Raw genomic sequence first — 72089 nt, forward strand, 5'->3', positions numbered from 1 at the left:
TTTATCAAATGATATTTAATTTTTATCTTGATATTGCCCTTTTAACATGTCTTAATATTGAATATTAATCACTTCTAATTTAAGATTATATAAAATCTTACTTTCACAGTTAAACAGATTTTAAAATGCGGACACTTTCTTTGGATTTGCATTGAGTCCTAAAAACACTGCTAGAACTGTAATGAGTTTGCCAAATATATCTGCTTCAAATTTGTTGGGGTATAAAAATCTTGATTTTTATTTTAATGTTTGCAGCATATCTAAATTGATTTTAACTTTAACCATATATAAAGCAAAATGTTAGTATCATCTGTGATCCTAGCAATGTAAGTTGTTCAGATTTCACAATATATGTTACGAAGATAAGTACTGTTTGCTTTGTAATTTTACTAAAAAAAAATCATTAAGAACTTTTATGAGATCTGTAGTAAAAGTTATTTTCCAGTGCTATTTAATGTTTAACATTAGTGATTGAGGGTAGTACTTTTTCAGAAAAAAAAAAAAAAAAAAAAAAAAAAAAAAAAAAAAAAAAAAACCTCTGACCTTAACTAACACAATCACAATAAAATTTCATTGTTTTCAGGTCATAAAACTTCTCTGTGGTAAAGCAAACCAGAATATTCAGCTTCCGTTTTTATCAAAAATTCATGAATTGGCAATAGTTAAGTTCATGAGAAGAAATGAAGTTTACCATTGAGACTACTGGCATGATTACCCATGATAGATTTAAATATTTTCTACAAAGTATCTACTCAAAAGTAATGTAATGAATAATTATAAGCTTTAAAACCTTTCATTTTTACAAGCTTTGTGAATTTATTTAAATATGTCTTTTTCTGCTCTACACATTTTTCCACAGTCAGCCATAAAAAAACTCAGCAGATTCCATTACAAGTTGTACTGAATTACTGTCTCCTCAGTTTCTTTGAAAATATTATCATCTGTAGTTGTTTCGTGCAGAATATTTTGTAGGAACTTATTTTGCTGTCACTCAAACTAGTGAATTCCTTCTTTCTATTACTACAATCAGAGTAGTTCGCTTTTAGAAGATTCATTTATTCACAAAATTATGTACTTGGAAAAATAATCACATATGTTTAGTAGAAGTTTTATCTTGGTAAATTAATGGCAAAACATGGAAATTACAAGAAAAAAATATGTTCTGAATAATAAATTAGTCTGGGAACAGTGATTCATACCTGCAATTCCAGAACACTGGGAGGTGGAGGTGGGCAAATCATTTAGCCCAGAAGTTCCAGAGCAGCCTAGAGAAAACAAAAAGTTCCAGACCAGCCCTCTCTTTGGAAAAAAAAAAAAAAAAGAAAAGAAAAGAAAAGAAATTTGCTGGGCATGGTGGTATTCATCGATATCCTCAGTTACCTGGAAGGCTGAGGCAGGAGAATTGATTGAGCTCAGGAAGTCAAGGCTGCAGTAAGCTGTGATTGTGCCACTGCCGTCCAGCCTAAGCAGCAGAACAAGAACTTGTCTCAAAATAAATAAATAAAAGATTAAACAAGAGGGGTGATAAATCAATAATAATTTTACCAGCACATTTATACTACTAGATAGACACATGTATACACATTATTTTAAGTCAATTTGATAGATTTTAATGATTGATCTATTGCTACAAGATAGTAGCTACTACAATAATTGGTGTCTGTTAATTCCTGAATTTGTCTGACCTGAAGAAACTAGTAAATATCACCTGCTTAGATCATTTAATAAATTTACGTCATGTTGCTTGTGCAATAGATTTCTGAATACCTAGCCTTTCGGCCTCTTTTTTTTTTTTTTTTTTTTTTGAGATGGAGTCTTGCTTGTTGCTCAGACTGCAACCTCTGCCTCTTGGCTTCAAATCATTCTTCTATCTCAGTATCCTAAGTAACTGGGATTACAGACGCATGCCACCACATCCAGCTAATTTTGTATTTTTAGTAGAGATGGAGTTTTGCCCTGTTGGCCTGGCTGGTCTGGAACTCCTGACCTCCAGTGATCCACCCGCCTGGGCCCCCCAAAGTGTTGGGATTACAGGCGAGTCACCACGACCAGCCCAGCCTTGTCTTTTCAAGCACAGAGTGCTAGTTAAACATTAATTTATAACTTTACAATTATATTACTATATACCTTTTTTATACAAAGCCATAAGATTTCAGGCATAATAATGTTGTTAAGCTGCTCATAAAAACTAGTAGCATATACAATTCAAATTGAAAAATGACATTTCTATAAAAGATACCTTTTTATTTCCTTGAAAAATGATAATTACTAATTCTACACTAGTGGAATGTCATATTGGTGTATTTTCTTAACACAGTGGTTTCCTATTATTACAAGAAAATGACAGTATTAAATTATGTTTTTGTTGATGTAATGATAGCTTTAGAACAGTATTTTGCAATTTCAAATACTACTTTAATACATTATATCTTCTGTTTTTCAAAATAACTGCAAGATGGGAGATAACTTATATTCCTTTCTTAAAAAAAACAATGAGGAAATTGTAGTTTAAAGCTTTATAATGTGGCTATTGTGACTTAGTAACAGACTTGATCTGGAAACTCTTGATCGTATAAATCTTAGCTCAATGTTCTGGTCACTAAATTGCATGGAAGACAAATGTGAAAAATGAAACATCAAGTCATCAAGTATCATAACACATTAGACTGTATTTAGATGACATCAATCATTTGGATAAAAGTGGGCATATTTAATTACAAATTAAACATTTACAAACTAATATTTCAAATCATACAGCTCCAACTTTGGCTAGTTCTTTAGAAAAGAAAGTTAATAGAACAATAAAGACAATTCACCTAATTAGATCCCAAATACCATTTGCCTGAATTCAGTTTGCAGTGAGTCATATATGACACATAATTATCATTGTTTCAAAAGATTACACTTTGAAAATAGAATTCACTAATGATGTCATCTATGTTCTAGAAAATCCGTATTTTTCTTAATGATTCTTAGATCCGCTCGCTCTTTGAACTGATTTTGCAGTTCAAAAGGGTGCAAATAATTTTCATGGCAATGAAAAGGGTTCTATGAAAAGGTGACAAGTTTCAGGCACAATGAATATTCAGATGCTGCTAAACGATCCTGCTCCTTCTCTCTCCTTCAGCGGAAGCAGCAACCAACAGAACGGGAAAAAAATTTTTGCAATATTTTCACTATCTAGTCTATCATCGTTGGGCATTTGGGTTGGTTCCAGGTCTTTGCTATTGTAAACAGTGCTGCAATGAACATTCGTGTGCACGTGTCCTTGCAGTAGAATGATTTATAATCCTTTGGATATATACCCAGTAATGGGATTGCTGGGTCAAATGGGATTTCTATTTTTAGGTCCTTGAGGAATCGCCACACTGTCTTCCACAATGGTTGAATTAATTTACATTCCCACCAACAGTGTAAAAGTGTTCCTATTTCTCCACATCCTCTCCAGCATCTGTTGTTTCCCGATTTTTTAATGATCGCCATTCTAACTGGTGTGAGATGGTATCTCAATGTGGTTTTGATTTGCATTTCTCTGATGACCAGTGAAAATGTGGTACATATACACCATGGAATATTACGCAGCCATCAAAAATGATGAGTTCACGTCCTTTGTAGGGACATGGATGAACCTGGAAACCATCATTCTCAGCAAACTGACACAAGAGCAGAAAATCAAACACCATATATTCTCACTCATAGGCGGGTGTTGAACAATGAGAACACATGGACACAGGGAGGGGAGCACTACACACTGGGGTCCGTTGGGGGGAAATGGGGGAGGGGCGGGGGGTGGGGAGGTGGGAAGAGATAGCATGGGGAGAAATGACAGATACAGGTGAGGGGACGGAAGGCAGCAAACCACACTGCCATGTGTGTACCTATGCAACAATCTTGCATGTTCATCACATGTACCCCAAAACCTAAAATGCAATAAAAAAAAAAAAATTGCAATATACTCATCTGACAAAGGACTAAAATCCAGAATCTACAAAGAACTAAAGCAGATTCACAAGAAAAAGAAACAAACCCATTCAAAAGTGGGCAAAGGATATGAACAGATACTTTTCAAAAGAAGACATAAATGAGGCCAACAAACATATGACAAAATGTTCATCATCACTGGTCATTAGAGAAATGCAAATCAAAACCACATTGAGATATCATCTCATGCCAGTTAAAATGGTGATCATTAAAAAATCTAGAGACAGATGCTGAAGAGGATGGGGAGAAACAGGAACACTTTTATACTGTTGGTGGGAGTGTAAATTAGTTCAACCACTGTGGAAGAAAGTGTGGCAATTCCTCAAGGACCTAGAAATAGAAATTCCATTTGACCCAGCAATCTCATTACTGGGTATATACCCAAAGGATTATACATCGTTCTATTTTAAAGTCACATGCACACGTATGTTCATCGTGGCACTCTTTACAATAGCAAAGACCTGGAACCAACTCAAATACCCATCAAGGATAGACTGGATAAAGTAAATGTGGCAAATATACACCATGGAATACTGTGCAGCTATAAAAAAGGATGAGTTCATGTCCTTTGCAGGGTCATAGATGAAGCTGTAAACTGTCATTCTCAGCAAACTGCCACAAGAACAGAAAATCAAACACCACATGTTCTCACTCATAGGCAGTTGTTGAACAGTGAGAACACATGGACACGGAGGGGAGCATCACACACTAGGGTCTGTTGCGGGGGCTAGGAGAGGGACAGTGGGGGGTGGGGAGGTTGGAGAAGGATAACATGGGGAGAAATACCAGATATAGGTGATGGGGGGATGGAGACAGCAAACCACATTACCATGTATGTACCTGTGCAACAATCCTGCATGATCTGCACATGTACCCTGGAACTGAAAGTAAAATAATAATAATAAAAATTCCATGCCACGCCTGCCTACTATATCAGTTTTCAAAAAAAGGCATCTTATCCATTCTCACTCATCTCTTGCTGCTTTAGGAAAATGCTTAGGAGGCTCCATGTCAGGAATAGGTGCTGGGTGTTTCTTCTGACCAGAACTGTCTTCCCTGACATATTACCATGACATGCTTTTCCACCTCTTTTAATTATCTGCTCAAACATCACCTTCCTTAAGAATATATCCTAGATCACTTTACGTAAAAAATCTTTAGTTCCTCATGACATTTTTATCTTAACCTTATTATCTCTGTGCAGCATTTATCCTTAAAATAAAAATAAAAATATTTATTTGTTATTTTATTTCCTATGTTTCTCCCTATAAGTAAGTGTAATTAGGAAGGGGCTGGACTACTTTTAGTTTGCTACCATATCAGTAATATTTAGAAAAGCAGCTTGAACATAGCAACTGATGTTTAGTAATTAGTTTATATTATCCTCATTTTGCTCACGGAGGCTCAATATTCTATTACAGCTACCGTATTACATTGAAATTCATATACTATAGTACCAACATCTGGATATTTCCAAGTTCAGACTTGGCCAAATAAATGCTCTCCATCACACTCATATTGAGCTATTATACAGAAACCTTTAGCAACTAACATGGTATAGGAAATGCTGATAACTCTATTAAAAGTTTTGATCAAATTATTTTAATATCTTCATTTACCAATTTATTGATTGACTAAAGATTTAGTAGATGTATTTTACTTTTTGTGGTTCAATAACAATAATGGCAAACTGAAGAGTATTTTGATTAGTACTTACTAGAATTTGCTAGAGAATATCTTCTATTTCAAAAGTTTCTAATAAAAACTGATTCCAGAAAAATATTATCATTATTTGATACTATATTTATATATTAAAAAGAAATGAAGAAAATGTATTATTAGGATCAGCATTTTCATGAAAGTATTTAAAGATTTTAACTAAATATGTAGCTCATTCACATCTTGGAAAAGGCTATGTGTTTAGCTGAGAACCCAAATATACATTTATTAGAGTATGTTGTTGCTGCTCAAACACATTGTTAGATTGGGAAAGAACTATTATTTGCATTTTTCATTGTTACATATGTTTCTATGAAAATATTTTATTAATAAATACAAATAACTCCTATTATTTACTAACTTTAGACATATTACTAAACTTCATCTAATGTAATATTTAAATCAGCTTTTGTCACCTGAGAGCTTATTAGTATGGCACTTAGCTCCAAACAAAAGTCATTTATACTCCAATCAAAACCAGATGTTGCAGACATATTTTTGAATTGCAATGTGGTGTGATTATGCTCAAATAATGTTTCATTAAACCAAAATCAGATTCAAAACTTCACTCATAAACAGTATTATCTTACTAATAATGTTAATGAGTTTTTACCTAATAAGCCAAATTGTTGACTGCTTAATATGTGTGCAGTTTTACAGGAAAATACACTCACTTGAGTGAAAATGCTGGTAAGTACGGGCTGATATAGAATCGAAAAGCAATAAGCTAAGACTGACAAATATGAGGTCATTGGTCAGTCTGAGGTCATTGAGCAGTTTTCAAGTCTCTTAATCTACTTGAATATTTGATGTTTTTCTTTTCATTTTTTTCAGAAACAAATACCATTGATTTTTGTTCATCACAAGTTGATCCAAATAAAATGGTACTATGTTAGACCTGTGCCTGACTATGTAACATTAAAATAATTATAGTGTTTATAGCAAGTCTGGCAAATTTCCAAAAACATGTTAACTCAAGCCATTTTTACAATAATTTTCTGCAAAGTTAAATAATTTGCTCAAGGTCATATTGCTTGAAAACAGCAAGGCTGTAATATTAACTCAGTCCATCTGGCTCAGCGAATCTCTCCTTAGTTTGACTATTGTTCAAGACTCTCCAGGAGTTAGGTAAAGTCACTACGTTAAGTTTTAAAGACATAGAAAGAATAAAGTAGTGTAACCCACATCCTTCCCTTCATACTATTGATTCTTTTTGTTAAAAAAAAATGTTTCATATTGAAGTCAAATTTGTTACCTTGAGCAAAACTATCTGGCCTTTCAGACATTAGCACATGTGTCAGAGGATTTCCTAGCTATGGGAAAGTTGAAGGTGCATCTGTTTAAACAGCATTGTGAATATTCTGAAGTACTCCAGTTATATTTTATTTACTAGTTAATTATTGAATTAAACCACTTCAAATATTCTGCCCCAGAGGAAAATTAGAAATAAAAATTACTATTCTATGTTTATGTCTCATAGCATTTTGTCATAAATATTCTCAAAATAAGACCCAAATAACTATTGAAACTTACCCCACGTCTGCCAATTGATAATAAATACATCGATTCCACTACAAAGTATTTAAGTGTTTTGCAGTTGTTATTCATTTGTTTTCTAGATGGAATTGTACTGATTTACATCTCCACCATCAAAATGCCTCTCTCATTACACATTGGCCACACAAGTATTATTTTTTAAAATATAGACAATTTTATAGATGAAATAGTATTTCTGTATTTTAGTATTTTTTTCAGTGAATAGACTTAATGGGCACTTGCTACAGATTTGGAGACATTTATATACCTTATATTACAAATTGTTCTTTTTCTCATTTTTATTAATATGCCAGTGGTTTACTAATTTGTTTATAAATATCTTTTTGTAGAATGGGCTGCAAGACTTGTTCATTATGTAAGTTATTAACAGGTAGTCCAATTAGATCCTGCCCAAATCTCCATGTTCCGTACAAATCAGCATAACTGTTTTCTGTATACAAAGTTAAATTATTTCCTAATATACATACAAGCTTGAATCTTAAAACTGAGTTCACATCAGAATTACTTATAGAGCTTAAAATACAAAATATCTATTTATTATTAGTGTCCAGTTACCATATTATTTAAAAATCCCACAGATGATTTTAATGTATAGTGAAGGTAGAGAACTAGTGTGGATCCAGAAGGCTAACATTTGATGCAGTTCTGCTAATTTCACTTCCCTACGTTCAGAGAGGTGATTGTTGGAAAAATGTAGAATTGCACGATCCTCAATGTGTAACAGAGTCCTTCATGTGTCTGTACTCTTTTACCTCTGCTTGATTTTTGTCAGTGCTGTTTCAAGAATACAATGTACCACCATCAAGCCCAGCACCCCTTCAATAATGTTTTGCATATTTTTCCTTTTCTGAAAGTTGCAGTCAAAAAGAGATTTTAATAAAATAGTTTATGTCTTGGTATAGATGAAGCAAACATAATTTTAGCTTAATGTACTCTATCAACAGCAGCCACCTACTGTAAATGTTCAGAAGCATACAGTTCTCTTATGTCTATGTACTTTGCCCTTTCTGAATGAAACTCTTGATAAGGGGAGAAGGTCAAAGAAATTTCTGACTACTCAAAGCATTTTGCATCTTCTGTCTCAGCTTTGTTGCATCAAAGGAACTTTATCTCAACCTAGGAATACATGTATGTTCCCATTCATTTCACTGGGTACATATTTTGACTGGTAACATCAATCAGTTTATGTAAAATATTTTATTTTCTACTTTGAAATTTAAAATTTAATGTATTTTTCTCTTAAATATTTTATATACCAATAGTGTGTGGTGAAAAAATAAAAGCACGTTATTCATATGCTCTGTTTGCAACTGGCTAAAGTCAGGACTGCCTAATACATGGATAGGAGTAGAGACATTAGGAAATAGTGAGCTTTATTTATTTTTTAGTATCTATATGAAAAAATTTAAAAGATATTAAGCTTAAGGATTTTTAAAATATTTTTATATTCTACAGATGAATGGCAGATTATATTTAAAGTCTTTAAATCAGTAACCTCAAATGCAATTTGGTTAATTCTAATTAAATTGAGCTATAATGAACATCCTATAAATATAAGCTCCATGACTAATATTAAGTCAAATGATTTAAGCCAAAACCAAACAGTAGGAAATGAGAGATGCATATTGAGTATTTTATTCAAATTGATGGTGCCCAGCAAGATAAAATAAACATGTGTCCGTAATGCGTTAATGATTCATTTACTATGTTAATTACTCAGTGTGCAATTAAGCTTCTGATTACACTCATTATTCTATTAGAAAGAAAAGATTTTTGTATAAGGATTGTGCTTGAATCAATAAGGTTACATTTTATTAATTTGAGGCACAAAATGAAGAAAGAATTTTGGTTGACTAAGATTAATTTGAGTTTCTCTTTCTATTTTGATGTTCTTATTCTTTATACTCAGTGATACACAATTATCAATTAACTCAGTCAAAAACCAAACTGCTAACATCGCTTTTTTTTCCGGCAATCTTAAGGGAACTCAAAAGAACATTTCAAGCCAATAAAAAGAAGCAAATTAAAGCATTCAGTGTTACTTGAGATTCTTTCTCATAATGCCTTTTCATTTACTGTGTTTCTAACAGCTAAAGACCCTGTTGACTTTTTCAGATAAAGTGCCTTTTAGTAATTAAAACCAAAGCCAAGTCAAATCTAATGACAAAGAACACTGTTAACATAAAAAATTAATCCTAAACCATGGCACAATGAAAATGCTACACATGTATTGAACCAATAGTAAATAAAATAGGATGTCCTGTGTCAGATACTTTATATAACTGCATAATTACATATTTTTAAAAAATAAAGTGATAATTTTTTCAAAATAAATTGTTAAATTTTTCAAAGAATAGATTTTCAGTTTATCAATTTCTTCTATATTTTTATATTTCCTCTTAATTATTTTATGTAATAAATTGTTACAGAGTTTAACTTTTTGTGTTGAAAATATTCTAATTGTTTTTGCTCATTAGTAGTAGTATTTAATTTATAAATCTCTTCTACTTGTTTCTCTTAATTTTTTCTTATCCCCTTGTCGAAACATTAGCTATATCCTTTGATTACATATATAATAGTATTTTTGTTTTTGCTTTAAGTTATGTTTTAGCCATAAAGTATTTTTCCTTGAAACATCAAATAACTTTTGGGTTACATATATCCGTTTCTGATAATCATTGCTCATTACATTTGTTTGGCACTTGCGTTTTAGTGTCTGGAAGTTGTTTTGCTTTAGATACATTGCTTATATGCAACATTACATTATATAAGGCGGTTGCTTTGTAAACAGGTGATTAAAACTTATAAACAATTGCTGACATGATAGACATATAGGGTCACAATTACTTCCTACTCTTTTGTTTTTTTATGGTGAATAATATATTGCTGTGCTTATATTTTACATTGTCCATTTTCTTTGCTCTTCTTTTAGATATTAATATTGTAAGGTATTTAGAAACTTTTCTATAGTTTTTTTTTTTTCTTTTTTTTTTTTTTTTTTTAAAGATGGGGTTTCACCATGGTGGCCAGGATGGTCTTCAACTCCTGACCTCAGGTAATCCACCCACCTTGGCCTCCCAAAGTGCTAGAATTACAGGCATGAGCCACCGCGCCCAGCCGGTGTTTTTTTTCATGGTTACCTTTGTTCCGATAATTTTATAATGTCCTTCATAACTGTTTAACCTACTTTCACTATACACTTCATCAAATTTGGATTAGTTAATTAAATTTTAATTATTCCTAATATATAGAAATATAAACTAGTTGTACATTAATCTTGTATTCCACAAGCTTTTCTAAGTCACATATTAAGTTTAGTAGTTTTTTTTTTTTACTTTACAATTATCTACATATTTTATCTGCAAATAATGACAGATCATGCTTACTTCTTTTCTGCTATTAGTGTCTGTTGCTTTTATATTTTCTGGTGTATTAATGAATTGGTTAGATCAGATATACTTGCCTTGTTTCTAATCTTATGAACACAGTTTAAAGATGTATACTAATGTTTTATTTTATCATCGTTATATTTTTACTATGTTATTTGCTGCACTTTAAGTCCTGATTATCACATAGAAGAGGTTGTCTATTATATGTGAGAGTTAACTTTTTCATGATTCTTCTCCATGAATTAAAATAATTATATATTTTTTATTTTATTGAGTTTTGAATGCTAAAAACATTCCATTCCTGAAATAAAGAAATTTTTTTCCTCTTGGCCTTGATGAGTTCAGATAGAAGATTTGAGTATGATCCATTGACTTACTAGTTCAACTCAAAATAGTACTTTTAGCACTTGGTTAACAATAAAAGGATATTTTAACAATTTAATATAGTATATTTTCTTTCCATGCATTGTGATATGATTTTCATGTACTTCATTTATATGTATCTGTTTACACAGAAGAAATTAGTATTTGTTATTTTAAATATTCCGCCAGACAAAGTGGCTCACACCTATAATTCCAATACTTTGGGAGGTTAAGGAAGGCAGATCCCTTGAGCCCGAATGTTCAAGACCAGCCTAGGCAACATGGCAAAGCCTATATACATAAAAAAATTACCAAAAATTAGCTGGGTGAAACAGCAGGCACCTGATGTCCACCTACTCAGGAAGCAGAGTTGGGAGGATTGCCTGAGCCCCACGAGGTTGAAGCTGCAAGGAGCTATGACCAGGCCACTGCACTGGAGCCTGGGCAACAAAGTGAGACTATATATCTAGCTATCTCTCTATCTATCTGTCTATCTATCATCTATCTATCTATCTATCTATCTATCTATCTAGTCTCACTTTGTTGAAACTATATATACATATATATAAATATACAGATATATATAGAGAGATTTATCTATATGTATATATCAATACATTAAAAATGTTTAAAAAGAGTTAATGCTATTTTATATCAATTTTTGAAGAAGGAATAGGGAAGAGGATTGACAACAAAGGCACACAAAAGAAATTTTTGACATAATAAGATGCCATATATTTAGAAAATGGTGGTGGTTTTATTTACCAAAAGATTTACTTGTACTCAATAAAGTAAAACGATGAATATTACTGTGGTGAATACAGTTTCACTAAAACTGATTTTCAAGAATACATTTTTTAATTATACATATATATAAACTCAGCATACATATTCTGTATGTATGTATCTATAAATGCTGTGTAGTAGAAATTTATGGTATCACTTAAAGCACAGCTGATTTATTTTCTAGTTTGCCTTACTTACCCAGATACTTAGTTCTTAAATGTTTTGTGCATATTGATCTCTGAAAAAAAATTGTTGCTTAGTTTTTCAAGGGATAATATATACAACTATTGATTAACAATAGATTTTACTTCATATTTCAGAAAGTCATTTTCTTAATTTTACAATTTAAAGAAAACTCTTTTCAGATTTAGTGAGCTTATTATTTTAAAAATATAGTATAATTAATAAAAATATTTTGAAAATTAGTAAAACAGTTGGGTTATTATTTTTCTACTAATCCTTTATATTATCAGTATCATTTTATCTAGGTTTATTTTATAAGAATATCTTGGTTTTTGTTCACTATTGTGGATTAGTTTAGCCAAAATTAAGATATCCTATAGATCTATTTTCTTAGTGGAAAATGTACACTGAAATGTGTCACCAAATAATGAAAGCCAACAAATAAAGAGGAGTCCTCACATATTTTTCATGACATCTTACTGATCATAACAAACTATCTTCGGACATATAGAAACAAATAAATGTGTTTAAATTCCATACTTCTCCATTTCGGTCATCAAATTTTTTTTCAATAAATAATATTTCAGCAATGTTCTTGAATCACTGTGTATTAGTCTGTTACTATGTTGCTATAAAGAACTACCTGAGACTGGGATATATATATATATATGTATACACACACACACACACACACACACATATATATGTGTATATGTATATACACACACATATACACATATATACACACATATATATATACACACATATGTATATACATACATATATTCATGTCTATGTATATATGTGATTAATTTACCTACAGTTCCACAGGCTGTACAGGAAACATGCCTGGGGAGGCCTTAGGAAGCTTACAATCATGGTGTAAGACAAAAAGGAAGCAAGCATGTCTCACCACGGTGGAGCAGGATACAGAAAGAGAGTGAAGGGGGAAATAATACACACTTTTAAACAACATCTTGTGAGAAGTAACTACCAAGACAACAGTAGGGGGTGCTAATAAACCATTAGAAACTACCGCCATGACCTAATCACCTTCTACCAGGCTCCACTTCCAACACTCAATATCGCTATTCAAGATGAGATACGGTTTCCAGTCTAAAGTCTCATGAAAGGCAAGACAAGTCCCTTCCACAAATAAGCCTCACCAATGAGCCTATTGAGAGAGAGAGAGAGAGAGAGAGAGAGAGAGAGAGAGAGAGAGAGATACAATGAAGGTAGAGGAATTGGGTAACTGTTTCCATTCCAAAAGGGGAAAATTCGCTAACGCAAAAGGAACAGGCCCCATTCAAGTCCAGAACCCAGCAAATTAGTCATTAAATATTAAAGCTTCAAAATAATCAGCTTTGATTTCACGTTTAACATCCAGGGCTTGTTGACGCAGTGACTGGGCTCCCAGGGCCTTTCAGCAGCTCTGCCTCCGTGGCTCAGCAGGGTACTGCCCATATGGCTGCTTTTATAGGCTGGTGTTGAGTGCCTTCAGCTTCTCCAGGTACAAAGTGCAAGCTGTCGGTGGATCTAACACTCTGTGATCTGGAGGACTGTGGCCCTCTTTCACAGTTCTAGCAGGCAGTGCCGCAGTGGGGACTCTGTGTGGGGGCTCCAACCCCACCGTTCCTTTCTGCAGTGTCCTGGCAGAGGTTCTCCCTTCAGTCAGGAGGTTGTACATGTTAAAGGGGCACATCCTTTAAGTACATGTGACCCCTTGGCGATGTTTATATACATTTTTTTGCACCCCCTGTACAAAAAATGTACAAATGTATTTGTACAATGCATGTACAAATACAGCGCAGATGTTTCTCCAACGGCAAAGGGATATGTACATGTATACAAAAAATGCCGGCACCCCTGCTGCAGTTGTAGGTGCCGGCATTCTTGCTTCCGCTTGGAGCTGGGGTCTCCGGCGTCCGGGCAGACGCGGAGGGCGCCTCCGGGGCGAGGGCGATTGGGCGGACCGGGCGCTGCTGGGTCCCGGGCTTGGGCACGCAGCTCCATGGAGCGGCTGCGGAGCGGCTTCGAGCTTTGACCAAGTCTGCTGCAAAGGTGTCCCGTCTGGGTCCTACTTTCGGAGGAGAGCCCCTGTGCTCCGGGAAGGCCGGGCCGCCAGGCTCCAGGGCCCCCCGCTGTCCACACCCCATCTCCCTTCCGTGGTGAACCCTGGGTCCCGGTATAAGTCGCAGCTCCTTTTCCTACTATACATTATTTAGTATCTATTTAATACATTATATTAAATAATCATATTAAATATAATTATTATATAACATAAATATATAATATATAATATAAATATTAATAATATATTAAATAATATCTATTTAATACATTATATTAAATAATGTATAGTACATTATGTATGTACTATAAAGTACACACGAGGAGGGATGTACATGGGCCCCCCCCCTTTTTTTTTTTTAAGACAACACAAAAGCATTTTATTTCTAGATCAGCTGCTGGGTCGTCTCCTTCAGACTCATACCTAAGGATACAAAGTCTTCCAATATTATTTCCCTAAGCACAACATTCAAATTTTCCTTGAATATCTCTAGTTCTAGAGTCTTGACAGCTTCCTGAAATTATTCTACTGCCTGATTGACTTTCATGATCCAGAATTTTCTTTTCCTCCATATCAGACTTTAGTTTTCTTTCTTCTGGCTTCACCAAGTAATTGGCCAGACCTAGAGTTTCACAGCTGGTAATGAAGAGCTGGAATGCACTGCGAGATAATATTGAGGACCTGGCAGTACTTTGCAGAGAAAGTAACACTGATGTTGTGCTTTGGAGACAGGTGTGTCCAGGAGGCGGGAGATGGCGGGACTCCACGAGGAAGGAACAGCCTCTGTAATCCCAGCTACTTGGAAGGCTGAGGAGGGAGAATCACTGGAACTCAGGAAGCGGAGGTGGCAGTGAGCCAAGATTGCCACTGCACTCCAGGCTGGGCAGTAAAACGAGACTCCACCTCGTCCTCGGCGCTGTCCCTGTGGTCCGTTTCTCTTTCTCAGAATATGTCCGATTCCAAAACTGCAGCCCTCAGCGATGCAAGCCCTCGAAAGACGAGGTAACGCAGCAGAGGCCCAGAGAATTGACGTCTTTTTTTCAGATGTGTACAGTATTTTGCAGAGCATTCCCCAAAGACAGATTGAAGAAATGCAGAGACAGGCCCGGTGGTTCTGGGAAGCGTACTTCCAGTCAATAAAAGCCACTGCCCTGGCCACCCTGCACATTATCAATGACCGGATCTATCCATATGCTGCCATCTCCTATGAAGAATGGAATGACCCTCCTTCTGTGAAGTGGGGCAGCGTGAGCAATCCACTCTTCCTCCCGCTGATCCCACCACAGTCTCAAGGGTTCACCTCCATAGTCCTCACCTACGACCGAGTAGAGAGCCTCTTCCAGGTCATCACTGAAGTGTCCACAGTGCCCGGTCTATCCTAATTGCTCGTAGTCTGAAATAATCAGAATAAAAACCCTCCAGAAGATTCTCTCTGGCCCCAAATCCGGCTTCCATGAAAAGTGGTGAGGACTGCTGGCAAGTTCAGTAACCATTTCTTCCCTTATGATGAAATCGAGACGGAAGGTGTTCTGGCCATTGATGATGGCATCATTATGCTGACCTCTGACGAGCTGCAATTTGGTTGTGAGGTCTGGCGGGAATTTCCTGACCGGTTGGTGGGTTACCCGGGTCCTCTGCATCTCTGGGATCATGAGATGAATAAGAGGAAGTATGAGTCCGAGTGGACGAATGAAGTGTCCATGGTGCTCCCGGGGGCAGCTTTTTATCACAAGTATTTTAATTACCTGTATACCTACAAAATGCCTGGGGATATCAAGAACTGGGTAGATGCCCATATGAACGGTGAAGATACTGCCATGAACTTCCTGGTGGCCAGCGTCATGGGAAAAGTAGTTATCAAGGTAACCCCAAGAAAGAAATTCAAGTGTCCTGAGTGCACAGCCATAAATGGACTTTCTCTAGACCAAACGCACATGGTGGAGAGCGCTCTCAGGTGTCCTGGGTCTGACTGAAGCGACAGTGTTGACCTTTCTGAAATCCATCCTTGAGATCCTCTTGACTTCAAAAGCAGCTTTTCCAGCCTTGTTTTCCCCCTGGCCTGGTGCTGAAGCATCCTCATTACCCAGCTGTAACACTCAGTTGGCCTGATTGACCACAACCATTCCCAAACACATGCCTGTCCTGCTCACCTCTGAGAAGCCTGGCTTTGGGGGTGGGGTGGAGGTAGGGAACCGGCCTCTCCCCTCCTCTAGTGGTGCTGTGCTGTACTGGCACTGAAGTAGTTATTGCTAACAGTTCTGACATGATGACAAAAATGATGAAGGCTGTCCTATGTAAACTTCAGCTTTCACAGAAGAGCTTGTGCACACTGACATAACTCCCAGAGATTGCCACTTACAGGCCCTCCAAAATGTCGGTTGAATGAATGGAGTGTTTATTGTTTGAAATCTGGCCCTGTCACATTTTTTTGCCTTTCATCCCTTTGTGAGCAAGATATCTCAAAAAAAAAAAAAAAAAAAAAAAAAAAAAAAAAAAAAAGCTGGGCGTGGTGGCTCAAGCCTGTAATCCCAGCACTTTGGGAGCTGCATATGCATGCCATCAAGTGAGGGGATCTTTTTTTTTTTTTTTTTTTTTTCTTTTATGAGGCCATACAGACACACCCAGGCCATTATGGTGAGGGGGTCGTTGGAGCCCTACTTGCCCACCCTTCATTGCTGGTTCAGGGCCAACTGTCCGACCACATTCCTACCCTGAGATGATACATTGGGGACATTATCCACTGGGGTCACTGACCACTTATACAGTTTCAGAAATAGAGGCCCAGCTGGTCCCCTGGAAGTTCAGTACATGGGGTAAGCCAAGGCTTGCTTCAGAAATGGGTTTCACATGAAGTAGCTGCCCAAGGCCCAGGCCAGCCCCAAGTTTGCATGAAGCCTTCCTGCCATGTCCACAGCCCATGTTGACCCCTCCAGGAGCCACTAGACTGCTTGCTCCTGGGATGTGAGAAGCCCAAGACAGCTGTAGCCTTGCAGAACCACTATGCCCATGTGGAAGTAGTATGCCCATCTGAAAGCAGTACCCAGAGGGCCTATAGAAAGAAGCTGGAGGTGAAACTGGATGCTATAATTTTTTTTTTCTTTAAAAAAAAAAAAGCTTTAATCAATTTCGTTCTTTTTTTTTTTTTTTTTTTTTTTTTTACACCTGCACCCTCTCCTCCCCCTTTAATCAATTTCTTAAAAATTGTTCTTGCAGCTGAACATGGACAGGCCCACTTGCCCAGCAGGTTGCAGGTGACAGCTTCACAGTTTCAAGGCTCAGGGACAGGGCAGTCTCCTCCACATGCCACAGGTGTCTGACAGTGTAGACATTTGACGGGCAGGAGGCAGGCACAGATGATTCGAAGGGGTTGTCTATTTAAAGGCCTGCAGCTCCAGCTCAAGGGACACCTTAAACACTGTCAGGCACATACCCCAAGAGAAAAAGCAGCCCAGAGAAGAGAACCTCAGACTTGAGGGCCCTGCACCCCTCAACCACTGCCACCTAGGACCAGGGCTAGCCTGAGGCAATGGGGGCACCTGAATTTGCCCCGAAGGGCTCCCTCGTTCAAATCACATTGATAGGCACAGCTTTAGGATTCAGCAGGGCAGGGAGGAAGCAGGCGTGGGCTGGCCACAGCTTTGAATGGCCATCTGTCAAATGCTTCATGCATGTCCCAGAGACGTTGATGAAGTTTGTGCCGCGGTACAGCCTTGTCCTAGAACTCGGTGACAGCAGTGCCTTCCGAAGAAGCCTGCATGACCCTGAAGGGCTGGTGGCCACCTACATCAGCGAGGTGCATGAGTACGATGGGTACCTGTACCTGGGCTCCTTCAGGTCCCCCATTCTCTTTAGACTCAGCCTCCAGTCTGTTTAGCCCGCCCAGATAGCTGCCCCTGCCATGCAAGCCAGGAGTCTTCACACTCAGGCACCAGGCCTGGTCCAGAAGGAGCTGTGGACACAGTCGTGGTTCAAGTGACCACACACACCTGTCAGTCCCTGAGGGGTGGTGGGCACAGCTGCTTCATCCTCTTTGAGGATGCCCGGGCCCTACCAGGGGCACCTTCACCTGGGCTTGTCTTTCTGTTTAGAGGGAAGTGTAACATATCTGCCACAGGGAAGATAAATTCATGTAAAGCTGTTTTCTCTTAAAACAAAACAAAGCTTTCTAAGTACAGTCATTCTCTAGGACTTGGGAAGCTTCTTGCATTTGGAACAGGGCTCAGGTGAGTGGAGCAGTGACGCACTGCCCATGAGCTTGCTGCTGCGGCCCTGTCCCGTGGCCTCAGTGTACTTCTTTACTATCATATAATGTGCTGTCATACTTTTGTTTGTTGGAGGGAGGATGAAAGAGCAGAGGGAGCACAGCCCACGGGTGTTGAGGCAAGCAGCGAGAGCCGTGTAAGCCAAGAATGGAACTGTGTTTTCAAGGGTTGTGTGGGACATGGGCTCTCCATAGTGCATAGGAAAAGCATGTTGACTTTAGTGGCTCAGAGAGAACTTTGCTGGGTTTCTTTCTGTGAATATCTCCACACTGCCCATGCTGAACATGCTGGAATTGGATGATTCTGCAAATCGGGACTTATTGCAGGGGTGCCTTCAGTAATGTCCTGTCTGTGACTTTTGTTCTTGACCCCAAGACCCCAAAATGTGAACAGTGCATGTGTTAATGTCATCTTTGCTCATGTGTTATAAGCCCCAAGTTGCTGTATATTTTCACAAGTATGTCTACACACTGGTCATGATTTTGATAATAAATATGATAAATCGAGAAAAAAGAAAAAGAAAAGCTCCATAGTATGGGATGTGCATCTGTCTAGGTTAGGGGTCTCCATATTGGTGTACATAGTTGTATGTACATTGAGAGGAGTGTATACAGCTTTGTACCTTGAGGGGAATGTATACATAGTTTTACAATGCAAAACATTGTACATTTTTTTTAAAGGACAACTTTTTATTGCTACCAGAGGCTTTTATCATCAGTACAGAGTTCTGACTGCAATACCTTTTTCAGACTGCAAAGGGAGCTCAGAATCCAGGAGTCATTAAGAGATATAGGTAGGCTGGGGAGGTAGGGGGAGTAAGTTCTAACAGCTTAATGTAAAACTAGGGTACTTAATTCAGTTATGACATGTTACAGACTCAAATCGTAGAGCTGCCCCAATATCTAGAAAGAGCTAGACAGTCTCTCTTGTTATAATACTGATATAATACTGATTATAAATGAGTGAAAACTAATCAGTTACAAAAATCTAATTTCAGTTGTTACATACATGTTTCTTTGGTGAGCACCAGGATATATTAGCTTTATCACAAATCTTTTATACAAATATCAAAAATGCTTTCAACAAATCTAAGTGTCCTAATTACATGCAACTTTTAAGCATCACTTTGAGGTAAACAAAAATGAAAACCATAATTTTAAATTAAAATTTGAAATGAGACACAAAATCAATTTGGTAATACGGGATCTTTTTCTGTTGCTCTCTCTCATTAATATGGGACAATTCCAAAGTACCCTTTTCAAACTAATTGGAACTTGAATCATGGCTGCCACACCAAAATAATTTGTTCATTCAACTGCTAAAAAATAATTTTGGGGTTTCCTATTCAGTGAAAATCAGAATACAGATCACCATGCATAAAGTTCACTAACTATTAAACGGAGAAGCAAGCAAAAGCAATGGGAAGATTAAATCAGGATGCTGAGGGGGAACAGGTTTGCTGGCTATGAATTTTAACTGAATTTTTGACGGGGCAAGCTACGTTACATTATGGCGGAAAAAAAGTGCAACTGACATACTACTAAGTGATTTTTTAAGTTTAAAAAAGGTTTGGATCTTTTGGATTCTTTTTTTTTTTTTTTTTTTTTTTTTTTTGGTCTTTATGTGCTTAAATAATGTTGAATTATAATTAGCCACACGAATAATGAGAGGTTTTTTTTTTTTTTTTTTTTTTTTTTTTTTTTTTTTTTTTTTTTTTTTCTGGCTTACTCCAAATCAGCCTGTTAAGGTATATTTCCTTCTACAGCCTTTCCTCATTTCCCACGTTCTCATTCCCAGAGTAGTCTACCTCAGTTTACACTCAAACGTAACTCTTGTTGAAACTACGTGACAGAAATAGGCTGCAAAGGTGGACAAGGAGAAGCATGTCCCTCCTGTCTTGATATATCAGTGCCACACACAGAACCCACATTTTCTGAAACATTATCTTCATTATAGAGCCATTTGAATCCATCGTAGAAGTCATCCACTTCCATTTCCTCTACTCTGCGTTTAGAAGAGATCGGCATGCACCCATTGGCAGCTGGGAGATGATGGTAAAAGGCTGCTGTACCTCTGACTGGCACTTCTGGCTTGCTGTTGTCCTTGGAGAAGTCTGGGCCTGAGACAGAGGAGGGATGTAATCTGAACACTCCTTTGTCACAGGTTACCAGGGTGTGCTTGAGGGGACGGTAGACATAAATGGAATTTAGAGGCAGGGAAGACTGCAGAGTAGAAAGGTGATGTGCCACAAGCTCCTGACAATGGATCAATTGGGAGCCATCCATCTGTGCTTTCTGAAGTAGTTCAATTGCAAGAGAAAGCCAATCAGAAATGAGTTTCTCCATTTCCAGACTAACCATGGCCAGAGCAAGCATGGATCCTCTGAATTGCAGAAGTTGGTTGCAGGCCATACAGTAAAGTAGTTGCTTGGTAAGAACTGCCAGATGTTGAGATGGGCTCAATTTGGGCAAACTGAAAAGTAACTGAGGCCTAGTTGACACTGCAATGGTCTGTACAAAAATTATCTGGGTGTTGTGGCACATGCCTGTAATCCCATTTACTTGGGAGGCTGAGGCTGGAGAGTTGCTTGAATTCAGGAGGTGGAGATTGCAGTAAGCCGTGTGTTACGCATACCTAAGCCCCAATGCACATTATTGTACACCCTCCTCATGGGTACATGGGTGTACAATATGTGGGGTCATGCAGACCCAGGGTTCTGCTGCAGGACATGCTGGCAAATCCAGCACACTTCACTCTGGGGTTTTTAAGGAGAAGAGAAATGTATATACAACATGTATACACTGTACATTTGTACAAATGTTTTTTTGTATTTGTACATGTACAAAAACATCTGCACTGTATTTGTACATTTTGTATACAAATATACCAAAAATACATTTTGGTACACCATATTTTTGTACATTATGGCTGATCATGTGACCACCCAAAAGGGGACTCACATGCCACCTTCCTGGTGGCTCATGGGGGCCACCAGGAAAAAAAAAAGCCATGCAACAGCACTGGGCTCCACGATGGCCAGTTGGAGGCCTTACATGGAAGGCTGCTCTCGAGTGGACTCCAGGATAGAAGTTCCAGCTCTGAAAGTGACCTAAGTCTGTCTTCAATAGTCTTTCTTAACCATAGCAGTGGCTCTGACGATTCAGCCGGAGATGGAGAATGTGGCTTAGATCAATCTCTTGTTTCTTTAGAGATGTCCGAGATCCTTCCAGATGAATCAAAATTCAATATGTACCGGTTCTACTTTGGAAGCTCTTGTGAATCAGAACTTGGAAATGGAACCTCTTCTGATTTGAGCTCACAGTGTCTCTCTGCACCAAGCTCTGTGACTCAGGATTTGCCTGGAGTTCCTGGGAAAGACCAGTTGTTTTCACAGCCTCCAATGTTGAGGACAGCTTCACAAGAGGGTTGCCAAGAACTTACACAAGAACAAAGAGATCAACTGAGGGCAGATATCAGTATTATCAAAGGCAGATACCGGAGCCAAAGTGGAGAGGATGAATCCATTAACCAAACAGGACCAATCAAAACCAGACTGGCTATTAATCAGTCACATTTAATGACTGCACTTGGTCACACAAGACCATCCATTAGTGAAGATGATTGGAAGAATTTTGCTGAGCTATATGAAAGCTTTCAAAATCCAAAGAGATGAAAAATCAAAGTGGAACAATGTTTCGACCTGGACAGAAAGTAACTTTAGCATAAAATACACTTCTTTTGGGTTTTTGTTTTGTTTTTGATGGCTTGTCCATATGTTGTAACAGGGAAAAATGGCATCTGTAAATTTCTTCTTAATTTAACAAATTTGGTTGATTTATAAAATCAGATTGGTAAATGCTGTAATTATGTAATGATCAGGATTGAGATTAATACTGCAGTACAAATTGGGACATTTATAATGGAGTCTATATTTTATGCCCTTTGAGGAAAAGATAATAAAGAATGAAATTAAATTTAAATTTCTTGGCATTCACAGTTGCACATTCAACATCTTGGTTGCATTTGACAAATTTTATGCTTAGCAGCTTCTTCACTATTTTTGAAATAAAATATCATTTTACCTACTGGAAAAAAATTTTTTTTTTTTTTGAGGGCTTATTCTCTGCCAAACGCATTGGTGCAAGCAGTGTTTTGTTTAATCCTCCAGGCAAAGGTGGCAGTGATATTAAGGAACAATGGTACTAGTGAAGGGGAAACAACAACAGAGAAATCCTTCAAATCTGAATTACAACAAAGGAACATTGTGCAGCAAGTCCTTCCCATTTCATCTGAGTTTAACAGGAACGTTTTCATGTTAAAGGGGAAACCACAGAGCAAACAACAGATGATTCTGAACCTCAAGAATTTAAAAATCCTCTACCTCCTTTCACTCTGTTTTGTTCTACCCTGTCATAAAAGGCATGAGTCTGTTTGACCGGAAAGATTCCTCTCAAAGGGGAAGTTAGATTCATTTAGGAGGTAAAACAGTTCTGGGATCATGTATTGGGAAGATGATTTGAATTAAAATAAGAACACAAAGTAGTCATTCAATGCATGCTAACTATTGAAAATTCGGCATGGTTTATCTGTGTCTGTTCCGGGACACAGCACTGCAGGCTGCTGGTCTGGTCGTACCAATCCCATGCATTTTTCTGTGCATGGTCTCCAGCTCTATGGAGGACCTTCTTACTTATTTCCATTTTCCTTCAGGACAAAAATTGACAGGTGACTCACTGGCTTTTCTAGCTTCTCTGTTTTGCTTCTGTGTTCACCCTGCTTCTGGGCTTCCCTAGTATTGATTAATGATATTGTTTTATTTTGACAGGGCCCTTCCCATCGTTCATATGAATTTGACACATAAATCATATTCTTTTTGTCCCTTCTCTTTGGGCATACAAATACTGCAATGGGCTAGGAGTACAGCTCATTTGCAGATGGGAAAAACTGAGCTTCAGGGAGGTGAGGAATGATGTCTGTCTCTGGATGTGAGCCTGGAGGGGTACAGCTGAGAAGAAGGGCATCTTCCTACTATACATCCCGAGTGATATAATCTCTCACCAACAATGAGAGAGTGGTTGTAAAATGTACATATGTAGGAAGTACATGCCCCCACATGTACTTGGTCCTGCAGCAGAACCGCGTACAAAGGGGTGCATGGGTGGACATCCCAGTAAAGGGGTGGGATGTCAGGGCCACTTGTTTCTCCCTCTCTCCAGAGCCTGTTGGCACCATGCCGCTGCAGAATCCGAGGTTAAAAAAACGGACAAAAGATCTTTATTTCTGAGAACTGGCTTACAAAAGGCGGAGGGGGAAGGGAGGGAAGGAAAGAGCGAGCGTGGCCTGGGGTTGATGCCAGCTTAGGGGCCTCAAATTCCAATTAGGAAAGTCCGGACACTGGACAGAGAGAGAAACCCACAATTAGGGAAAAAAAAAAAAAAAGAAAAAAGAAAAAGGAAGAAAGAAAGACATGGCAGTGCATGCCCCCCTCCCCCAACCAAGTACCACCACCTGATACCTGTGTACTCTTCCCCTTCCCATCCCCTTTCACAAAGGGAGGCAAAATGTTTTAAAAATTTAAAAATCCCTCCCCCAAAACTGTCCAAGACATCTGTGGGTCCTACCCCCCAAAACAGGCTAGGTTTCCACATGGGCCAAGTTCCTGCAGTCTGTCCTCCATCAGCAAGCACGGAGGCATGAGGAGACAAGTCTCGAGGTGGTAGCACCAGAGGGCGCCCAGCCCCTCCAGGGACACACACACACTTGCTCCCTTCCTTTATTCACTCATCACTCCCTTTGCCAGGAAAGGGAACGGAGATTCGGGTGGCCTGGGCATCCACCCTCTACCTCGCAGCCCACCTTCCTTCCCCACAGGTGCTCAGTCCTCCAGGACAATAGGCTCATTGGTGCTGGCAGGACGTGAGGGTGCAGGTAGAGGGACTGGGGCGGCTCTGCAATCAGCGTTGGCTTCACCTTCAGGGGTAAGCTGGGTCGGCGAGCAGCTCGCCGAATTTCCAGGTGAGTCAGAGCCTTGCGTAGGGCCCTAGTATCCTTCGTGGACACAAACACCGCAGGATTCGGTGCATCAGCTGGGTTTCGTTTTTGACGTTTGGCTGCTGGCTGTGAGCTGGAACGAATCCCTGAAGCCAGAGGCCTTCCATTGGCAGAGAAAGGAACCCCTGCCCCTGCCATAGTCTCGTAGGCTCGTTTCACCATAATGCTCCCCAGTCCTCGGTTCTGGGACAGCTGGCTTCTGTTGATCGGTGTCTTGGTACCCCGAGGTGTTTTTGGTTTCAGGGGTGCCTGGGCCACCAGATCTTTGGAGTAGTTGCCAGGGGCAGCCGCACCAGAGGGTGAATCTTCAATGGAGTCTTTGCTGCCTTAGGAAGTCGAATGGAGCACTCTGCTTTGAGAAAATTGGCATTGATAGGAGCATAAGGTCTTCGGGCAGCCCTCCCTGGCTGTAATAGGTCCCTGCACATGCGTCTGGCAAGACGGGTCAGCTTCGTGGTCTGAAGCAGGAAAGTTTGCTTGTTTTTAGCCAAACATGTAAAAAAAAAAAAAAATATGGACAGTGGCACGGCCACCGTTAACTGCAGCCCCCACCTCCTAGGCTCAAGTGATCCTTCCACTTCAGCCTCCTGAGTAGCTGAGACTATGGATGCTTCCTGCCAAGCCCGGCTAACTTTTTAATTTGTTGTAGAGATGGGGCTCATTCAGCCTTGCTGCCGATACGTTATTAATTGAATATTAATTGTAAATTAGATATATTTGAGGTTTTCAAGGACTATCTTGCAAATCAACCTTAAATTTCTATGATGTCATTGAATATTTCTATAAGCTAGTCCTTTAAAGTTTAGAAGTATTTTCTTTAAAATAAGTTGGAAATGTTTAAATTCAAAATAGTTTAATTAAACCTTGGATAACATAGCACCTAAATAACTTACCTGGTCCCACACTACTTCATAACTACAGAACAGACAAAGTAATTAATCTGGAGAGATTTATTTTCATGTTTATTTTATTCTTTTGTTGGCTTAATTTAATATAATTATAGTAAATAATTGTTTAAACTGAAGAAAAAATATTTGAGAGTGTTTTCTTTTTACATGCTGCAATGTAATCATAAATGAAATAGAAAATATAATGCTATTTGCTACTGGAAAAATGCATGTCATATCTTTAAGTTTTGCTGTTTTATGTTTTCAACTTTCATTTTGGTTTCATTGTTTGCTGTATTTGTTGCTGTTTTTTTATATTTTGTTTTTGAGTGTCAGCAAAAATCTCTTTCGGATCTTGCTGACAAAACCAGAATTAAGAAACCACATAAGCCACCTAGTTCAGCATTTAAATCCCAAATACCAACGTCCTTAGCAACCTAAGTTGCTAAATGAGCTAAAAAGACATGTAAAATAAGGTAACTTCTAAATTACTGAACTTCTCATTTTCTCTACACAGACAACCACTAGGTGGTTTCTGCCCACTTACATTCTGATGTTTCTTGGAAACATCTGAAGTGTGTACAGGAAGCCAACACATGAATTGTTCCTTGAGAAGTGAATCAATGACGTGATTGTTTGGAGGGTCAGGTTTTTACACTTGCTATTAAGCTAAATATTTCTAATGTGCCTTACATTTTCTTGTTGCAAAATACATCATCTGAATTCAATTATTACACGGGAATATTCCCACAAGCCCTGTGTTCTTATCTGTCCTATGCAATGTGGCAAAATCCTTATCCAGGTGACTAATATTTACTTCTCATAGCATTAAAAAAAAGTTAAAAGTCAAACAAATTTATTTTTAAACAACTTTTGTTTAAGGACAATGGCAAGCATTAGTTAAAAGATCAGTTAAAAAGATAAGAAATCCCTTATATATTTTAAAGTTTGTATTACATAGCTCCCTAAAGTTTTGGAAAAAAAAAGTAGCCTCTTTCATATCTGGAAGATTGTAGAGACCGATATACTTAAATTTAATTACATTTGAATTAAATACAGTTATTCTAATTATAAAGCATGCTGTGTTGCATCAGTATTTATAAGACATTACCTTATACTTTTAATGATTAATACTATCAAGACTTCCCTTGAATGAAGATCATATCATTTTCCATGTATCTATTCATTTGCATATCTATCTATTTATCTATTTATTGGTTTCTATTGGAGATAATAAATTTATACATAAAAGCTAGAATTTTGACAATTGGTGATAATTTTTTTTTTAATTTCACAAGCTTTTCATGCCTGTTTTACTTTATGAAATATCATATGTGGGCCGGGTGCAGTGGCTCAGGCCTATAATCCCTGCATTTTGGTAGATTTATGTCGGCGGATCACAAGGTCAAGAATTTGAGACTAGCCTGGACAAAATGCTGAAAACCCGTGTCTACTTAAAAAAAAAAAAAAAAAAAAAAAAAAAAAAAAAAAAAAAAAAAAAAAAAAAAAAAAACTAACCAGGCAGGGGTGGCAAGCATCTGTAATCCCAGCTACCCAGCTACTTGGGAAGCTGAGAAAGGAGAATCGCTTCCACCCAGGAGGTGGAGGTTGCACTAAGCTGAAATTGTGCCATCATACTCCAGCCTGGATGACAGATCAAGACTCTATCTCAAATTTAAAAAATGGGAAAAAAATGAATATTATATGTGATATGGATTAGCTCTGATCCCACTCAAATCTCATCTCAAATTTTAATTCCCATGAGTTGGGAGAGGTGCCTGGTGGGAGATCATTGAATGATGGAAATGGACTAACTTCTTGCTATCTTTATAACAGTGAAATAATTCTAATGAGATCCCGTTATTAGAAAATGTGTGACAATACCCCCCTTTGCTCTCTCTCTCTCCTGCTCTGGCATGGTAAGACATGCTTGCTTCCCCTTTGCCTTCCACCATGATTGTAAGTTTCCTTAGGCTTCCCAGTCATGCTTCTTGTTAAGCCTGCAAAATTGCAGGTCAATTAAACCTCTTTCCTTCATAAACTACCGAGTCTCAGTTAGTTCTTTATGCAGTGTGAAAACAGACTAATTCAATATGGCAGTTAATTTCAGAATTCAATGAATGCTATCATTTTATGGAGAAAGGACTGACTACAAGATCAGGACTTGGATATATGTTACAATCTAGATGAGGAATTGTGATCACTTAACAAGTAGAAAGTATTTGATCATCAAATATAACTTGGATGCCTCTTCCAAATCTCATTTGAGATGTAATACCCAGTGTTGGAGGTGGAGCTCAGTAAGCTGTGTTTGGATCATGAGAGTAAATTCCCCATAAATGGCAATTTGGGCCATCCCCTTGGTGATAAGTGAACTCTTTCTCTGAGTTTAAAGAAGGTCTTGGCATTAAGCAGTGTGTGGTCCCTTCCCACCCATTCTTTTTCTCATTGTGTGATAGGTTTGCTCTGTCTTTGCCTTCTGCCATAATTGGAAGCTTCCTGAGGCCTCCCTAGAAGCAGATGGCACTACGCTTCTTGTACAGCCTGCAGAACCATGAGCCAATTTCTTATAAATTACTTACTCTCATGTATTTCTTTATAGCAATACAAGAATGGTCTAACACACCATCTACATGAGAGTGTAAGTCAATGATCTTTACATTTGTTCTTTTTAACATAATTCTTTTTAGTAATTCCACATGATTTTATATTGGTTATCATAAGATTTCTTTAAAATTCTTAAGAAAATTAGACAATCTGATTACTTGCTATTTTGAGACATGCTTTTTTATAGTTAGTAGCATAGAATTATGAAAACCTGAAATACAATTGTGATGTCCCTGAAAAGGATGTGTGTTCTGTGATTTTTTTACGTATGTATGAATGTGTATGTATGTATGGATGGACAGATAGAGAGATGAATGGGGAGACAGAGTTAGATAAATGGATTCATTTTCTGAACTCTTTTACTAAAGAAGTCTTATTTAAAGAACTACAGAAACATTTTTTTATAACAACACCTTTTAATACACATCATTATGATTTTTCTGGGAATTTAGCTTATTGTGTTTTTTGTTTTTTTGTGAACATTTGTGTATGCAGAACTCTTTTCCTCTTGTGTAATATAAAACATATATGCTGAAGTTTCCAGAGGTGATAAATGTATTGGCTATTAAATCAAGAATTTCTAACACAGTGCTTTGATTAGTTGCCCTAGATTTATGCTAAATGATTTCCTTTTATTTTTCTTTATATGAATGCAGATATTAATATACCATGACTGTGTGAAATAGGAAAAAAAAATGTCATATAGTGTTTGTTTTGAAAATCTGAAATTAAACCAAAGTAGATTCAGGTATTATGAACACATAATTTTTAATTGATATTAAAAACTCACCTTTATTATTATTATTATTTTGCTATTTGAAAATTGGTGATTTACTTTTTCTATTGTTTGCTAAAACATTATTTATTTTAAAATATACAAATATAGATTGCTTGTCTAATTTTATTAAATACATACATTAAATATACATTTGTAGTATTAAGTACACATTTGTAATTAAAGATTTAGGGCACTATTTTTTTTTTAAGAAATAAATGGTAAAGATTGAGACAGATCTTCCAGAATTAAAAAAACTACCTATAACTATGTTGTATTGAATGTTTATTATAGGCTTAAAAATGCAAAAAGTGCTTTTCAGTAAACATTTTATTTAAAAATGTAATTTTTGAAATGCTTTGCATTATTACATCTACTTTATAAAAATAAAAACTGAAATCAAGAGATTTAAGGAAGTTGGCATTCCATTGCTTATTTTTCACTGAGACTTGGATTTGATTTAAGGCATTTGGACACCAGAGCCCCAAAGACCTGACTTTCACAAGGAAGAGCTGGAAAACATAAAAAATTAATTCTTCATGCAACCTAGTCTAACCATTTTTTAAAAAAAGGGTGTGTATTATTCCTCAAATTATTGTTATCAAGCGGGGAGAGGGTATTTTTGGCTGCTTTCTCTTATTCCCTAAACTTTATTTTTTGCTATTTAGATCCATAGTGAAAGTCCTTTGCTGTGCTATAATATATTATGAACTTAGAATCATTTTTCTTGGGATAATAATTCTTAAAGTATGGGATATGTTAATATTTAAAATTATGTTTTTCTTCCACAAAAGAAAATGAAGATGGGATTGGGTTAAGCAGGATATTTTAAGTCACAGCCTTGATCTATACAAAAATACATAACTAAATAAAAATAATCACAATCAGAGGTTTTGACAGCACACACACACACACACACACACACACACACACACACACACAGAGAGACACACACACACATATTAACAGAAACTTACCTAAAGCTACAGAAAACAGATTACATTCACCTTAGAATGTATGCAGTTTTGCATTTATTAAGAATTTCCAGAAGAAGAATTTGTAAGAAGAGTCAAAATTATTATCATGTTGATGCATCTTTTGGCTAGAAAAAACAGATCACAAATCTACTGTCAATCATAAAGGGAATTTGTGAAGACATTTCCGTATACTAATACAAAATAGTGTATTGTTTAATAATCAATACTTAAATATATGTGGTAGAAAAATATGATTAATTAAAGAAGAGAATCTGGGTAAGTTAAGCTTAAGATAATTTAAGAATAGTAACTGCAATGAGGGTACCTGTAAACGCACTATTATGAGGTAATAGTAAGTCTGATTATAAAGACTATAATTTATGGGAATAGAATTTGGAAAATCATGTTTTCTAAATCATAAGCTCTATCACTTGTACTGTCATAATTCAACACCCAACAGCAGTAACTTTTTCTTTCCACAAATCTACAAATAGTAAGTTATTACACACACAACATGAAAAGTTTATCTTAGAGTTCATTTCCCTCTGTATGTTTACACTGTATAATGAAACAGAGCTATTTGTTTACTTGTTTTTAAACAACTCTTTTGGATAACATAGAGATGTCTCATCACACATGACCATTTTGCTGAACTAACAATGAGATAAATACCATGATCAGTATTTGGCAATACGTAAATGCCTCAGATGAACCTAGATTCTATGTTGCCAACTGTGTACATCTGATGGCAAAATAAACTATCTTTGTACATACATAACTTGTGGTTGTCATAATTTAGTTTGTATTATACTTTTGCTAAAGCTTTCATCAAGATTTTTGTTAGGTCTTAACAAATGCTAATGGTAAAGAATAGCTATATTCTGTTGTCATATAAAGAATTTTCCTCAGAGAAAATTTAGAATTACAAATAGCTTGCTTTATCAAATATCTACTTATTATGATCTTAAAGAGATTACTCAGCTAGGATGATTTAGAATTAGGTGAAATGACTTCATACTACATTGAAAAACTTGAGTTTCTGTCTGTTAGGGAAATACTCCCTTTTCTAGAGGTGTCTTTGAGAGCTAATAGAGTAGATATAATAGATTAGAAATCAAAGATAGACAGCATTATTGTTTTACAAACTTCCACTGTCTACTTCTTTTTTTCTCTCTTTTCTGCTTGAAATTACAGTTCCAACCATTCATGGACCAGTTTAGCTTAAAATATGTCAAACATATTTCAGCTGCATAACTCTTATAAATCCTTTTCTCCCACGGAGACATGAGATCCCTTATAAACAATTTAAATACCTTTGCATAATTCCAACAGGAAATAATGATTAGAGAGAAGCATTACATATCATCTTAATCAGCTGAAACAAGAAATTCTTTGCAAGAGAATTTGTATTAAAGTTCACAGATTCTAGCACCTATCAGTAAAGTGAGTTAACAAAAGTATTTGATATGATCTTATTCAGCAAGCATCCGTGGAGGTGGTTTATCTTAGGTAGAAAGCAGTTCTAAGTTTGGGGTTCCCGATAATTGAATGAAGTACTTCCTGAGAAGGGGTTTCAATCTTTAAAACAGACACAGCTTAAGACACCTTATGATGTCCTATTATTAGTAATTATTTGTATCTTCCTTTTATCTAAATGTCACAGAAGAAAAAGCCAACAACATTATGACTCTATGCTATATTGGTTTTGTTTGTTTGTTAATAAAGCCTGAATGCAATTTTCTTGTTTGGGATTGACTCTGTACTCTTTATGAGAAAACATAAGGTGTTATATTATTATTATCTTGTATTTTCACAATTTTCATCTCATATGATCTTAAAAATCTCAAATCTTCTTACCAGGGCTTCACCACTTGAAAGTGATGATCATTAAGAAAAATATACAGCTGGGAACCGTGGCTTGCGCCTGTAATCCCAGCACTTTGGGAGGCCACAGGCCACAGCAGGTGAATCATGAGGTCAGGAGTTTGAGACCAGCCTGAACAACATGATGAAACTCCATCTCTACTAAAAGTACAAATATTAGCTAGATGTGGTAATGCATGTCTGTAATACCAGCTACTCAGGAGGCTGAGGCAGGAGAATCACTTGAATCCAGGAGTTGAAGGTTGCAGTGAGCCAAGATCACATCATTGTGCTCCAACCTGGGTGACAGAGTGAGAATCGGTCTCAAAAAAAGAAAAAGAAAGAAGAAAGAAAGAGAGAAAGAAAGAGAAAGAAAAAGAAAAGAAAGAAAGAAAGAAAAAGAAAGAAAGAAAACCATACTGGTTTATTTTCTTATCTAAAGTGTGAAATGGCAATATAATTTACCATATATAACACAATAACATCATTTAAATATGTTTAGCTGTTTTCCAATAGCTTTTATTTAAAGATTAATTTCTGGGTCACAGTTTTTATTTTTAACAAATGCACACCCAGTAGTTTAAGCAGTAAACGGTTTGTTGAGCAATACTAGGAAGCTCACAGTCTGTTTGAATAGACAAGAGCAACAAACTCTCAGTTGAGTGTTAGAAACAACTCTCAGAAGAAAACACAGAACAAGCTTTTATAGAAGATACTGCTGCTTCCTTTAATCCTATTTTGTGATAGCTATGTAGCAGTAAGAAAACTACAACAGCTGTATTCTCCAAACATATGCTACTTGGGATTTTACCTGTGTCAACAAAATAGATTACCCATGCCTCACTTTGTCTTACAAACTTATCTTCTAAATCAAAATGCCACATTGTTTTATTTGATATGCGGTCCTGAAACGATGTGTCCTATATATCTGTACTCTGATAGCAAGCAAAGGTGAGAAGTATAATTTGTTTTGTTTTGTTTTAGCTGTATTTACCATATTTGGAGTTAAAATTCAAAAAACAATTACAGTTTGGAAATGATGGCGTTCCAAATATTTTAGACTGCTACAAAGGAGAAGCACACGCTTTATTTGACTCCTTAGATAGCAAAAGTTAACATATACTTCAACATGCATTCTATTCTTAAATGCTTCTGAACAACAAAAAGATAACATTCTTTCTAAGATGAATGCACTTGACACTGGAACTATAGTAAGGCCTAAGAGAGGTGCCTAGGACAAAAATTTTTGGAAGGAATTAATTGTAAAGTGCAGAAAGAAGTCCAAATCTCAAGTTGCAAATTAAATATATCTGGAAAATTCTCTCTTAAGTCAAAGTCTTGCCATAACATTCTATTACCTATGACATAGATTACAGAACTCACCACAACTAAGACAGTCTATATTTAATTCTAGAGTAAAGGGATAACATTTAAAAGGAAATGAGTTTAAAATGTAATTATAATTATTAAAACTCAAATATAGAAGAAAATGTATGCACCAATTACATTCGTCGTCTCTCCTGTACATCCCATACTTCTTTGACGTCAGCTTGCATTTTAATCATGATGAGCAAGAAAGAGAAACACATTTTCAAAATAAGTATCTGTCCATTGAGGAGAAATTTCTATTTCCTGGATGATGAAATATGTATCAGGTACTCTATTAGAAGATCAGGATACATTATAATTTCTTGGGAGTTTTTACTGATGCAACATTATATGTCAGATGACCTATGGTGAAAGAAAACTTAGGTTACCAAGCCCTTGCATATACATTATATTTGACATCAAATAAACATTTTTCACCAGCATTGGACAAGCCAAAAGAAGCGGTCTAAATCTGACTGCTCCTACAAGAAAGGCATGATCTCCACCATAGAGCTAATTTTTCCCCCTGGTTACCAAGACTGGGTAGATTCTTTGTAAGTTGATCCCTGGGATAAATGAATAATCAACCACTAGCAAAGAGCTCTGAGAGTGTATCTATTTGGCTTGCCACTTCTGACCTGCTGTCCAATCTGAAACGTGTACAATACCTTCTTGTATCTGTTTGCTGAGTTCCTCTATCTGGCTTTACTCCATGTTATTTGGGAGTTCACTGCAGAGCTTCTCACTCACATCCCTGTCTTCCTGAGGACAGCGGATACAAGGTTTTCCAGATTGTTGTCGTTTCCCATGCCAGTGAAATTTTCCTTTCCTTTCCTGAAGGGAATGTCCTCAGGCACACCTCCAGGGATATAATTAAAGAATAGTAAATGATTCACACATTTTGTTCAACCTATATATCTCCTGGCATTTGGATTACTTCTCTATATAATTTACAATAATTTATTATATATCAACTATTTTAGAATAAGCCAACATCGAATACCAATCAACATTGTCTACCAATCAAATAAACAATTGCTATCATTCTAATCCATCTATTTCCACTATCTCTTGATATGCTTGTATATCTAGCATAAGTTTTTCTACTACAGATTTATTGTAATTCAATACTTTATAGAATCACAATCTTATTTCTTCCTACATCCTTTCATGGATACAAAGAAAAATGTAATTCTTCCAAGGTAGTCTAGAGATTGCATGGTTCTTTGAATCTACTTTTGTTTAAGAACATAAAATGGCAGGCTTGAAATTGTCTTTCTTTTAAGTTTTTCATAGCACTTATATGTACTCAACCTGCTCTTTCATTTTTATGATCTTTATGATGGTAATCATAATTTACAATAGCACACATTAATTCTACAAAATGGATTGCCTTGCTTTCAATAGAAACATCATGACAGGTGATCCTTTATCTGTGAAAATTTAAAACAGAGGAAAATGCTTCACTTAGCATATGGTAAAAACCATAAGAATTATTTCCTTTGATGATAATTTGGATATAATTTCTTCCAAAATTAACCAGACTTCTACTTTCCTCGAAGTCTTTTTCTCTGAAACCAGTCTTGGTATTTCTTATTTACCAACATAATTAGTTTCAGATGCTAAAATTAGCTGTTTCAAACACGAAGGAATTTTCTGAAATGAAATTAAAACAAATTATAAAACTAACTCACAAAACTTTTTGAGGAGCTTAAAAAAAAGATTCTGGCTACATTTCTAGGGTGCCATTGAAAGTTAAACTGTTGTTTAATGCTTGAGATATTTATAGACAGAATCACTTTGCCACCAGAGTCAGGAGCCCGCTGTTAGTTCTTTTAATCAAGAAGTGTGCTTTTTTTATTTGCTATTTGTGCAGTGACCCTATTTTTCATTTTTTATTGCTTCCATCTGAAATAAAATCTTATACTGATATATATATATATATATATATATATATATATATATATATATAATCATTTGTTTAAAAAGATTTTGCATGGTAATGAATAGCAAATGCACAATCTAACATCTATCCAAAATACATATAAACAATACATACAATCGAATACTTATACAAGCAATAATTATGCAATAGTTGTTTCAGTTTATTTTGGCATGTTAAATATAACAAATATCTTTATGCCCAGAAAAGGAAACAGAGTTGGTCTGGATGCCGTAATGCTGTTAAACTGGCTTTACTGTGGGATCTATAGACATGACACATTAAAGCATAGCACCAATTTCTGGTAAGTCTTGAGAAAAATGAGCTATTAAATGGTGTGTTTGTGTGTATACTCTATATATTTGATTTCAGTGTTTGATATCATGCTCTTACTACAAGTTCACCCTCTTAAACGCTGAAGAAAAAAAAAATGAAGTTTGAACATCTCTCCAGCATTTCCTTTATTTGAGTCTAGTGTGAAATGATTTTTTTTTTTTTTTCAGATGAGGTCATGGGTAGCCTGGTACTGCATCCCTGGGAAAGAAGGAAGTGACTGGATTGGTTTCATAAACTTAAGCATGGATGAAGATTGGAATGAGAAGTCGTTGGATTATTTTCTATGGAAAAAGCTTTTAAAAGTAGCCTGACTCCAGAAGTAAGTTTTTTGACTCCAGAAGTAAGTTTTTTATATGCTATTTGATTTTTCTCCTTTATCATCTGAACATAGATAATAAGCTAGGAGGTGCGGTGAGACAGTCTTTCCATGTTTCCAGGCCATAGGACAGTGTCACAATCCAGGCTCACCACAGCCTCAATCTCCCAGACTCAGGAGATCCTCCCACCTCAGCACTGTTTGCAGCTGGGACGACAGGCGACCATCACCGTACCCAGCTAATTTTTGCATTATTTTGTAGAGACAGGTTTGTCTCTTGTACTCAAGAATAAGATATATTACTATATGCTTGGAAGGACAAGCTAAGAAATGCATGATAAATTGTTTAGGACATAGTTTGCACACAAGTTGCAGGTTGCTTGAACTTATTTTAGAGAAACGAAAAAACATTTCCATATTTTTTTAAGCCAGAGATTTCCAGTTCTCTGCTGCTAAGGCTGAATTTGATATTTAAAGTTATTTATTTATTTATTTTTAAGTAGAAAAGACCAGGTACGGTGGCTTATTACTGTAATCCTAGCACTTTGGGAAGTGAAGGATTTCATGAACCCAGGTATTCAAGACCAGCCCAGGAATGTGGCGAAAACCGTTTCTACAAAATATGCAAAAATTAGCCAGGTATGGTGATGGTCACCTGTATTCCCAGCTACAAACAGAGCTGAGGTGGGAGGATCTCCTGAGCCCGAGAGATTGAGGCTGTGGTGAGGAGCCTGGATTGTGATACTGCCCTATGGCCTGGATAACACAGTGAGACTGTTCAAAAAAAAAAAAAAAAAAAAAAAAAAAAGTCTCCACCCTTAGAATGAAACCAGTAATTGTGTTTTGTAATTCTACTTTATTTTCTTTTTATTTTGTTTTTCATTCTCATGTTGAAAGTGGAACCTATAGAAGCACAGAGCATTTTTCATTTTATTTTCTCCTCCCCTTGCATCCTCAAGTTTACTTTAATTCAATACCCCAGGGTTATTAACCATTTCTTATGTCTTCTGTTTAAAAGATAATGGGAAGAGAAATATCTTGTGGTTTGTTTTTTTTTTTATTTCAATAAGCAGCCAAGCTTTTGAACATATTGGAGCTTGAACTTTCAATAAAGTAAAGTCTTTAACTGAACTTAAATCATCTAATTAGAGTTATTTTCCAGAGCAGATGACTTTCAGTTAAACAAGCATTTCCAAGAATTTTAGACTATATGAAGTGCAAACCACATCTCTGTTGTTGCTCTTTTTCCTCTTTTTCACTCTTTCATTTTTTTGTAACCTCATCTACTTCTTATTTTTTTTAATTTTATTTTAGATTTGGGGGTACCTGTGAAGGTGTGTACATAGGTAAACTCATGTCATGGAGGTTTGTTGTACAGATTATTTCATCATCCAAGAGTGAAGTCCATTACCCAATAGTTATTTTTTCTGCTTTTCTTCCTCCTTCCATTCTCCACCCTCAAGTAGATTGCAGTGTCTGTTGTTTCCTTAATTTGTGTTTATAAATTCTTATCATTTAGCTCCCACTTATGAGAACATGCAACATTTGATTTTCTGTTTCTGTGTTAGTTTGTTAAGGATAGTAGCCCCCAACTTTATCCATATTCTCACAAAAGACATGATCTTGCTTTTTATTACTACATAGCATTCCATGGTGTATATGTACCATATTTTCTTTATCCAATCTGTTATTAATAGACATTTGGGTTGTTTCTGTGTCTTTGCTACCATGAATAGAGCTGCAATGAACATTCACATGCATGTCTTTACGAGAGAATTGTGTATATTCCTCTGGGTATATACCCAGTAATGGGATTGCTGGATCAAATGGCAGTTGTGCTCCTAGCTGTCTGAGGAACAGCCAAGCTGCTTTCCACAATGGTTGAACCAGTCAGCCCTTCCACCATCAGTGGATAAATGTGCCCTTTTCTCTGGAACCTCATCAGCATCTGCTATTTTTTACTTTTTAGTATTATAATAACAGTCCTGACTGATGTGAGGTGGTATCTCATTGTGGTTTTAATTTGCAATTCTCTATGATCAGTGATATTGAGCACTTTTTCATATGATTATTGGTCACATGTATGTCTTTTTTTGAAAATTGTTTGTGACCTTTGCTTACTTATTATTGAGATTGTTTGTTTTTCTCTTATAATTTGTGTAAGTTCCTTATAGATGCCAGATATTAGACATTTTTCAAATGCATAATTTGAAAGTATTTTCTCCCTTTCTGTAGGTTGTCTTTTTACTCTGTTGATAGTCACTTGACAGTGTAGAAACTCTTAAATTTAATTAGATTCCACTTGTGAATTTTTGCTTTTGTTGGGATTGGTTTTGGTGTCTTTGTTATGAAATCTTTGCCCATTCCTGTGTCCAGGATGGTATTGCCTAGGTTGTCTTCTAGGGATTTGATAGCTTTGGCTTGTACGTTTAAGTTGTTAATACATCTTGATTTCATTTTTGTATATAGTGTAAGGAAGGCATCCAGCTTCAGTCTTCTGTATATGGCTAGTTATTCCAGCACCGTTTCTGAATAAGGAGTCATTTCTTGATTGCTTGCTTTTGTCAGCTTTGTCAAAGATCAGGTGATCTTGACTGGCAGCAATGACTAGGTAAAAAGTAAAAGAGTAAGTATTTTATTCCCTTGGTACATTTTCTTACTTCACTGATAACTTACTTGTCTTTATTCAGTGACTTCTAAGATTTACAAATAACAGAATTCTCCATGAAAAGTGGAGATGTTTCTACCTCATTTAATGAACTTACATATTTTTTCAGGATTTTTTTTTTAATTATTCAGGTTAATTGAACCAGTGTGATTTATTCTTCAAGACTAAAATGAATTGTTTACTTGAAGTGCTTTAACAGTCAACACTGTTGAAGCAGAGCTGTTTATTATACATAATTCAAATGAGTTTAGCCTGTATTCTATAAACTACCAGAATGCCTCATTAGTCCAAATGGCTATCACTGTGAACCAACAGGATACTCATGCTTTAAAAAACATGTTTTCATTAACAATTGACCTATATCCTAGAGGATCTTGTCCCCAGGTATAGAGAAGAGGATGTCTAAAATATAAGTAATCCAGTGAAAATCACAGAAAGCTATGCTATTCTCAGATTATGAGTATTTTTTTCTGAAAATGAAGAACTGCCAAGAAATGTCATTTTTATATGAATCTAGGTTATCAACAACACCTAAATTTTTACACATTTTAACCAAATAACAAACCTATCAGAAAAATGAGTATTTGCAACAGGTGTGCTTTTAGGAATTAAAATTTAATGTAAACATCCTCAGATATAATTGAAAAGATCATGACTTTTATTCTTTACATGGACGAAACTGTCACTAAATTACATGGATTCAAACAGTTTTGAGTATGGATGTGAAATTATACTAATAAATACCTCATCTGTATTTGGAAACAATGCAAAGGACAGGGAATACATGTTTATGTTTATAGTCTATATAAGATCTATGAGCATATATGTAAAATGCATACACATATATACTCATACACACATGTATGTTTAGTCCTATACCTTACTTGTTTTCATATATAATTTAGTGTAATTTATGAGAATAGTGAAGATAAGACTTAAAAATAAGTAATGATTGATAAGGGTAACTAAGATATGCCTTATGAAACTTTTCCTCTTAAAAATATAAAAAACGGGCCAGGTGCAGTGGCTCATGCCTGTAATCCCAGTACTTTGGGAGGCCCAGGCAGACAGATCACTAAGTCAAGAGATATCCTGGCCAACATGGTGAAGCATCGTCTCTACTAAAAATACAAAAAAAAAATATTAGCCTGGCATGGTGGCATGCGCCTGTGGTCTTAGGCAGAAGAATCGCTTGAACCCTGAAGGTGGAGGTTGCAGTGAGCCAAGATTGTGCCACTGCACTCCAGCCTGGCGACAGAGGAAGACTCCATCTCAAAAAACAAAAAAACAAAAAACACCACCACATTATATATATATATATATATATATATATATATATATATATATATACACACATATATATATATACACATACATATAATTATATAATTATATATATACACATATAATGAAAAACACTTTTATAGCTCTCTCACTATGCGTATAAAATAAATACAATTTTAAACAAGAGACAAGAATGACACAGAAGAGATAATTCTCAGATTTTTCTCAAGAACAAAAACACAGGTTCTCTACTGACAATTATGTATATAGACTACAATTCTTTCTTTTTCAGATATGGTTGAGCTTCTTTGAAGAGACTACATAGTTAAGTGTGTTGATTAATACCCCGCAAGGGAGATTGTATTGCTTAGGTAGAGTATCTTTAAGGTCCCATGTAATTGTTTTAAAAGGTATAAACCTTAAAAACTATTTTGAGGTTGTTTCATTTTGTCTTTTAGCCACTCAATAATAAATTTTCTGTGTATGTTTTTCCCATTGTCATAGAGACTAGAAGCCCAGAACATCTATTTCTTCATAATTCCTGTCAGCAGAATTTTAGATTGTATTCCACCAAAACAAGGCATTAACAAAAGCATTGGAGGGGATAACAGAAGCAAATATCATTCCTGTTCATGTGAGTGTGGCAAAGAATCACATGGGACAGGACATGCATATGATAGACATATGTTTTGCTAGTGACTGTGGGCATTGTCTATCAAAATACTCCCAATAGTGCTGCAGAAGTCTGAGAAAATCAATGACTACTTCCCATGTTAACTAAAAAATTTTATCTTTCAGAAGTCACTGGCAGATTTCCTTGGCTTTTTCTTCCTCAGCTTCTATAAAACAGCTGTTTTATAAGAGCTGTTTTGAAATTCCTTTATTAAATATCTTTCTGTTTGCTATAGCTACAGTGCTTTCTGTCTTCATGATCATAGCAAGTCTTGTTGAGAAAAAATGTGCAAATGATATACCAATAATACAACATGCTTAGAAACAGCAACTTTTAATATAATATGCTGTATTTAAATTTCTTATTGGTATTATCATTGATGTCATGTTCTACTTCACATGTCAAATATATTTTAACTTGGCTATAAATTTATATGCTTATATTTAATCTGTGAGAAAAAAATGAAATCGTTAACTTAAGAGCAGAATTATTGTCACTTCTAGGAATCACTTAAGGAACAACCATAATTGTTATAATAATTATGTTTTTTAATTCACAGGTAGCCTTACTTAAGCATATTCTGACTTCTATTTTATGTTTGCAATGTGCTAAACAAACAAAATTTTATGTCTTGATTTTCTTACTTTGAGTTTGCAATACATATTTAATTTCCATAGTCACTGGGTAACTATAACATGGAAAACACAATATTTCTAAAAGTAGCTATTTGGGTTTAATATTATTTATTAAATAAAATATAGTATTTTTAGGTTTTGGGGTACATGTGAAGAACATGCAAGATTGTTGCATAGGTACACACATGGCAGTGTGGTTTGCTGCCTTCCTTCCCCTCACCTGTATCTGTCATTTCTCCCCATGCTATCTCTTCCCAACTCCCCACCACCAATCCCTCCCCCATCTCCCCCCAAAGGAACCCAGTGTGTAGTGCTCCCCTCCCTGTGTCCATGTGTTCTCATTATCAACACCCGCCTATCAGTGAGAACATGCAGTGTTTGATTTTCTGCTCTTGTGTCAGTCTGCTGAGAATGATGGTTTCCAGGTTCATCCATGTCCCTACAAAGGACACAAACTCATCGTTTTTGATGGCTGCATAATATTCCATGGTGTATATGTACCACATTTTCCCTGTCCAGTCTATCATCGATGGGCATTTGGGTTGGTTCCAGGTCTTTGCTATTGTAAACAGTGCTGCAATGAATATTCGTATGCATGTGTCCTTATAGTAGAATGATTTATAATCCTTTGGATATATACCCAGGAATGGGATAGCTGGGTCAAATGGGATTTCTATTTTTAGGTCATTGAGGAATTGCCACACTGTCTTCCACAATGGTTGAACCAATTTACACTCCCACCAACAGCATAAAAGTGTTCCTATTTCTCCACACCCTCTCTCCAGCTTCTGCACGGCAAAATAAACAGTCATTAGAGTGAATCGGCAACCAACAGAATGGGAAAAAAATTTTGCAGTCTACCCATCTGACAAGGGGCTGATATCCAGAATTTACAAAGAACTAAAGCAGATCTACAAGAAAAAAAAACAAACAAGCCCATTCAAAAGTGGGTGAAGGATATGAACAGACATTTTACAAAAGAAGACATACAGGAGGCCAACAAACATGAAAAAATGCTCATCATCACTGGTCATTAGAGAAATGCAAATCAAAACTGCATTGAGATACCATCTCACACCAGTTAGAATGGCGGTCATTAAAATATAGTTTTTAAAAGAATTGCCTCTGATGGCAGTGGTGGCCCAAGTGGAGCAGCCTCTGTGGGGGTGCCAGTTGAAGTTGGGGAGACACAGCCAGGGCTGCACACTCCATGGAGCCAGCGGGAGCCAGGAACAGGTGGGAACCCTGGCCCCTGCTGAGTTGGTGAGGCAGAAGAGCTACGCTCTGGGACACAGCTGCAGCTATCCAACTGCAGCTCCAGACTCAGGATCCCTGCCCTCTTGGGGACCAGGAAGCACCTCTCCTCCAACTGGCTCAGGTGTCTCTGATCTTACTCCCTGGACTCTGCCTTGCCCTTGGCACCTGTAATAATTTTGGAAGAAAGTTGTGGTCAAGCCTGAGTGCTGTTGCAACCCAGCCAGTTGTTTACATACTAAAGACAGCCCTGACACTGTCTTCCAGATTTGGGGTGCCAAAGAGCACAGGAGGGAGACTGGAAGGAGCTAATGGCAGCTTGGCACGGGGTTGCAAGTTCTCCTGGGTGAAAACAGAGTGGTTGAGTTGGACTGAATGCAGATGGTGGGAGGCAGACAGGTTCCTGGGCACAAAAGATGGGTCCCTGTTAAAACCCCACCTTCAAGCCAGGGACGGGCTATCAGTTCCAGGTGGAGTCTGTGGCTTTGAGTGAGAACTTACGGTGCTTTTTCTGGCTCACCCATGGCCACTTATTGATCAATCAGTACTCAATTCCTCCCTTCTGAGCGTATAAAAACCCCAGACTCAGCCAGACTCACACATAAATCAGTACTACCACCTGCAAGAAAGAGTTACCCACTTTGGATCTCTGGTGAGCTGTTTTGTTGCTCAGTGAAGTTTCTCTCCGTCATGCTCACCTTCAAATTTTCCACTCATTCTGGACATTGAACAAAAACTCAGGACCTGCCAAATGATGGGACTGAAAGAGCTATAACACAAACAGGGATGAAACATGCCCCCTACTCACCACTAAAAGGAGAGAAGAGAGATGGAGAGAAGAGCAGCAGCCCTTTTGGAAGCCTAGACCTAGGTGCTCCCCAAACCAGGGCTGTAACACTCTTTGAGGCTCTGCAGTTCCTGGTGTCTCCTAGCTGCCTGGCACCCACAGTGGAAGCTATTTTTAATATACCTAGTCCAGCCATAGCCTCACTGGAAGCCGGCACTTGTGCCAGAGCCTAGAGCTGCCCACTCTGCCACAGCTGGCACACCTGGCTGTGAGCAGTAGCCAGAACCCACACCGGCTTACACACACCTCACTGCCCTATGCCTTGCTCACCCTTGGCAGGCATGGAATCTGAGCTACTAGTGTGAGCCAAGCACAGCCTGCTGGGCTGAGTGGATGGAACCAGCCCAGTGACCTGAAAAGAGCTCAAGCAAAGACGCTACCAGCCACAGATGGAAAAGTGGCTGGTTCTGAGCTGAAAAAGTGACACTCTAAGGATCCTGTGACCCTTCCATCATATTTTCTACTTTGAACTCAAGAAAAAAAATGGAAAATTAAAAGTCCAATATTAAAGGTAACTGATTCTACATTTCTGTTAGTATCTACAATTTTTATTTAAAATCTGTTATAAATTTTTAAATTATCCCTTGACATTGTTCAATTTTATGTTTATAATTAGGATATGCTTTAAATTATTTACTTTGGGTTTCAAAGAAATTTAATTACACAGTAATGTGACACTAATAAAAAATAAATGTGCTTTGAGAGCAGTTGGATTATTTAGGACACAGGACTATTTAATTATTCTAGTCTCCTAGATAGCAGCTCAATATATTTTTCATACTTTACTACACTATTCTGTGATGCATAAAATGTAAGACAAAATATATATATTAAATTGTATTTGAGCCAATTTTATTTCATTTGATGTATTAATAAAAATTCAGGTTAGTGTATACATGACTATTTTAAGCAACTTGAATACATTTCCATTGTTAATGTTTTTGCAATATAATACATAAGGTGTATAGTTCTCTATGTGAACAAGATATAAGTTCAATGTTGAGCATTAAATGTCAAATTGTATCTCTATTTAACTCATAAAATTAAATTTCATAGTAAGGTGTTGAGGTATTATTTGAAGATAAATATTAAAATATTAATGAAACAATTTTCCTTGAACATTGTTTAAATAATTTTAAAAATAGTGTGCTCTTCTTGTCTGTAAATGTGAACCTTAATAAAAAATAGCTAAGCAAAGAGAAAATTAAGTTTGAAGCAGATACATGATCTGATTCCTGTAAAAAAGAAACATTTAAAAATTTGCACTCCTATAGTTTGATCACTAAATTAAAGAAAGTTCTTTGTCACTTGAAAATTTCTCTTTTGAATATTTTGTACTTTAAAATAGAAAAATATTAAAATAAGTCCATGTTAATAAAAGAAACGTATGTCAGGAGAATCTCTTGAACCTGGGAAACAGGTTGCCATGAACCCAGATCATGCTACTGCACTCCAACCTGGGTGACAGAGCAAGACTCTTTCTGAAAAATTATAAAAATATAAAAATTGACATAATTAAGGTAATTATTTCTATATCTTAGAAATTTAAAAACTGAAACAGATTTTTAAAGATGATTTCACTTTTAGTGGCTCTTTAGAAGTTAGACTGCTGACACGAAAATAATATTAAATACAAATATTTTTGTTCTACTAACATTAAAAATTTGGGGAAATGTTTCGATAATAACAACAAAGGTAACTTTTTTATATGGTTTTGTTTTAACAATTGGTTTGAAATCTATATATCATTTATTCAAGTATTTATTTAGTAATATTTATATACCACGTACTTTTTAAGGTACTAGCAGTATAGCAATAAACAAAACATAGGAAGTTCTCTATCCTGATTGGCTTACATCCAAGAAAGACAGAAACTAAAACAATGTCAATTATATAGTAAATTGGATGATGGTAAGGGAAATAATAGAGAATAATCAAGAAAGAGGAATAAGGATTGACACATTAAATAAGTTAGAGATGTCTTTAGAGAGAAAATGGCAATTGCTCAAGATGTATAGTTGAGGATGAATGAAAAATGAGATTTTGTGTGGACCTATGCAACAATCTTGCATGTTCTTCACATCTACCCCAAAACCTAAAATGCAATAAAAATAAATAAATAAATATCTTTCAAACAGAAAGTTCTGGAAATATTAAAACCCTGTTTCAAGACTGCATGCTATGTTCAAGAAAAACAAAAATGCCAATTTGATTGAAGCTGAGAGGGAGATGTATAAAAGATGATGTCACAGAGGATGTTGACTGTGTTCTCTATTTAATTTCTAATTATTAGAGTATCTTAGCACTGCTTCTCTTTTATTTCTATATACATTTTCTTTTTCTCTTTTTTTAATTGTACTTTGGGTTCAGGGGTACATGTGTACATCCTGCAGGATTGTTGTATAGGTATATACATGCCATGGTGGTTTGCTTTCTCCATCCTGCCCACCCCCCACACCCTATCATCTAAATCAGACATTTCTCCTGGTGTTATCCCTCCCCAACCTCCCTGTCCCACCCCAGACCCTCCCCTCCCATCCATCCCCCCACCTATCCCAGTGAGTTTTGTTCTCTTCCCTATGCCCAAGTGTTCTCATTGTTCATCACCGACCTATGAGTGAAAACATGTGGTGTTTGGTTTTCTGTTCTTATGTCAGTTTGCTGATAATGATGGTTCCTAGACTCATCCATCTCTCTATAAAGGACACTAACTGGTCATTTTTAACGACTGCATAGTATTTCATAATGTATACGTGCCACATTTTCTTTGTCCAGCCTATCATTGATGGGCATTTGGGTTGGTTCCAGGTCTTTGCTATCATAAACAGTGCTGCAACAAACATACGTGTGCACGTGTCTTTATAATAGAATGATTTATAATCCTTTGGGTATGCAATTTCTGAGTAATCTCATTCAATGTCATGCCCTTAAATACCATCTATATGTCATTAAATCTAAAATGTATTACTTGATTCTAACATTTTCACTAATTTCAAATGTTTACATCTGACTGATTTCCTACTATCTTTATCTATATATCTAAACAAATCTATCAAAATATTTTCCTACTCAAATCATCTTTATGTAATAAATGACATCTCAATCATTCATGTATCTAAAGCAAAAACAAAACAACAAGGAAAACTGTAAACATACAACATAAAAAGTCATTTTTGTTTCTTTTTTCTTTCTAATTTGGCCTGGAAACAATGACATTCCATTAGTGATAAGAACCCCTTGCATTTTGACTTTGATTTACCACAAGAAATTAGAGACCATGGGGAAATAGACAATTCTTGGGCAATGACAAGAAAAGTCCTAGGTGAAACTGCAATATCTAGCATCATAAAATAATAAAATGCTAAATAAAAGAGACTATTTAAAAAGAAAAGCCATCTTGAAAGTACTAGACAATTCTAGCACATTTTGAACTTCAAAAGAATAACGTAAAGTATTATGTTCCACTGAATAACATATGTTTGCAATTATATAAAGTAAAATAACGCAGTCTGCAATTATAGAAAGTAAAAAAGCATAAAAATAGAGAGGAAGAAATGATGGAAGGAGGAGAGAAGCAGCAAGATACACAGTAGAATGACAACTAAAGAATGTAGAAAAATGCTAGGGTTAGCAAATCAATAAAATTAGTAAAAACAAGACTCAAGCAGGAATAATCAATTTATGCCAAAATATTGGGTGAAAGAATGGAGAACCTATTTGCAGAATTTCAAATTAGCTTCCTAGTAAAATATTGTAATTAATACAAAGGAGAAAGTATAACTTTTAAGTGGAGAATTTTGAGTGGAGAATTGTGGCAAATATCACCTCAGCTAAGTGATCAGAATTAACACCAGCAATAGTGAAATAAACAGACATTATGTGTTTCCCAAAATAATTCGTTGAGAAAGAAGAAATGCTACTTATGTAATATTTCTGTCACATCTAGATTACTTCAATTTAATCATGTCAAAACAGCAGGCAAATCTAGGTGTAGTGTCATACTACAAAACATCATCCATCCTGGAAACTGTTGACCATGAAAGAAAAAGAAAAAGAAATTTTTCCAGGTAAAAGAAAACAAGTGACAAGTTAATTAAATGTGATGAACTATGCTGGATTGAATTCTGGATCAAAAAACTATAGCTATACAATATATTATTGTGCACTACAAGGAATTAGAATATGGACTGTATACTAGATGATAATATTGTTACAACATTACATTTCTTGAAGTTGAAACTTCTGGAGATGTGAATGAGAGTGTCTTTTTGTTTAGAAATATTGTGAAGTAGTTAGTGCTAAAGGGTAATGAAGGATATAAATCATTCTTTATTGATTCAGAAGTGTGTGAGTGTGTGGGTGTGTAAAGGAAAAAAGACACAAAAATTAGAAAATGATAATAATGTCTGATTCTGGGTAAAGGGTATAGTTACTTAATCAGTAGTTCTTGGTAAAAGACATATAGGAATTTTTGTACTATTTTTAACCCTTCTGTAATTTGGAAATAATCTCAAAATAAAACAGTTCTTTCATTAAATGAGAATTCAAAACAGAAAGGAACTTAATATACCTTTCACCTTAAACAACAGAAAAATTATAATTGTATTTCCTGTATTAAAATAACACGTAAGGTAATGATTCCTGAGAGACGGGAAACAAATGATATGAGCCCGAAGTCTGCTGCATCTTACTGTTTGGAAGTAGTCTACAAGTTGCAATCCTGCAACTAGCTTTTCTGATACAATTAGTGCGTGAATTCTTTCAGAATTTTAGATCTCAGCTCAAAATTTACCTCCTCGGTGGCATCTTCCTTGGATTTTGCTTCATGACCACAGTATGGCATGCAATGTTCATAGCAGTTATCATGATCAAAAGTCATCTTGTTAATTTCTTGATTAATATTTTCATTGTATGTATCCATCCAAATATTGTATTATTGACAAGAAAATTAGCTTTTAAGGCATTTAAGACAATATATTTAATAATTTTTTAGTTTCCTCAGTGTCTTGAAAATGCCCTAACATAAAATACTTAATAATTATACATGGAATTGAAATGCAATTAATAAATGCAAGTAATACAAAATCACTTATATAAATGTAGAGATGTTAAAAAAGCATCTGAGTTATTAATACTTATTATCCCACTTAATCTTCACAACTACCAATGAAGAAAAGGCTATATTTAGTTTAAATGTTATCCAATGTTACTATTTACTTAGCAAATAGCAAAAGTAGTCTGCCTTGAATTCTGGTTTGAATCTTAGGTTTTTAGCCATTATTTAGTACTATTTTACTAGTATGTTTTATAAACATGATACATTTTTAAACTATCAAATACATTTTGAGACTACAAGGAGATATAAAAATATATTAAACAAAAGAAATTAAAGAAAAATAAGGAGTACCACTATTATGACAAAGCACAGACAAATTCAGGTCCTACAGTTGAAAATAATAAGATACAGAGGCTTTCATAATACCAAAGGATATTAAAGATTAAACAGTCAATTGTATATTAAATATAATGCAATAAAATGTATAATCCATTAAACAAACATTATATGGACATGAGAAAGGCAAGCTGAGATGTAAGAGATCTTTTCATTTCCTGCTAAATAACTAAAAAAAAATGTTAATGAGTAATTACCAACTGCCAAATATGGTGATGAGTTTTGAGTACTTGAAGATGAGTAGACTACTACTTGTGATTTTAATCACTTTACAGAACGATTAACTTCTTTACTTTCCAACACATTGTTATGCATATCTTAGCTGTTTTGAAGAAAAATGCTATTCAATCTGAGAATATCACATTTCTATCTTTGGCTGATTAGATAATATTCTAGAGTAGGAAAGAACTAATTTGTAATAACAATTTTTATAGTTCCAAATTATTCCTGCTCTTGAGAGGAATAAATTGGTGAGTTAAAGCCAGCTGGTGGTGTGATTATATATTTTATGCAGGAGGAAATAAAATTGCATGTGGATATAGATGGGCATTGGATATTGAGAATGAAATTAAAAAGGGGGATATTGAAGTAGCTTGAAATCTTTGCCAATGACAACACTATTTGAGTAAGGCTGTTTAATGCTAAATAACAAGTCAATTTTCATTTATTTGCCTTTGGCAATTATAGTAGTCTGAGGCTTCAAAACTGTAATGAGATTTTGAAGAATATTTTCCGAGCATTTTTAGTAGACAAAGTATTATTTTGGCAAGTTTATGTATCAAGAGTCAGAGAAAATATTTGAGGTGTGTCAGGAGTTCTGCTCAAAACTGAATTGTTAAAGGAAAACTTATGTACACATTTGCCCCAAGGTATGAAACATAGTAGGATTATAATGATTATTTTTCTGAAAAATAAGTTATCAACAATCCCTCACATTCTGGCTAAGGGAAATTTGGTCTGGTCTTTTTGAGAGTGACATTCTTTCATATTTGTGTCTTAGTTAAAAGTGTTAGCGCATAAAACAACCCTGCAGGAGAAGAAAGAAAGAATAGCAGTGTATTTTTTTTTTCTCTCCGGTTTCTAAAAAACTTTCAGAGTTTAAAAATACAAAAAAGTATTTTATATCATCAGTCTAAGTATAAAGAACAAGGAAGCTCTTGGGGGGTATAATTATAGCAATTATTTAAAGCTGTCTTCGAGAGCCTATTCCTTTATAATTAAGTTGACTTGCCCTGTGTGTCTTTGGAAATAGGGTTGGTAAAAATGAGCCTCTCCAGTTGATAATCATTGTTCTGATCAGATTACAATGCAAGTGCAGAGTAGGTGACATGTTTTAGCATACAGAAAAAAAGATGTGAATTTTGAAGCAGAATAAAGAAGGAGATTTGCCTGAAACATTTTGAACTATGATATATTCTGATCATTTTCTTTTCTTTCATTTTTCTTTCTTTCTTTCTTTCTTTTTTTTTTTTTTTTTTTTTTTTTTTTTTTTTTTTTTTTTGAGACAAAGTCCCACACTGCACCCAGACTGGAGTGCAATGATTTGATCTCACTCACTGCAACCTCTGCGTCTGGGGTTCACAGGATTCTCCTGTCTCAGCCTCCAGAGCAGCTGGGATTACAGGCACATACCACTGTGCCTGGCTAATTTTTTGTGTTTTTAGTAGAGATGAGTTTTACTATGTTGGTCAGACTGTCTGATCATTTTGTATAATCTTCCATTTTCATTCTCAAATCAAAGGTAAGGTATAATGGCCCATACATTTTATCAACTACTTTGTTCAAATGTCACATGGGGACTTTTCCATATGATATCCAGCAGGATTCTCTCAAAAGCATAAGAGAGGTTGTGTTGTTATCACAATTTTCAATGTAAAGAGAGATGTTCATATAGAAGAAGCAAATTGCTTCATAATAGTGGTAACAGTATTAGAGTTTACACTTATTTCTAAGTTTTTTGACACAAGATCCATACAATTTATTTTTTACAGCATTATGCTTCCTACAGCATATACAAAATGTAACACTGAGCTCTTGCAAAGCTCCAGAAAATGAAACTTTTATAATATTAGTATACGTAATTTAAAATAATTAGAACATATTTATTTGGTGTATTTATCACCACCTATTGAACTTAGATAGTATTCAGAAAACTCAGTGATCGACCTAGGCAAGGGTATGTATTACTGTTCCAAGATCTTCCAAACTGAATCTCTTGTTTGGAAGATCTTGACAGTGGAAGCTTCTTGGGACACTTGATCCAATGAGTTAACTCTTAAAATGTTTTTCTAAAGATAAGAAACAAAATATTTGATAAAATAAATAACTTTTTTAAACCAGAAACATTATGAGTATATAAGGCACTTACCAATATTTAAAAGATATTAGAAAGACTATGAGGAAAGTTATTGTATTAGTTCAATTCCACACTGCTATAAAAAACTACCTGAGACTGTGTAACTTATAAAGAAAATATCTTTAATTGACTCACCGTTCTTCAGGCTTAACAGGGAAAAATGAATTGGGGTTCTCAGGACAATTACAATCGTAGCAGAAGACAACAGGAGAAGTAGCACATGTCTTCTCATGGTTAAGGGAGAGAGACAGAAAGAGAGTGAGGAGAGAAGTGCCACATACTTTTAAACCATCAGATTTCATGAGAACTCACTGACTATCACAAGAAGAGCATGGGGAAATATGTCTCATATTCCAATCAGTTCCCACCTGGCCCCTCCTTCAACACATCAGGATTACAATTCTACAAGAGATTGGGGTGGAGACATAGAGCCAAACCATGTTACTTTGCCCTTGTCCCCTTTCAAATCTCATGTCCTTATCACATTTCAAAACACAATCATACCTGCTCAATAATTTCACAGTCTTAATTCATTTCAGCATTAACTCAAAAGTCCATGTCTAATGTCTCGTCTGAGACAAGGCAAGTCCCTTCCACTGATTCCTGTAAAATAATTAAGTTAATTACTTCCAAGATGCCATTGAGGTAAAGGATGTGGGTAAATGTTCCCATTCCAATGGGAAGAAATCAGCCAAAACAAAGCAGGGGGGTCGGGGGGTCGGGGCGGGGGCTACAGGCCTCATACAAGTCTAAAACCCAGCAGAGAAATGCATTAAATCATAAAGCTCCAGAATGATCTCCTTTGACTCTATGTTTTACATCCAGGGCTTGCTGATTCAAGAGGTAGGCTCCCAAGTCCTTCAGCAGCTCTGTCTCTGTGGCTCTGCAGGTTACAGCTCCTGCAGCTGCTTTCATGGGCTAGTGTTAAGTGCCTTCAGCTTTTCCAGGTACCCAATGCAAACTCTCAGTGGATCTACCATTCTAGAATCTGGAATTTCTTCTTGGCACTAATAATAGGCTAAATTCCTTGTTTAGTACTGCACTTTGTCAAGAGTTAAGCCAAAAAAAAAAAAAGTTGCTGTAAAATTTAGTAGATATCATTTCAATTTTTCTAACAGAAAAATTTTACTGTAACATTTGCAATATTTTTCTAACTTAAATGAATAAATGTTTCTAGTCACTTTTTAAATATAATAGTAATAGAAGTTTGAGGGGCCTCATAGCGAATGAGTAGTCATCACTGTTACTTGAGGTTACTGTCTCCTGGTGTTGCTCTCTACTTTCATATCTGCTGCATATTAATTAGCCACTTGTTTCCTGGATTTTTATCAAACTGAATGGAGGAGAATAGGATAATTGTTTCCCTTCAAGAGCGGTAATGTCATCTATTAGCGAGATCAGAATCATACATAGATATATTATAACAATAAAGACAAAGAGATATCAATAGAGACTTTACTGCTACAACAATCAGGTGCAGATGTTCATTTGTTTAACACATTGATTTTCTTTTTCCCTAATGTTTCTTTAAGAGAATTTTCAATGAGCATATAAACAAAACATCTTTTCAGGTATGTAGCTAATAATTCAATACAGTGGCAAATGGACTCATTACACATTTTATTGGATTTTTGTTAGGGATTTCTAAATAAATAAATAAAAGTTCAACGAATTACAAGAACTGCAATTTGAATTATTGCCAATTCTTGGTTGATCAACTCTTTTCAGAAGCAGACAAGTGTTTGAATAGCTATTAATTATAACTTATCATTCTTTTATTTGTATGTTATTGTCAGTTCCTGCTTAGTTTTATCAAGCAATCTATTAAGGTAAGACCCCTTTTTAAAAAGATATGAATAAATTACTTCAAACATGTTAAATAAATATTCCTGTTTCCCATTATTCCAACAATAGATATCATTACAGTATAACCAATTGTTTTGATTGTTATAACTTATCTTTTCTGTTTCGGTATCATGAAAATAAATATTTGCACTATGTAAAATACATGTGATTAATGCCTTTGTTATTTTTACACCATTAGTTCATTATTTGTTCCAGTCAATGTTTGCTCATGAAAAAGTAAAGGAATAATTCATATTGTGCTAAGATGTTAATAATATAATAATTTAATTTCTTTAAAAATATTAGAAATATGGTTAAATGATTGTTTGATGGCAGCAATACATTTCGGAACTAATATGGATAATATGCAAAAACAAAAAGTAAAGAAGAAATCTTAAAGTGCAAACATTTATAATACTAAATTTTCTAACCAGGATATTCAATGGGAAAACATAAATTATGTACACATTAGAGTTTTTTTAAATTTGGTATCATTTAGTTCACCAAGAATCCATTTGCTTATTTATTCAGTAATTAATGTATCTTTATACACTATAGTTAAAGCAGACACAATAGAGAATACGACTTCCATAGCACGAGTTATGTACAGTGGAAATTATAAGCTACAAACTTAACATTCATTCTTATGAAAGAAGATTGATAAGATTTCTCACATTTAAGAAGCATGAAGCATCTGAGATGAGTGAAGCCAACACAAAATTTATGTTCTTAACAATCATCATGGCCACTTTCCAAGTTTTACTTGTACTCATTAATGAATATGTATATGCATGTGTGTTTTATAAAATTGTATTAGGAGTATAGGTTAATGTATCCAGCACCACAGTTAAATTAGAATAAAGCTTTATTTAAAAAAGTATACCTTCTGTTGTTCAATCAGAGATACATACCCCTCCTTTCCCTCCTCCTTTCATATCACTGAATACCCTAATATAGTCTCATCTTAAAAATTTAGTCTTTTTGAAAATATTATATAAATCATATCATGTGTGAAAGGAATCTTGGGATCCCGAAATCACTAAGCCGTGAGAAAAGTCAAACCAAGAATTATGTCAGGCAAACGTGCTTCCCATTTTATTCCTAAACAAGATTGCTACAAAAATAAGAAGCTACATAGCTCCCTCACAATTTGCCCACATGAAATTCCTTGTGGACAAAGGACAGATAGAACTCAGAGTCATCCCTCTGAAGCTCACCTGAGACAAATGCATATCTGATGGCTTCCCCTGTCCTATTGTTTATATAAAAATGCAGATTCACTGAGCCAGACTAAATTGTATATTTAGTGGAAGGCTGATCAATGACTCGAAAGAATGCAACCTTTAGTTTCTGATCTACTTCTAACCTGGAAGCCCCAACTTCACATTGTCCCTGCCTTTCCAGACCAGACCAATGTACATCTTAGACATATTGATTGATGTGGCATGTCTCCCTAAAATGCATAATAGTAAAGTGTACCACTGACCATCTTGGGCACATACCAACAGGACCTCCTTAGGCTGTGTCTGAGGCACATTCTTAACCTTGGCAAAATAAACTTTCTAAATTGACTGATACCAGTCTCAGATATTTTGGGTTAACATATGAAACCATTTAAAATTGGCTTTTCACTTGGTTTAAATCTTAGAGATTCATCCAAGTTTTAGTTTACATTGATGGTTTGTTTAATCCCTGAGTAATATCCTCTGGTTTTAACACAGAGCATTTTATTTAGTCATTCACTCATTGAAGGACATCTATGTTGGTTCCAGTTTTGAGTTATAAACATTTATATACAAGTTTTTATGTGACCATAAGTTTCCCTTTTTCTGTGATAATATCAAAAGTTAAATTTGTAGATCATATGGTAGTTTCATGTTTAGGTTTTTAAATACAGTCAAACTATTAAACTGTTTTCCAGAGTGGCAGTACCATTTGATATTCACCTTGACAATTATTGAATGACCTATTCGTTTCCATACTCTCCAAGATTTACTGATTTCACTATTCTTTTTTATTTAAGCCATTCTGATAGTTGTGTAATGTGTCAAATTATGCCTCAGCTGACAGACAAAACTAACTCCCTGTGGTTTAAATGTTAAAAGCAGTACAAAGGGGCTATGTCAAGGTGAGGGAGTGGTCATATTCTCTATGTCCTTCGCAAGTGTTGCAAAGCCTATGTTTCTCCAACCAAGCCAAGAAACAGTTCCAGAAAACAATGTCAAAAACAACTGGAACTGGAAATTTCCCAACTAACCACCAACAGACTACCTGCAACCAGCCAATTAAGAAAGACTGGTGATTTGGAGTTTAAAGGTCTTCTAATCAAGACTCTATGACTCCCTTGACTCCCCCCCTCTTCTTTATTATCACTAACTCTTCAACTTGCTCCTCCTCAGAGTGCCCTTTATTTATTTTTTACTGAAGGATTCATCTCACCAGTCTGCAATCGGAAGTTTGCTTTAGAAAATCAAGTTCTTCTTTTGCTTCCACTGATTTCATTGATCTTTTATTAAGAAATGGTGTTGCAATGGGGACATTCCCTGACCTCCTCACAGGACGTGCAGGCCACTGTGTGCTCCAATCCCTTATGGGAGGAAGAGCATGCAGATGGGCAGGTACAGGAGACATAGCAAGTGCTTTTGGGCTCCAGCACCACGGTAGCATCTAGGGGTAGGTGCCTGAGGTTTCCAAAGCACCAGTAGGCATGCTACAGTGCTCTTTCAGCTCTGCCATCTGCAGATGGCTTAAGCATTAATCATTTCAGTGCCCTCTTAGTACCTGATTTCTTGTCTGGCATCCAAGGAAAATCAGATCACACAGACAAATCGAAAGATGATAAATGCAGAGAAATCTATTGCTGTCTTCTACTAGTATCTCCCTGCCTTCTGTCCATACCAATATTACAGTTTGGTTTTGATTTACATTCCTCTAATGGTGAAGGCAGTTATACATATTTTCATGTATTTATTTGCCAACTGTGTATTATCAGTGTAATATGTGTTTGTATCTTTTTTTTATTTTTTAATTGTAATGACTGTTTTTCATTATTGAGTTTTGAAGTTCTTTATATATTGTATATATTAGTCCTTGACAGGCTTGATGAATGGTTTCTCACAGTTTGCACCTTGTCTTTTCATCTTACTCAGGGGATCTTTTGCAGAGAAAAAGTTGGAAGTTTTGCTGAGGCTCAGCTCACCAATTTTTTTTAATTTTATGGATTATACTTTTCATGTCAAGTTTAACAGCTCTTTTTCTAACTTTACACCCAAAGATTCTCTATTATTTTCTTTTCATAGTTTATATTTTATATTTAAGTCTGTGAGCCGCATAACATTGATTTGTTGTGCAAGTATGAAGTTTTTGCCAATGTTTATCTTCAGGCCTACAGATTTCTAATACTACAGCATTTTTAGTTGAAAGGCTGCTCTTTCACCACTAATTGTTTTGCACACTGTCAAAAATCATTAGACATGTTTGTATGAGTCTATTTGGAATACTTTTCATTCTGTTTCATTGATATATTGTATCTTTCTCTTTGTTAACACCACACAGTCTTAATTGCTATAGCTATATAAATATGATAGTATTGATGAGTAGTGATTCTTCTTACCTTTGGTCTCGTTTTTCAAAATCGTAGCTATTGTAATGTTTTCATATTTCTAGATTGTTATGGAATGTTTCCGTCTTCCCAAAATTCAGATATTGAAGCCATAATCTCTAATATGGTAGTATTTGAAGGTGGGGTTTTTAAGAGATTTTGAAGTTTGGATTAGATCATGAGGAAAATGAAGTAGTCTCCTCATAAGAAAATAAATCAGAGTTCTTTCTTTCTCTGCCATATGAGAACACAGTGAGAGGGCAGCCATCTGCAAGCCAGAAAGAGAGAATGCTCTAATTTGAATGCGTGTCTCTCCAAAATTAATATATTGGAACTTAAATCCCATGGTGATGGTATCAAAAGTTAGGGCTTTTGGGTTGTACTTGGGTCATGAGGACCGAATTATTTCATTATTAATGAAATTAATACACTTAAAAAAATCTCTTCCTGGTTGCAGAGAGTGAATTCTCACCAGACCAAGAATGTATTGGTGCATTGTTATTGGGTGGCCCAGCTTCCAAAGTGCAGGAAATAAATTTTTATTATTTATAAATTACCCAGTAGATACTTCGTAATGGCAGCACAAATGGACTAAAACAGAAATTGCTACTGAGAAATGGGTTGATGCTATAACAAATACCCGAATATGTGAAAGTGGCATAGTAACTGGGTAACTGTCAACTGTTAGAAAGTAGACCATAAAGTACCATTCTGGTGTGAGCCTAGAAAAAGAGGAAAGCTGTAGAGAGAAACTTAATCTTCTTAAAAATAGTCTAAGTGGTCTTCAACAGAATGTTTTTAGAAATACGGACAGTGAAAGCCATTCCAATGAGACTTTAGATAAATGGGAAACATATTACTGAAAACTGAGGGAAAAGTCGTTGTGGTTATAGAGTGGCTGAATTGTGTTCTTGACCTAGAATTTTGTGGAAGATAGAAGTAAAGATTGATGAACAAGGATATTTGACAGAAGAAATCTCTAAGCAGTGTTCAGGGTCCTTCATAGATTCTCTTGAATTTTTTTTTTTTTTTTTTTGTAGTAAAATGAAATAAGACAGAAACAAGCTAAGGTGGAATTTATAATCAAGGGGGAAACAGAATGTAAAGATTTAGAAAATTTCCAGCCTGGCCAGATTATAAAGAATGAAAACCTATGTTCAGTAGATAATTCCAAAGATGTGGTCAATCAGATGTGTGGTAAGATTAATATGGCTATCAGGAAGCCAGATGCTATTCATCAAGACAATGGAAGAATAATCCCTAGATGACAATTCTATTACAGACCCAGATTGCCAGTAATTTAGGGGCAGAATGTATTCAAGGGAGGGCCTCAGGGTGTCCATGAAAAGTTGGGTCTCACTGCAGTATCACCTCAATCTTCTGCTCCCTTAATTGTCACGCAGCACTACTTCACCACCCAGCTGTGGCTTAAGTGGGTCCAGCTGCAACTTGGGCCACTGTTCATCCAGAAATCACAAGTAGTAACCTTTGGCAGCACTTTCATGGTGTCAATTCAGCAGGTGCACAGAGTGCAAGAGCTGTGGAGGCAGGTTACTTTAATCTAGATTTCAAAGGAAGCCTTGGAGAGCCTCTGGACCCAGGCAGAGAACTGCCACAGAGACTCAGCTGCTGCAAAGTCTCCACACTAGGGAAATGCCCAGTGGAGGCACACAGTTTGGACAACCAAAGGGAGTCACCACTAGGACAATAACCAGCAGAGCCATGGGGTTGGGGCCAACCCAGAGAACCCCTACTAGTGAGGGAGAAGAAAAGAAAAAATCAATTAGGTAGAGAGCTCAGGCCAGCCCTCAGAGAAGAAGCCTACCTGAAAAATCACAGCTATAGGAAACTATACAGTAGTCTGGGGAAAACTCAGACTGCATCTGTGAGATAAGGATGGAAGGTCTGACATAGAAGTCTTTTGTTCTTTATGTGATTAACAGGCTCCTAGAAAAAAAGTTTTCTCCCCTTTTCAGGCATGTACAGGCTGGGTTCTGTGGGGACTTGCACAGGGAGGAGGTAGGGACTTCCCTAAAACAAATCCATAGTTACATAAACAAGAGAAACTGAGATTTGTGTGCCCACAACTACATAGGTAAGGGGAGTTGCACAGACAACTTTACAGGTAAGAGAAGTTACGCATACAGCTACAGAAATGAAAGAAGTTTCCCATTAAAGCTATTCAATTTGATTGTGAAAATGGCAACCAACTTGGGCTCCCCTTCTCCACTGTGGAGGACTTTTTTCTTTAGCTTATTAAATTTTTGCTCCAACCTCATTCTTTGTATCCACAATCCTTAATTTTCTTGGTCGTGAAACAATAAGCGTGGGTAATACATTAGCCAGTGTAGCCATTGACCCTGACCTGTTTCACTAGAGCGTGCTTAAAGAAGTCCTAGAAACAAAGTTGCCTCTGAGACACCAAAACAGTAGAGCCACCAGTTTTCAAAACCAGCCTGGAAGAATCACAAGCACTTCAACCTCTGAGAGCTACCATGTGGGCTGCATCCAATGAAGTTATGGAGGCAGGATCACCTAGACCTCAGGGCCCCAAACCCTGAACCAATGTGTCTGGGAGTGAGACAGAGTGAGAGTCAAAGAAGATTTTTCTTCAACTTGAAGATTTCATGTTAGTTGCCTTATTCGATTTTGGAGCTACTGGAAATCTATTACTGCTTTATTTTTTTCTATTTCTCCCCTTTGGAATAGGCATGGGATGTCTATGCTATTCCTGAATGACCATTATATTTTGGAAGCACATAACTTTTTTTTTTTAATTAATGGACTTAAAAATGGAGGGAAACTTGCCTCAGGATGAATCATATCTTGAATCTCACCCATATCTGATTGAGATGATATTAAGATCAGACTTTGGGCAGGTCTTGGAGGCTCAGGCCTGGAATTCCACCACTTTGGGAGGCTGAAGCAAGTGGATGACCTGAGGTGAAGGGTTGGAGAACAGCATGGCCAACATGGCAAAACCCTGTCTCTACTAAAAAAATATAAAACATTAGCTGAGTGTGGTGGCAGGTACCTGTAATCCCAGCTACTCGGGACGCTGAAGCAGGAGAATCACTTGAACCTGAGAGGCAGAGGTTGCAGTAAGCCAAGAGTGTACCATTGCACTCCAGCCTGGGCAACAGGAGTGAAACTCTGTCTCAAAAAAAAAAAAAAAAAAAAAAATCAGATTTTTTACTTAGACTTTACAGTTAATGCTGGAATCATCAAACAATTTTGGGGATATTGGAGTAGAATGAACAATGTTGTATGTGAAACAGTCACAGATTTTATGGGCTGGGGCATAATTTATGTGTTCTCCAAAATTTGCGTCAGAACTTAAACCATAAGGTGATGTTGTTAGGTGGGACCTTTGGGGGGTAATAGGGTCATAAATGGGATTAATGCTTTTATAAAAGAACTGAAGGGAACAAACAAGAGCCCTTTGCCCTTCTACCTTCCACCATGTGAGCACACAGCAACAAAGTACCATGTTTGAAACATGCAGTGAGCCCCTTATATGCCTTAATTAAGGCACATTAATATACCTTAATATGCTAACACTTAATATGCCTTTGCCTTGATCTTGGTCTTCTTAGCCTCCAGAACTGGAGAAATAAATTTCTGTTGTTTGTAAATTACCCAGTTTGTTGGCCAGTAACTTGCTATTACAACAAAGGGATCCAGAAGTGAATAATAATGAGTCTTGGGAGCAGAGATCTTTTTCATGATTTTTATCTTTTATTTATTGCTTTATTTATTTATTTATTTATTTATTTATTTTTTGAGGTGGAGTCTCACTCTTTCACACAGGCTGGAGTACAGGTGTGATCTCAGCTCACTGCAAACTTTGCCTCTCGTGTGCAAGCAATTCTTATGCTTCAGCCTCCCAAGTATTTGGGATTATAGGTGAGTACCACCATACCCAGCTAATTTTTTTCTTTCTTTCTTTCTTTTTTTTTTTTTTTTTTTTCGTAGAGATGGGTTTTCACCATGTTGGCCTGGCTGGTCTCGAATCCCTGGCCTCAAATGATCTACCACCTTTGCCTCCCACTGTGCCTGGCCATGTTTTTATATTAGGCAGACAGCATTCAGTTTTTATTATTATGATACTAGCTGTAGGGTTTTTTAAAAGTTCCTTAACAAGTTAAGAATGTGCATCACTATCTCCAGATTTCCGAGTGTTTTAATCCTAAATGTGTGTCAGATTTTGTTAATTCTTTGTATCAATTTGTATGAACATTTGGTTTTTCTTCTTAAGCTTGTTGATGCTGTAGGTTACATAGATTTCCAAATGTTAAGACATCTTTGAATATCTACAATAAATCCCACTTGATGATGGTATACAATTCATTTAATAGATTGCTGGGACTGATGTGCTGTTAACTTGTTGAAGAATTTTGCGTTTAAATTCATAGTCAATATTAATTTTTAGCATCTTAAAATCTATACTGTCTGTAAAGAGGTGAAAATTATTCCCTTCTAATATTTTTTTTCTGGAACATATAGTGTAAAAATGTGTTAATTAGTTTTAAGAAATCTACTAGATTATTCAGTGATTGGAGATTTTAAGCTATAAATGCAAATTCTTTAAAGTTAATAAGACTTCGGATCGTGTATTTTATCTTTGTGGTACTTTGATTGTGGTTGTTGAAGAATGGGTCTATATATTCTAAGATGTTGAATTTATAAGTGCAAGGCTTTTTTTTTTCTAGTTTTGTAGTATTACCTTTTAATGGCTTCAGGATATTTGTGATATACATTATCTGCTTTCAATTCTGATATTGGTGATTTGTTTCTTTGCTCTTTTTATTTATTATTCTCTTGCTGGGTATTATCAATGTTATTGATTTTTTTTATGAAACAGACTTATTTCACTGCTTTTCTCTCTTCTTTAATTGTCTCAAAATTCATTGATTTCAGTTCTTGTTTTTTTATTCCTTTTTTCTACTTGCTTTGAGTGTACTTTGCTTTACTTTCCTCATTTCTTGAGCTAGGGATTTTGGTTATTCATGTTAGACCTATTTTATTCCTAATTAAGTGTTTTGTGTTATAAATTACTTCAGATGCAAACTTCAGATGCATTACACATGTGGTACATATTGTATTTAACTTACATTCCATTATATGTGCTTTTATTTATCTAAAACATTCTTTTTGTCTCATGTTATTAATAAATGTTTTATATAATTTCCAAGTGGATTGAAACATTCTTTTATCTTTCTATAATTGGTCTTCTGTTTGATTTTATTATGGTTATAGCATATACTCTATGTGTACTCCATTATTTTAAGTATGTTTATTTTTATTTTAAGGGCTATGATTTAGAACCCAATGGTTGATTGGATTCAGATAACCTTGCTGATTTTCTATTACTTCCATCAGTTCCTGAGAGGAGGACAGTGATGCTCCGATAGTAGCTGTGGAAAAGTCTGTGCTCTTTTCAGCTTCACGTATTTTGAGGCTCTGCTATTTGGAGCATATCCATTTAGAGTTAGGTGTTTTTGGTGAATTCACCCTTTTATCATAATATAATATCCATCTTTTTGCATCTAGTAATTTTCTTTGCTCTTAATCTACTTTGTCTTGCATTATTACACTCATGCATCCTTATATAAATTAATGTTTGTGTGGTCAATATTTTTCCATTCTTTCACTTTTTTTTTTTTTTTTTTTTTTTTTTTTTTTTTTTTTTTTTTGATAGAGTCTTGCTGTGTCACCGTGGTTAGAGTTCATGAGTGCCATGGCATGATCTTGGCTCACTGTGATCTCTGCCTCCTGGATTCAAGTGATTATCCTTCCTCAGCCTCCCAACTAGCTGTAATAACAGGTGTACCCCATCATACCCAGCTAATTTTTGTGTTTGTAGTAGAGACAGAGTTTCTCCATATTTTCCAGGCTGGTGTCAAACCCCTGTCCTCAAGTGATCCACCTGCCTCAGCCTCCCAAAGTGCTGAAATTACAGATGTGAGCCACAGTGCCTGGCCACATTCTTTTACTTTCACATTATCTATGTCATTGACTTTGAAGTAAGTTTCTGGGAAATATTCTTGTTGCTGGATCATTTAGGAAAAGAAAAAAAAAAAAAAAGCTCTGCAAGTATTTTTATTTTATTGGTACATTTTAATATTTATATTTTTACATTTTAGATAATTGTTGGTGAGAGCTCAAGTCTGTCATCCTGTTTTTGTTTTGTTTGTTTTCTCTATTTCCAGTAGACAGTGAAAAGTCACATATCTTAATATCTAGAAATTCACTAAAAAAGCTATATATGTTATATACCCTAAAAAATCATTAATAATGATGGAGTCTTAAAAATGCACAGGTAACTCACAGAAAGGCAATAAAAATAAAACAGAAGAATGAGGACAATGATGAAATGCAGCCAGCAAAGAGGGTTTGGCTGCTTGCTGCTTGTAGAAAGAAGTCAAAATAACAAGAGTAAGGTGTGATAAAAAGAGGACAAACTTTGTTATGTGCTAGCAAGAATGGAGAATGGGTGAAATTCTTTCCAAAAATTATCACTTTCCAATCTGGGGAGGGAATGCGTGAGTTCTTAAGGAGAAAGGTTAGGAATGCAGGTAAAGGCAGCAGAGCTAAAAGGTGTGAGCACAGCTTCAGATGGTGTGAACTGCTCTGACAGTTTGTCTTGAGTTATTGCTACATCTGGTGAAGGAGCTGGTGCCATCATGGCCTCAACCAAGTTACAAATCAATAGCAGTCAATTTTGCAGTCAATCTCTAGCAGGAAGTGAGTTCTGGTCTTGAAGTAATCTTTTGCTGGGGAGGAATTCCAGAGGTGTCTGGTCTGTACCAAATTCTGCCCCTGAAGCTTCTAAGAAAATATATGACCAGATACATGAGCATGGTATGTGTTTACAAGCATTAAAGCACATAAATGTGCATAAGGCATGGGAGCATAAAGTGAGAAAGGGAGGGAATGAAGCACATACCCAGGCTGCATTTCAAGACAAGAAAACACCTTTGTAGTATATCTCAAAGTTACATCTTGAAACTAGGAAGAAAGGAGAAAAAAAAAAATTAAGGGCTGTAAAACACTTTTGCAGTTTATCTGAGAGCTACATCTAAAAACTGGGAAGAAAATGGAAAAGAAAAAAAGGTTTTCTTTTACATGTTTGTTTAGTTTTTGTTTTGAGACAGAGTCATGCTCTGTCCCCCAGGCTGAAGTGCAGTTGCACGATCTCAGCTCACTGCAGCCTCTGCCTCCCGGGTTCCAGTGACTTTCCTGCCTCACCCTCCTGGGTAGCTGGGACTACAAGCACATGCTACCACACCTGGCTAATTTTTGTATTTTTTTAGTAGAGACAGAGTTTCACCATGTTAGCCAGGCTGGTATCAAACTCCTGACCTCAGGTGATCTGCCCACCTCAGCCTCTCAAAGAGCTGGGATTACAGGTGTGAGCCACCATGTTCAGCCAAAAAGAATGGCATAAAATGTGATTTGAAGCCAAACAGCTTGGTTACTAAAATAATACTTTGCCTCTGTGGTCTTCCACCAAAAATATATTGCTTCATTTTAATCATGTGAAACACTTCAGACAAATCCTGAGTAACTTTCTACAAAGTACCTAACCCCTCAAAACTACCAAGGTCCTTAAAGGGAAAAAAAAGGAAAAGTCTAAAAAGTTGTCACAATCATGCAAAGCCTTAGGTGATATGATGAGTAAATATAATGTGGCATCTCGGATGAGATCTTGAAACAGAAAAAGGCATCCAATAGACATCAAATATGGAAATCTGAATAAACTATACACTTTAATTGATACTTTATGAATAATAATTCATTAATATAAAGTATTAATGTCATATCACACCCGTGGTGCCAGCACTTTTCCAGGCCAAGACAGGCAGATTTCTTGAGCCCAGGAGTGTGAGATCAGCCTGGGCAACATGGCAAAAACCCATGTCTACAAAAATACAAAAATTAGCTGAGCCTGGTGGCACAGACCTATAGTCCTAGCCACTAGGGAGGCTGAGTTTAGAGGGTCATTTGAGCCTGAGAGGTAGGAGGTGCAGTGAACCGAGAGCCTACCACTGCACTCCAGACCGTGAGACAGACCGAGTCCTTGTCTAAAAGAAAAAACAATTCATTAATCGTACCATACAAATGTAGGATATTAAGGCTCGGAGATAATTGGTGCAGGGTATATGAAAATTTTGTGTACTACCATTAAATATTTTTTGTAAATATAAAAATGTTCTGAAAACAAAATGTATCTAAAGAAATTTTTAAAAGCTTCTTTTGATTAAAATATGGGGAATACATTACAGCATGTGTAGAGTGGAGGCAGGAATTAGGATGCTGTTGCAGTAATCCATGTTCCAGATGAAATGGCCGTTCCTAGAAAAAATGTCAATACGGATGAAGGGCTGTTAAAGGTTTTCCAGAAATATTTAGAAATTAGAGTAAAAATGACTAATTATTGACCTGGGTATAATAGCACAATGCCAAGGAGCCAAGGATTATATGGGAGTTTTGATGACAGCAAATAGTGGTAACATCACTGAATATATAAAACAGGAAGAGAATTACTGGGAGAAGGAAGTGTAATGAATTAAGTTTTAGACAATTTCCTGGTTTTCATGTATAGTCATGTATAACTTTTATTAATGGGGTCTTATGAATTGTGCATATGATTTAAGAAGAAAGTGCATTCAAACTTTTTTAAACATTAGACAAGTTAAGCTGAAAAACAAATTAGTGTACTTGGCAAAGGTTTTGTATTCATAATGTGTTTACACTAGATTTACTTCTGTCGTGAACACAGACTCAAATGATAAATATTTTTTCAAAATTGTTTTTTCCCTATTAAGATGGTTGGCATCAATTGCCTTTCAATTTAAATGTACATACATGGTTTCAATTTTTGAAACTTTCAGATGATAAAAATCATGCAAATGGGATATATATATATATATAGTTTAAATTGAGTCTTGGAGATGCTGTTGATATTTATTCTGGACTTTATATGAGGCCCAAATAATAAATGATTAAAGTGACAAATGTCCTCAAACTTCCCTCTAGTTTAAGGTTAGGTGGATAAATCCTGAACTGGAGAGAAAATGAATACCTACCTCCAGTGATAAAAGATGCACACCCTTTGCTACTAAAAATTAATTTATTTTTTTAGAAACTCATTTGTTGATGCACAATATAGGTACATGTTTTGGGGATATATGTGATCATTTGATACATTTATATAATGTGATCAAGTCAGGGTAATTGAGATATCAATTACCTTAAATATTTATGTCTTATAAATGCTTGTTATAAACAGCAAAATAGCTTATATTTCAGTCAATTTTTTAAAATTACTATACCCATACATACACATACATAGGCTTAAAATCCAGCTATACCAAATTGAAATATAAAATCTATTTTAAGAACAAAACGTCTTGAGAATATTATTAGAAGTCATAGACATAAGTTACATTTTTCTGACGCTACAAAATTGCAACAGTCAAACATAAAATGATTTTATTGCATACTAAGTGACTATTCAATTAATTACTTGAATCTCAACTCATGATATATTAGCTTTTGTCATTAGATATCTCTTGCACATAATTAGTGAAAATATACTAAGTGTTATGATGAGAAAAAAAATAAACCTAAAGCAGATAATACCATTAAAAGCACAGCTCTCATTTCCTGCAGTTTAAAATATTTTGTTTTACAGTTTTAATGAAATGTGCAACATCAACTGTGCAACATCAATAATTTTGATGCCACGAGTCTTTGACAATGAACCTACAGATATGTTTCTTGATAACACACTTTTTTTTTTTTTTTTTTTTTTTTTTTTCTTCAGGGAGTAATAGGTTCTGTTGTGAAGCTGATGTCAGCAAACTTTACAGCCTTGATCTTCTAAGTTTATGCTTTGAAAATTAATGGAACAGCTACATATGAAATGAAAATCAATTTACTTTTTCCACAATGGGAAAAGAATGAATTATCCAACATGAAGTGTGGAGCACTATGATGGCTGCAAACTCATCTCACTATTCTTATGTTTTTTAATAAACTGTTCATGCTTTATTCTTGTAGTTTATGATATCAAAGGGACTCTTCTGTAAAATTACAGCAATAAATTTCACCTTATGCTGGACAGATTTTACTTCTTTTCTGTCTATCTGTCATCTTGTTTTGCCAATAATCAAGACATGACAAAATTGATTAAAGATTTATCTTGCCTTCATGAAATACAATAGCTGCCTTGCTTAGCTGAAACATGGCAATGTAAAAGCGGGGCTAAGTTTAGACCAAGTTGCTACCATTTAACACAACTCAAAAGACAAATGATAGGTAAACCTGATGCTGTTGCCTTTATTATCACTGAATATTTAATTTCTTGTAGTCCAACTTAAAGTAGATTTCATTATTTACCACTGACATTTGGCAAAAATTGTTAATCGGTTAGGTTATTAAAAAAATGCATTGTTTACTACCATCTGCTGTCACATCTGTTTCACAAATGAGTGGTTATAGAAAGAATATGTATAGATTCAGTACAGAACAGATAATTCTACATATATTTTTAAACGTTAAGCAGTGACTTTTTTTTTCCGTAATCTACATTTGAATTTTAAAATATTCCTATACATATTTAGGAACAGGTATTCTCTACTTCTCCACTGTAACAATACTTAGCTCTCTGTAAACCTGCCATTCTCACTTTGAATGTTTACTACACACACACACACACACACACACACACACACACACACACCATTCAGTTCCTTCTCTTTTCATGCCGTGCATAGCTTATACAAGTTATGCTTACTCACTTGCAAATTTCTGTCTCGTTTTATACTGCAGAGTTCACCAACAAAGAAAGATTTAATCAACATCATTCACTCATCCACCAGCCAGAATAGGTACAATATCTGCTATAAATATAATTGATATACAGCAACTTAAAAAAATAATATTCACTTTTGTACTTGATGTCTTTTAACCAATCCTTTGTGTAACATAATGCTAAGATACACAACAGCAGTTTTCTGTAATTAACTCTGCCAGAGCAAGAAACTAAAATCCATGGAATAATGATACACAAGTAAGACAAGAACTTAATGTGCTATAAGCACTCTCATTAAGCAGACCTATTAAAAATATAAACAAGAAATTTTATAAATTGGATAATTTTCTGAGAATTTAAGAGAGGGCAATGCAGTTCTGAGGCCAACCCTCTTTGCATTCCCCTTGGGCACTACCAAATATTAGCTGTTCCTGAATCTCTACCTCTCGTATTTCCAAGAGTTTAAATATGGTCCTTTTTAATCTTCATTGCTACTTTCAAAACATCTATCAGAGGTGAAAAGATAAGAACTAAGGTAGGTAACAGTTAACTGATTCATATTTAAACTGATAATAAAATTTTCTAAATATTATTCATATTTAGAATAATATAGAAAATAATTGTAATTCTGCTAATATTATATAAATGTGATAATGGAATAATTCAAATATTATCAAATGCTAGTTTTCTCTTGCAAGAAATCTTAAGCAAAACAATAGATAATCATAGTTTTAATATGCTTTATAAAAATTCCCTGCCATGTATGTGCTTGTCAGCAAATCTGCCTAATGAAAAAATCCGATGAACTCTATTAGTACTCCTCAATGTTTTTAAGGTTTCCTATTGAATTTAATGATTATGTAATATAATGACTTCTTTTTTTATAGGTAATGAAAATGTTTGAATAACTTGGATGCTTCAACAGAAATGCTATGAAATTTAAAGTTATCTTTTTATGTCTAAATGTTCAAAGACCCTTAAATTAACAACCAATTTAAAATTTGTAGTTTTCTTGAAGATTTTAGTAGCAGGCACGTTTTATAAAATGCAGAATGTGAATTGAAGATTCATGTGTCTGTAAAACTCATTATGGAAATAGGTTCATAGTGTTTCATCAGAAAGCAGCACCTGCTTTTGTTTAAGTTCTATTTTGTCAGAAAACAAATTTAATCTATTGCACAACTAATCCAGTTACATGCATTTGTGTGAAATATAATACATAAAAACAAAATACGGAAAAATTTGACTCAGATATTCCTGTTTCTGTAAAGCTTTGCCTTTCATTCTCAACCAAATATGTTGCTGATATCATGGTCATCAAAAAACATGTTTCATGAAGTTTGTATCTTAAAAAAGAAACATTACAATTGTTATGTTTTTTACTTTTATTTTGAAAAACATTTTATAAACTTAAGGAGATGATGATCTGAATGTAAGTTACAGGATAATGCACCATATTAAAAGTAGAGGGAAGAAAGTAAAAAATATATTCAATAAACCAACTTACAATTCTGGATTGTTCCTAAATACAGTAAGCTTTTGTAGCCAAATAAAAATTGACAGACATAACTTTTTTTAAAATTAAGCCCTACTATATAGGAATCTGAGGTTTTAGAGACTAGAGAAAACTATATATAACAGACAGAATTTTAAAGAATAAATGAGATATCCTCTTTGTGTGGCCTGAGCTGTATTTAGTATTTAAAATATGCATATGTAATATTTTCTCTTAAATTATTACTTTTCCATAAAGACATATACATTATACAAAAATAGGTTCAAGTTTGATTTAATAATCAAATGTTTTTCTCAATTTAAATGAAGCATGCTTTAAGCCTAGAATAATATTTTAGATTAAATCATTGATATCTTTCTAATGACAGCATGTCATACTGGTCCATTTTTAGTGTTTTGCAAACATGTTCTTTTAAAATTTTCCAAATGCACATATGAAGTAGAGATTACAATGAACCTCCATGCAACATTTCCCAGCTGTCAGTGCTTTCTTCTGTAATAACATAGGATCTACTAATCTCATCTTAACATCTATATTAGCTTTGACACTCATTCTGAAACCACAATGTGGGATAAAGTTTCCATCTCAGTTTTGAAGCAGATGTTGGAGAAAAGCATGGCCAAACCACAATGAAGCTCTTCAAGTTTCTCGGCAAAATGGTACAAATCAATTTTTCTTACTTTTTTTGGCCAAAGCTGGTTGCCAAAGATGGCCAGGTTCGGCTCAGTAGGCGTGGAAGTCTTCTCCCTCAGTGCGGCACTGCAAGTCCTGTGGCAGTGGTTGCGATGTGTTAATTATTTTCCAGGGAGCATAGTGAATAAATTATAAATTTGTCAGTTGACTTAACAAGAGTAACATTATTTTTTCCTGATAATGGAGTCTTCCTATCCAAGGGTATAACATTTATTTTCAATTTGTTCAAATCCAGTTTGTGTGTCTTTGGAAGTTTTCTTATTTATGTAGCAAAACAACAACAACAACAAAAAAACCCTTTTGCTACATATACTGTTTAGATAACTTCTTCTTTTTATTATTATTATTTTTTATTTTTTTATTTTTTCGAGACAGAGTTTCGCTCTTATTACCCAGGTTGGAGTGCAATGGCGTGACCTCGGCTCACTGAAACCTCTGCTTCCTGGGTTTAAGCAATTCTCCTGCCTCAGCCTCCCAAGTAGCTGGGATTACAGGCTGGGCCACCATGCCCCGCTAATTTTTGTAGAGATGGGTTTTTACCATGTTGACCAGGATGGTCATGATCTCTTGACCTCGTGATCCACCCACCTCAGCCTCCCAAAGTGCTGGGATTATAAGCGTGAGCCACTGCACCCGGCCTCCTTTTTATTATTATGTCAGATAGAACTTAAGATTGTGTTTTGAATTTAAACCATTTTTATTTCATTGTTTTTATTAACTTTTTAATTACAGCAGATTTTTCATGAACACCAAGCAGTATGAGAGGCAATATAAAATGTGCAAAGTAAGTAAATATGTGTTCATGTTCTTAAGCAGTTCATAATTATAAAAGACATAAGATATATCTGGTTAGTGACACTTTTAATACTACTTAAACTAGTAGGTAACAAATATATAAAATGGTTTGACTGTGAATGTGATTGATTTAGACCTATGTTCCTCTGTGGAGCAATGTATTTAATTGAGCTGAGTAGATTAATAGTGTGTGGCTCTTTATTATTCCCTAAATATCTCTCATGAACTAAAAAATAGTACCCAATAATATAAATACATATGTGAAAAAAACATTTTTCTGACCAGTGACATAGTTACAGAGTTTTAAATAAATATGAGATATATACAGGATGCTGTGGAACGATAAAAATTTGATTAAATTCTTTTGTCATCAAGGCTAAAGTTTAGTGCTAAATATTTTATTTTCAATTATCTGAAGATAAGAATTTAATAATATAGGACATTGTTAGAGTAGATCTCAGTAATTGGCACTAAGAAAAACAGTGATTGAGCTCTACTCTAAAAATGACACATGGTTTAACATGCCTGAGTATATGTGTTTGAACAAAATTATAAATATTATTATTATATGTTTTGCTAAAAAAATAAAGACCTTAGCATTTGATCTTAAATACATGAGAGTCAAAGAACTACAATCCTGAAGAAAGACTTGGACAATAATAATGACTACAAAATTAATTATTATATGTATCAACCTTTGTATTAATTTTTATGTACATCATCTTATTTTAATTCAATAATATCTTACAAAGTTGACTGCAGATGAGAAATATGAGGCACAGAGGGCTTATATAACTGATTCAGAGTCAACATTCTAGATGAAAAGGCTTCAAATCTGGTCAGCCTCTTCCAAATCAGAAGCTCCTAAACACTATCCCGTGGTTTAGAAAAAAGAACTTACCTTTTAGTGTTAGTATGTGTTGAATAGTTTGAAAGATGAACTGGAGGTTTGGAAAATGGCTATCAAGATTTAATAAATCATATGGTAACCTGAATTATTTTCAGTGAGATACTGGTTAAAGCCTTAAAAGTCAGTAAATTTCTGTGCAACAATATTAAATATTTAAAGTTGTACTTTAGTACCATTATTGTAAACAGATGCCAAGTAGAGATTCGATTCACAAGCAGCATTGTTTTATACAGTCAGAAAGTCAGTTAGAAAATTATCCAGGAAAAATATAAGATAGCAACATTGTGAAATTACAAATATCGTTTTAACAAGTTTTCAAGTGACATTAATTATTGATACAAACATAATGAATTAAAGGGTAGAAATTACAGCAAAAGTAGCTATTGACTTATTTCTTGGTAAATTCCAATAAGTTACAGTTTTTATATGGAGTTGATATGCTTATATTACATAACTAGTATCAAGAAAATCACATTGTTTTTTCTAATTGTGGCTTTGAATTTTAATTTTAGACTATTTCTTACTTTCAGGCATGCTTCTGACAACACTGGGTTTATAATTGAAAATTTATAAATAACATAAAACCTAATCTTATATTTGAATAAAAAGTAAACAGATTGTTAAAGTAAGATTGTATCATACAATTTTGTTTTTGCTTTAATGACAAGAAAAATTAAGTGATAAGGCTTTATCTCATTATATAATTTTTTTAAAATATAAATAAGTTAAAAAATACTGTATGCAATACTGTATACAAGGTATGATTTCATATAGTACACTTTTAATTAAAAAATTTTAAAGTGAAGATTTAAAAGTGATTAAACAACATATAATATAGTTAATGTATCAACTTTAAGAATAACACTAAAATAATTAAAAGTTAGAAAAATTATAAACCAACCCCTGAATGACACATGAGAATTAGATTATTTAGCCAAAATTTCAATGAACACATATTCATTGATATACTTTTTGTAGACACTGTTTCAGATATAGACACTGGTTATACCATAGTTAACAAAATAGAAAAGTGATTCCTGCTCATTTGACTCTTTTATTGTAATACTGTCATTAGTACTCCCAACACATTTAAAAAACAACTCATAGTCATACTTTATTTAAAACTCTAAATATGATACATACTCTTCTCATTTTATTCTGCTTTTATGGGCTGTTTAGTAACTTTTGATCATAAATTGGAAATAAGACAACTGTAAAAAAAATCCTGTCCATACTCATGCAATAATCTCCTGAATTGAGAAAGACCAGTAGCCTCTTCTGTAATGTTGCATGTGTGCTAAGCTT

The 72089-nt window shown here is 35.3% G+C and overlaps 4 pseudogenes; 2 read left to right on the forward strand and 2 right to left on the reverse strand.

The window, feature by feature from the left end:
• The first annotated feature begins 15029 nt into the window (after positions 1-15029).
• LOC141583833 (exostosin-2 pseudogene) lies at positions 15030-16022 on the forward strand (annotated as a pseudogene).
• A 4130-nt stretch (positions 16023-20152) lies between these two features.
• On the reverse strand, positions 20153-20854 carry LOC101041872 (cyclin-I pseudogene; annotated as a pseudogene).
• Positions 20855-21011: 157 nt separating this feature from the next.
• On the forward strand, positions 21012-22165 carry LOC104652030 (peroxisomal ATPase PEX1 pseudogene; annotated as a pseudogene).
• Positions 22166-24186: 2021 nt separating this feature from the next.
• On the reverse strand, positions 24187-33036 carry LOC141583834 (metastasis-associated protein MTA2 pseudogene; annotated as a pseudogene).
• Positions 33037-72089: the final 39053 nt, after the last annotated feature.

Source organism: Saimiri boliviensis, chromosome 3, assembly GCF_048565385.1.
Source record: "Saimiri boliviensis isolate mSaiBol1 chromosome 3, mSaiBol1.pri, whole genome shotgun sequence".
NCBI lineage: Eukaryota > Metazoa > Chordata > Mammalia > Primates > Cebidae > Saimiri > Saimiri boliviensis.